The 66,777-nt window shown below is 59.1% G+C and overlaps 1 protein-coding gene across 6 annotated transcripts; it reads left to right on the top strand.

The window, feature by feature from the left end:
- The first annotated feature begins 11,907 nt into the window (after window positions 1-11,907).
- SRC (SRC proto-oncogene, non-receptor tyrosine kinase) lies at window positions 11,908-57,426 on the top strand. Of its 6 annotated transcripts, XM_081292507.1 has the most exons (16): window positions 11,908-12,185; window positions 36,347-36,418; window positions 40,915-41,079; window positions 41,960-42,214; window positions 43,405-43,504; window positions 43,723-43,740; window positions 48,883-48,915; window positions 49,643-49,741; window positions 49,918-50,021; window positions 51,692-51,841; window positions 52,714-52,869; window positions 54,264-54,443; window positions 55,367-55,443; window positions 56,112-56,265; window positions 56,384-56,515; window positions 56,782-57,426. In XM_081292507.1, exons 4-16 carry the CDS (start codon window positions 41,968-41,970, stop codon window positions 56,988-56,990), a joined length of 1,659 nt encoding a protein of 552 aa, XP_081148633.1. In that variant the 5' UTR covers window positions 11,908-12,185; window positions 36,347-36,418; window positions 40,915-41,079; window positions 41,960-41,967; the 3' UTR covers window positions 56,991-57,426. The 6 variants fall into 6 exon arrangements, with proteins under 6 accessions (XP_081148633.1, XP_081148637.1, XP_081148636.1 ...); XM_081292511.1 differs by lacking the exon at window positions 36,347-36,418; XM_081292506.1 differs by lacking the exon at window positions 36,347-36,418 and having other exon boundaries at window positions 12,101-12,185; window positions 40,884-41,079.
- Window positions 57,427-66,777: the final 9,351 nt, after the last annotated feature.

The following is a 66,777-nucleotide window of genomic DNA, read 5'->3' as shown; positions in this document are numbered from 1 at the left end:
CCAGGTACAGGCCTGGATAGCCTGGTCCTGCTTGCTGTCTACCTCCTCTTCACCCTGCCTCCCAGGACCTCCGTGCCTCACTCCCTGTGGGCAGCCCAAGCTACTCTGTGATCAGCCTCCTGGACACTTGTCTCCCTGCCTGACCTCGCTGACATCTGACTCAGGAGAAAGAAACCCCTTGAGGGAGTCCAGACCTCCTCTGCAGGCCTCCTCCTGAAGGCTCTTGGAGGTTCTGCCTGGCTTTCTCATCTGATAGGCAACACTGATGAGCCTCAGTTTCCTCATCAGTGTAATGGGGATCATGACTGTACCTTCCCCAAGGCGGTGAGGAGGGGGGTTCAGTGAGCCCTTAGCACCTGGAGCAGCTGTTCCCTAGGCACCAGTTAAGTCACTAACTCCATTAACATCTCCATGGATCTCTGCAGGTCTGACCTGCTAACTTGGCCAAAACTGAACTCCTGACTGTCCCCCTCAAGGGCTCCAACCTAGGCTACAGTAATTAGCCACTCCCCCATGGCCCGGAAGCCGGGGGTCCGTCCTGAGTCCACTCTCTCTGAGCACCCACGCTCCTAATCCATCAGCAGGAACTGTGAGTGCTTCCTCCACTGCACTAGAATCTCCACTCTTGCCACCTCCCCTGCCACGGTCAGCCACTTTCACCCCACCTGGAAGGCTCCCAGCCTCCTTGCTGGCCTCTCTGCCTCCTCCTTCCTCCCTCACTCCTCCATCTGGCTTCCAGCAGGACCTTTAGAAACACACCTGGGTCGTGTCACCTGTGTTGCCTCCTCAGGCTCAGGGCACCAGTCCACCCCACTGCTCTCCCTCCACCCACGGCTCCACCAGATCTGTTCAAGCTGGTGTCCTCCGTGTCCCCGTCCTCCGAGCTTCTGCCGCAATCCCCCTCCTCTGAGGAAACTCCCTGTCCTCCTGATTCAGGGCTCCTCACCCCCTCCCCATTCTGCCCCCCATTTCTTCCAGTCCTAGCCTGGGACACATCTGTCTTTCTGCACCAATAGCTTTCTTTCTGCTGTAGGGACCACCTCTCACACCAACCTGTGAACCCAGGCTGGGTACATTTTATTAAGCAGTAAGTACCCACCTGGCACTCACTAGGTGCCCGTCCGCTCCCTCAGCCTCAACCGGATCTTCAGATCTGGGCTCTGTGACCTTAGGAAGTTCCTGAGCTTCTCTGGGCCTGGAATTTCTGGGACTCGGCAGGCTGGTGAAGGACTCCTCATAGTCCTGGCTCAAGGCAGAGGCCACCCCGCTGGCTCTGTGCTCCTTGGGGTCGGGTGTGGCAAGCGTCCTCTAGTTGTCAGAGTCCACAGTGTTTGCTGAGTCAATGAGTCAACAGCCCTGCCCCAAGGCCCTGGAAACAGATGGTGACAACTGCAGGAATGGGAGGACCTAGCTCAAGGCCAGGCAGCTAATTTGATTATTGGATGATTAAAGATGTTTAATTATTGGGAGGCAGCTGTGGTGAAAAGTTGAGTGCAGACTAGTGGCACGGGGCCTGGTTCAAATTCAGGGTGTGGGAGGAGCCTCCCTGCCAACTCTGGGCCTCCCCAGATCCAGCCATTCCTGGGAGAGGTGGCAGCCAGGGCCTGGGGCCCCTGGTGACTGAGGTCTGGCCCGGCACTGGCACTGGGGCTGAGTTCCTTCCTGGCTCCTCCAGGGACATCCTCCCTCTGCGTCCTCTCCCAGATCTGGCAGAGGGACAGGGAGAAGGTGAGGCCAGACTCAGGGTGTGGCCGAGGCAGTGGCTGGCTCAGTTCTGCTCTGGAAGTGAGTGCGCTGGGCCTGGGGAGGCAAAGGGTGGTTAAAATTCACATTCACCGGGAGGATGTGATGCGGTCCCTGAGGCTTTGATCCCAGGGAAGGGTCCAGGGAGGGGCCCAGTGCTGAACAGGAGCTCACCAGGGAGTGGAGGCAGGACGTTCCAGCAGAAAGGGCGGGGCAGTGGCTAAGGTGAGAGGGTGACTGGGGGAGGCAGGGAGCGGCCAAGCTGGAGAGGCTGGCAGGCCCCTGTGTCCTCTCTCCTGCTTGAGCTTGAGGCTGGGGTTTGGACAGGGCAAAGCAAGGGCTGTGGCAGGATGGACAGGATGGCGATTGGTTAAGCTTAGGGGAGGAGACATGGGGGACTGGGTGAGGTGGGTAAGGGGTGGCAGAGGGAGTTGGGGGCCAGGTTTTTTTTTGTTTGTTTTGCACTGGGAATTGAATCTAGGGCACTTAAACACTGAGCCCCATCCCAGCCCTTTTTATATTTTATTTATTTATTTATTTATTTTTTTTAATTTTTTTTTTCTTTTTAAGAGAGAGTGAGAGAGGAGAGAGAGAGAGAGAGAGAGAGAGAGAGAGAGAGAGAGAGAGAGAGAGAGAGAATGAGAGAATGAGAGAAATTTTAATATTTATTTTTTAGTTCTCGGCGGACACAACATCTTTGTTTGTATGTGGTGCTGAGGATCGAACCCGGGCCGCACGCATGCCAGGCGAGCGCGCTACCGCTTGAGCCACATCCCCAGCCCTATATTTTATTTAGAGACAGGGTCTTGCTGAGTTACTTAGGGCTTTGCTAAGTTAGGCTGGCTTTGAACTTGCAATCCTCCTGCCTCAGCCTCCCGGAGCCGCTGGAATTATAGGCATGTGTCACTGTGCTCAGAGGGGATGGTGGGGGGCAGGTTTCTGACCCAAGTTCCTGAAAGAACAGAGCAGCCATTCCTAAGTGGGGACACAGAGGAGGGCCAGTGAGAGGAGGAGGGCCCATGCCTGGGCCATGGGGGGCGATGGCGGAGCTTGGGTGGTGCTGAGTGGGCAGCCCCTGCTCCCTTGGGCCTTCAGTGGACACCACAATGCCCCCACACCAGCTCTTCTTCCCTCCTCTCTCTATTCCTGTCCCCACACTGGCTTCCTGGGATCATCCCCCAAGGAATACTGTCTGCTCTGCTCCTGAGAAGCCAACTACACTTGATCTTAGCCAAAAGGCCCCAAAGGCCAGGAAGCACTGGAAACACCAAGCTATAAGGCTAGCACCGGTCACCAGACCACGGTCCTCCTGAGCCAACCCTGGCTGTGACCTCAGGCCCAAACCCAGGCCCAGGGCAAACAGTCCCCTTTCCCATTACTTTCTCCTGCCCCGCCCCCGCCTCAGAGGCAAGGTGAGCAAGGCCAGAGGGAAGGGAAAGAGCTTGTTCCGGAATGCTGTGGAGGTGAACCGCACTTCCCCCTGGAGTCTCTCCCTTCTCCATCAGGTGGGGCCAGGACACACCAAATGAGCAAATGAGCCCTGTAGGTTACTTGGAGGGGCCGCCCACAGGGCTGGGGGAAGCCAAGCGCATGGCCAGCGGGGATCTTGGGCTGTGGAGCTACATGACCAGACCTAGTACTTAGACATACAGACCTGCTGGGGAGCAGACTCACCGTGATAGAGGGAGCTAGATGGCACTTTTAAAACCTCAGGGCTGGGGTTATAGCTCAGTGTGGGGTGTGTGCCTAGCACATGTGAGGCGCGGGGTTCTATTCCCAGCACCATATAGAAATTAATTAATTAATTAAGGTATTGTGTCCATCTACAACTGAATAAAAATTGAAATAAAATCACTTATATCATTTTCGATTGCCCAAGTAACATCACCTCATCACAGAAAACTTAAAAAATGAAGACAAGTATAAATGAGCCGGGCACGGTGGTGAAGCCTGTAATCCCAGTGCCTTGGGAGGCTGTGGCAGGAGGATTGCAACTCTGAGGCCACTCAGTAACTTAGTCAGACCTATTAAAAAAAAAGCATAAAATGTAAAATATAATATTAAGCTCATCTCTACCCCACCCCACCCCACCAATTCCAGGGACAACTGCTAGTTTCTCCCTTCTGTTTTTCCTATCTCCACTTTTTTAGATACCTAATGTGGTTATATCATTAACACTAGAACATTTTAACTTTTAGCATAAATTCTGTCCACGTCAAAATGTATAGTTCCACCTCATTACTTGGAAGGCCGTCAGAGCTGCTCGCTTCATTTGTAGACTCTGAGGTGGCTGCACTTGACCTGTGGACTTGTGCTGACCATCGTGCAGCCATCGAAGGTATCTGCCCTTGTCCTCAGTAAACAAATGAGAGAAGTGGGCGTCAGGGGTTAAATGCCTTGCCCAGGGCCTCACGGCTATGAGGGAAGATTCGAATCCATCTCCACTGCTACTTTATTTATTTATTTTTTTAGGTATTAATTTTAATTTTTTTTCATTTTTTTATTGGTTGTTCAAAACATTACAAAGCTCTTGACATATCATATTTCATATTTTCTAATATGTACTTTTTAGTTTTCAGCAGACACAACATCTTTGTTGGTATGTGGTGCTGAGGATCGAACCCGGGCCGCACGCATGCCAGGCGAGCGCGCTACCGCTTGAGCCACATCCCCAGCCCTCCACTGCTACTTTAAATGATGCTGTTCAGCTTCCTGGCCCCCATGCTTGTTTTCTTCTTTCTTGGTACTGGGAATTGAACCCTGAGGTACTTAACCTCTGAGCCACATCCCCAGCCCTTTTAAGTTAATTAATTAATTATTATTTCCCCCAGCCCTTTTAATATTTTATTTAGAGATAGGGTTTTCCTGAGTTGCTGAGTACCTTGCTAAGTTGCTGGGCCTGGCTTTGAACTCGCGATCCTCCTGCCAAAGCCTCTGAGCTGCTGGGATTACAGGCATATGCCACCAGTCCTGGCCCCCATACAGATTTCTGCACAGAAATTGTGATGAGTCAGAGCCCTGTGGCAGCCTTTACCAGTTCCACAGGAGGGAACTTTATCTGGGGGGATTATGTTGGGGTAGGCAGAATGGGGCGGAATGACCTCACATCTCTCCTGCCCATTCCCTAAGACCCCTGGACAGGGCTCCTCTTCACTGAGCAGCAACAAATACGATGTTGGTCAGAGAGCAGAAGGGATTTGCCAAGGCCCAAGGCTGCAGAGGACGGGGTCTTGACTCAGATTCCCCACCTAGGGTGTGGACAAAGCTCAAGACTCACAGAATAAGAAACCCAAGCTCCAAAGGGCAGGGGCTAGGCCAGCTTGTTCCCAACCTGACCTGAGATGCAAGGGATGTAACTGGTCAGGGAGGTGGTGCACTGAGGAGAGTGAGTGGGGTCTGGATCCGCAGAGACGAGTGGGCAGATGTGTAGAGGCAGGAGGAAGGAACATATGTGAGGCTGGGAATGGGGCCCTGGGAAGACTGACTGTGTGGTCAGTGTTCCCAGGGTCTGAGAGCCTGGGAGTGGCCAGAGGAGGCCCAGGGAGTCTGGAGGCCCAGGGCCGGGGTGTCCTTCCCAACCCCCAACCCGCCTGGTAATTCCTGAGCAAAAGCAGGAGGAGGAAGTCCTACCAGCCACATTCAGCTGGTGAGTGGGAGGCAGGGCCTAGCTTCCCTTCCTGACAGGCCCTGGAGCTCCTTCAGCCTGGCCCTGCCCCCAGCCTGCCCAGCCCCTGCTGCCTCTGCCTGCTGGCTCAGGCAATGAGTCCAGGAGGCCAGCAAACAGGGAAGTCTGGTCTTGGAGAATCCTCTACGAGAGTGGTCTGACGTGTCTCCTGCTTTCTGGGACCAGACTGAGCTCTGGAGGCTGGGGCTGCTGCTTCTATGCCTCCAGGGTTAGCAAAATCCGTCCCATGTTCCAAGACCCAACCCAAGTGTCCCTTGCCTGAGAAGCCCTCCAAGATTCCCTGCCAGGGTCAGTTGACAAATGCCCTTCCTCTGAGTTCCTGCAGCACTCAGAAGACACTTGGATGGAATGTTCACTGTGTGCCTGCCCCCCTCCCCCGCCCCTTCATCCTATTCTAGACTATCAGAAGCTTGCACTAGGACCTCGGGCAGGTCCCTTCTGTCTCCCGTCCTCATTTTCCCCAGCTTTAGAAGGAAATGTCTGGAGACAGCTCTCAGCTCCCTCCTAGCCAAAATTCCATCTTTTACGTTGAAACTTTTTTTTTTTTTTGGTACCAGGGATTGAACCCAGGGCCCTCAGCGACTGAGCCACATCCCCAGCTCTTTTTCTATTTTATTTTGAGACAGGGTCTTGCTCCATTGCCCAGGTTGGCCTTGCACTTGCAATCCTCCTACCTCAGCCTCCTGCATCACTGGGATTGCAGGTGTGGGCCACCAAGTGCCAGGCTGACTTTCCTGATGGCCCTGGTGGGCTCCAGGGGCGTGAGCGAGGTGTTCTGTAGAATGCCCCTCTGGCGAATTTTTCTCATGTTTTCCTCACCATTCGACAGGGGTTCTGGCTTCGGGAGGGTGACCACAGAGGTAAGATGCCATTCTCATTGCGTCATAGCAAAGGTATGTGTTATCGAGGTGACCGATTGCGGCTGCTCACCTTGGTCACCGGGCTGAAGTGGCATTTGCTGGATTTGTCCACTGTAGAGTTACGCCCCCCACCTGTCTCCCTTGCTGCACTGTTTGCACTGCCAGGAAGGAAGTCCCTGTGCAGCTGCTACCAGAGGACTGGGGGGATGCGCCCCTCCTGAGGTGCTGTGGGCATTTTTTTTTTTTTTAGAGAGTGAGAGAGAGAGAGAGAGAGAGAGAGAGAGAGAGAGAGTGTGTGTTTTAATATCTATTGTTTAGTTCTCGGCGGACACAACATCTTTGTTTGTATGTGGTGCTGAGGATCGAACCCGGGCCGCACGCATGCCAGGCGAGCGCGCTTCCGCTTGAGCCACATCCCCAGCTCCTGTGGGCATTTTTTGCTTCTGTACTTTCTGCTTTTCCAAATCCTCCCACAAAACACCACCAAAGCCTGGGAACCGGGGAAGATGGAGGCACCCAACTGAAGTGGCAGAGGGGCCACCAGGGGGAAGGTCTCTCCGCTCGGGGCTCCCAGGAGGTGTGGGTGGGACAGAACTCCAGCACAGGACATCGAGGTCCAGGGAGGCTTGAATTCGGCTGAGGTTTGACTTTGTAATCCTGCTCTTCCTCACCGTGTCGAGTCACTCTCTGAGCCTCAATTTTCTTACATGTACAGTGGGGACAAAGGTATCTCCTGTCCTACCTCATAGTGTTGCAAAGAATAAACTAGTGCTACACCCAGAGCCCTGGGAGGTCAGGGGACTCCCCTCAGCGACCGTGGGCTGGGTTATTCTTTCTCTCTTACTCCTCCAAGTCCTGTGTGATGTGTCCTCTGCCCAGCAGGTTTCCAAGCCCCTCTGACCCCAGGGCTCCCAGCTCTGCTGCAGATTTCCGGCCTGCCCTCTGCCCTCCTATGGGGGTGCGCAGATCAAGGGCCCCGACTCCTTTCATCTTTTCTCACAGGCATTCTGGGATGGGGTGGAAGGATGCCTGCTCTGGGCTGAGGGTGTGGCCCTGCCCGACAGTGACCCAGTGACATTCTGTAGCCTGGGAGGGTGTGTGTCCCTGTCTGGGCCTCTCCTGTGGCCCTGCAGTCTTTCCTGCGTTTGACCCTGTTGGTCTCCAGACTCTGCACTGTGCAGGGCCACATTTGGGCCTCGGACTTCCTGCCTGTGAATGGCCCCAGCGCCCCAGGGCCCCATGTGAGGCTGTGAGGGTTTGAACACTGGGGCGGTACCGGTGGCAGTGCCAGGTGCGTCATCACTCAGCTCTGTCTGCCCAGGTGTGGCCGTCCCAGCCCTTCCTCAGCAGGAGGGCGGATGCTAGGGGAGCTGCTAGTGCCTGGCTGCCCCTCGTGGTGGTGGCTGGCCTCTGAGGGAGCACAAGCTCACCTGCACCTGGCTCTCATGATGTTGGGGACGCTTCTCCAGCGCCTTGGGGTGTAGGCCTTGGGGTGGCTTGGTTGTGCTCCCTGAACACCATCTGTGCGGTGCACACAGGCCCACCCCCGCAAGCCAGAACCCCCGCCCCACAAGCAGCTGGACCCCTCTAGGAGGGGCCGCCATCAGCACAGGCCTCCCTGTCCCTCCAGCCCACTCCCACCGCCCCTGAGGCTCCCCGCTGCTACTAGGACAGAAGCCAGGGAGAGGTCTTTGTACTTGCTGGTGTTGGCATCCCCTCAGGCCACAGGAGAGGCTGAAGGCCCTGGGGCTGCCTATTCACCCTCCCTCCTCCTCCCACCCCCAGCACTCAGCCACCTGGGCTCTGTTGCCTGCATTCCTGCCCTGGCCCACTTGCACCTGGCCACCTCTGTAGGCTTCTACACCCCCACACATGCTAGGTTAGGGGCCCTGTCCTGGGCCCCTCTAGGCCTTTGTGTTCCTCCAACTCAGAGACCAGGCTTGGCTGGCTCACTGCTGAGAGCACCTGGCCCAGACCCCAGCACCTAGTAGATGCTCAGTAAAATTCAGCTGAGGGGAGGGAGGAGGAGTAAGGCTTAGCCAAGAACTAGCTGGAGGAATAGTCCAGGCAGATAGCAGCTAGCACCAAGGCCTCAGGGAGGGTCCTGTAGCAGGAGGTGGGCAGGGAAGGGGATGAGGGCCTGCAAGGGGGGTCTGAGCAGTTGGCTTGGATCCCATCCAGACATCTCTGTACACTGTGAAGTGCATGACGGGGGGTGCTGAACCCACTCCAGAGCTTCAGGCTGGAGCCTGCCCACCCCCTCCAGCCCATCCCACAGTCCTGAGCCTGGTGGTTTCCGATGGATGAGCCGCAGAAACTGCATGGGAATTCAGGGTGGGCCGGAGGTCCCCAGAGTGCCTGAAGGGTCTGGCTTCTCAGTCACTGCTCCAAGGGTGACCTGGAGCTGGGCAAGGCAGGTAGGCCATCACTGAGCCAGGGCTACCAGGGCCCTGGATGAGGTATGGGCAGGGCTCCTGATCCCCTGCCATGGGACAGCTCTGGTCCATGGAGTCACTGCTAGTTGTGAGGGGCCAGGCCTCTCCTACCCCCTCCTTCCTGCTCTCAGCTGTGGTTTACTCAGGTAGAGGGAGGAGGAGTCCATAGACAAAGGACTGTGAATGCCCACTGCTCTTGTCTCCACAGGGCGGACTTCAATAGCATCCACCAAAGTCAGGCTCAGTGGCATGTGTGCCTGCAGTCCCAGACTCTTGGTTTTTGTTTTTGTCTTTTTGGTATTGGGGATTGAAATCAGGGATGCTCAACCACTGAACCACATTCCCAGCCTTTTTATTTTTCATTTTGAAGCAAAGTCTTACTAAGTTGCTTAGGCTCTGCTAAACTGCTGAGGCTGGTCTCAAACTTGTGATCCTCCTGCCTCAACCTCCGGAGTTGCTAGGATTACAGGTGTGTGTCTCCACACCCAGCTACTTGGGAGGCTGAGGCAGGAGGATTGCCTGAGTCAGGAGTTCAAGACAGGCTTGGGCAACACAGCAAGATCCCCATTTTCAAATGCATACATATATACATAAATAGCAGCTAACATCTGCTAGTACTTTGGGTTGGGAGATAGCTCCTGGTGGTGTTCCAGGGCCAGTGCTGCTCATTAAAAATGTTGAATGATTTTTAGGTATTAAGCAATGAGTTGCTGCTTTACTTAAAAAAATAATGTTTTAAGTAAAATAAGGCACACAGAACCACTTGTCCCCAGGCTAGACCAGCAAGTGTCTCCTGCGCATAATCCTGGAAGGTGGGTGGGATTCCTACCTCCATTTTACTGATGAGTAAACTGAGGCCCGAGAAGGCAGGGTCCCACATCAGTGAAGGGAAGAATTAGATTTTGAACTTTTGGCCGCGGATCTTGAGTCAGTTCTCGCTCCCTGGTCAGTGCCTATTCTGCTGGGCATGAGCCAGGCCATGGTCTCTGCTCTCAGGGTGTGGACAGACACACCCGGAATGGACTTGGGATGCGCCTCTATCAGGGTGTGTCAGGAAACATGTCCTAGCAGGGGTGGCATTTACTCAGGACCTCAAGGATGAGGAGGGTGGGAAGCTGGCCACTGGGCGGGCATTCTTGGTGGGGGTTAGAGCCTAAGCAGAGGCCCAGAGGGGTGGTTAAAAATAAAGAGTACTTCCACTGCTGGATAATGAAACCATTGTACTGGCCACATCCTCTGAGAACCTCAGCCACTGCGCAGGGCCCTCCAAGTTGGCAGAGGCTCCAGGTGGCAGGCTGCATCTATCCTGCAGATGCATGTCCACGGTGCCCTCTTCTGTGAATGGGCAGGGCCACGAACAGTGAGAACTGCTAAATGCCCACCGCCTCACCTCCTCCTCACGTGAGCCCTCAGGGGGATCTGCTGTCTTGGCCCATTTCACAGGTGGGGGCATACCGAGACTCAGAGAACTGCGTGCTCCAAGTCCCACATCCAGGGAGTGGCAGAGTTGAGACTTGAACTCAGGTGTGTGGGTTCAAAGTCTGTGTTTTTAAGTTCTCTATTATCCTAACTCTAGAAAAGCCCAGAACTTTCTGTTGAATGTCTGGGGATGAAGCTACTGATATGCTGGCAAATATTTAACAACCCGTTCTCTGAAAGAAAAACAAAGGCTTGATTTGTAGCCTTTGCTGATTTCCAAGGTATAAATGATCCCTCCCTGGCTGATGTCAAGCTACCCATGTGACATCACTGAATATGGCATCGGAAGAACACAATCAGCTCTTGCAAGTTGGTGAGAGTCAGCGCCGGCACATCAACGGGAACATATCTACCCCCACCCCAGTCCATGTGGCCAGGAAAGGCCATTAGATGTCTCAGGAGTGAATGAGGGCTGGGAAACCTGCTCCTCCAGCCAGGGGCCCACCTGGGTCCTGGGAAACTGCGGTTAATCTTTAAGCCAGCCTTGCAAACAAGTGCAGCCATTTCAGCAGCCTGGCGTGGCCTGGAGTTGGCTGTGTTGCTAATCTTCATGGAGAAACCTTGAGCGGCCCCTTTCCCCTGTGGGCTCAGTTTATTTCCACACAAGGCTCTATTCTTTGGGCACAAACCTGGCCACCTTCATGGACACTTGTTAACTTAGCTTTCCCAGGATTTTTTTTTTTTTTTTGGTGGCCATGTTTGAAATCCATATTCTTCAGTGTTCTTTCCTGTTTGATGGAAGAGGGGACTGGGCTGAGGAAGTGGGTGGACCTGCCCAGGCCCTGCAGGTGGTGACTAGCCTACTTGTGAACCCAGACCAGTCAGGCTCCAGCTCCTGCGCATTCCTGCTCTCCGGGAAGCTCTACCGCACCCTGAGGCCTCCCTCTCTCACTTGGAGGATGCCCCTCCCAGATCCTCTCCACAGGGACCTCTGTCCAGGGAAGCCCGGGCAGGTGCTACTCTGACCTGGCAGGGCCTAGCTTCCAACCTGGGGAAGTGAAATGGAAAGGAGACAGGTGGTGGTCATTTAAACCAGATCCCTGGTCCATAATTCCAGGAGGATAGGTGAGGAGCCAAGGGTGGGGTGTCCACCCCCAAATAGGGCAGCCCTGCACCAGGGTCAGGAGATGGTGCACAGTCTTCATGGCGGAAAGCTGGGTTTCCTCCGTGTCCCTATTTCTTGCTATACTTCCTGCCCCACTGGGTCCAGAAGTACTGAGCCTCTTCATTGACTTGAGAGCTGCCTGCTACCCAAATACCGGCCTCAGCCCCCTCCTCAGCAAAACCGCCAGCGGTCTGCAGACTGACTCTCCGACTCCCCACGGGCTGCCAGTTGTATATATATATGTACATTTTCTTATGCACTTAAAATGAACAGTGATGAAACTTGCTCTTTCCCACCCTGCCCTTCCTGACCCAGTCCCGACTTCAAGAAACTCGGTCAAGGCCAAAGTCAAGGCCTGCTCTTGGCAGCGCCTCAGTTTCCTCACCTGTAAAATGGGACTGATCCTGGGCCACCCAGCCCAGGTAGTTGTGCGGATCAAATCCTGAAATGGGCCAGAGCCACCCAGCAGGGCTCCTGGCCAGAAGCAGGGTGCTGACTGCGGACAGGCGGATTGGGTGGGCGGCCGGGCCGAGGGCCTTTTGGCCGGGGACAGCCGGGGGCGGGGCGGGGCGGGGCTCCTGGGCCCGGGCCCGCCCGCCGGACCCCTGGCTGGGGCGCGGGGTCCGCGGCAGGTCAGCGGCGGGCACGGCGGCGCGCTTCCTCCTGGTCGCCGGCCGCCGCCCCTCCTCCCGCGGCTCCCGCGCTCCTCCCTCCTCCCCGCGGGGGCCGCCGCCGCCTCCTCCCTTTCTCTCGCTCCGTCTCTCCCGGCCCGGAATCCATTCCGGCCCGGGAGCCGGAGCGGCCAGGCCGCCGTCTGCCGACCCGCCGGCCGCGCGGGCTGCGCCCTCCGTGCGCTGTCGCCGCGCGCCGCGGCCCAGGTGAGCGCCCCCCGCCCAGCCCGCGCGAGACCCCGGCCCCGCCCGCCGCGCCTGGCCCCTCGCCCCGGGAGCGGCGGACCCGCGGGCGCGGCCTTTTGTTGTGATGCGGCGCGGAGGGGGCTGGGCGGGGACCCCCGACCCGGGAGGCGGCCGGCGGGCGCAGCCCCCGGCCAGGTCCAGGCCAGACCCGGAATCCGAGCCCATCGGCGCCGCCTGCGGCCGCGGCTGCCCGGGCTCCGGCCCCGCGCCCCGGCCCCGCGCCCTCGGCCCCGCGAGCGGACTGGGGGCGGCGGAGGCAGGGCGCCCCGGGGGCGGCGGGGCGGAGGCGCGGGGCCGGGCCGCCGGGACCTCCGAGTCCTCGTGGGGCCTCGGGTGGGCCTGCTGCTGCCGGCTGGAAGGGACCGAGCCTGACCGCGCCTGGTCCTCACGGCCCCCTGCCCGCTTCCGAGCAGGCCCAGGACCGGCCGGCTCAGAAGTTGGCAAAAGTTTTGGGGTTTCGCCACTAGGCCGGGTCCACTTGCCTACCTGGGAAGGGGCTGGGGTGAGCTTGAGGCCTCGGGGGCCACCACTTGCCGTGCTGTGTGTCTTCAGACAACCATCTGCCCTCTCTGAGCTGGAGTGCCTGTCAGTGGTTATGGGCCTGGGGGACTGCTGGGCTGATGGAAGGGGCTCACCTGCAGGGTGTCATTCCGCCCCCACCCCTTGCTTTCAGGCACACTTGAGAGTGGGCAGAGTGCTTGTGGGGCTGTCCAGTTGGGGCAGTGGTCTCGGGGTCACCCCGGGGTGACAGTTGTGCTCATACTTGGTTTCAAGGGTGGGCCAGCCTGGCCCTGTTGCTGACGCCTTTCTCAGCCCCTGGCTGGGGAGTCAAGATACCTAACCTTGTGTTGCGCTTCTGAGGCTGAGGGCCTGGCCCACTGAGCCCCCACATGTGAAGTGGGGGTCCTCCGGCCAGGAGTCTCTGTGCTTCTGCATCTGTGGATTGGCATGTAGTAGGTGCTTAATAGACGGGTCCAGCAGTGGATAAGCTGCCTGAGAGGGGAGGAGGGGCGCTTGCTGGCTGCCATGGAGCGCACCTCCGGAAGGAGACGGTGGGTTCCTCTCAAGGTATCCCAGAACCCCAGGAAGAAATAGCCTTGGCTCCATCTGCCACCACAGCCGTGGACCTTAGGTCCGACCCCGCTGGCCTGGTTTTGTAAGCTGCAGAATGGGAAAACAGCAGCTGTCGCTGGCTCTGCTCAACACCTTTAGGGTCGGGGCTCTTGCTTATCTTCATTTTACTGATGGGGAAACTGAGGCTGGGACAGGGGACCTGAGGACCAAGGCCATGCAGTCCGAGGCTGGAATCAGAGCCTCAGAGACCCCAGCCAGCTGCCCTTGAATGCCTCCAGGGGTGGTCATGGTCGCCAGCATGGGACAGGCACAGGACAGTCATGGGGAGACTCCACTTCTGGTGACTGATGGCAGCCACGAGGCTGCCCTGGAGATGTGGTGTGCCTGGGCACTGGTGATGCGGTCTTTCCACCGGGAAGTGACTGGAGTGTGTCACTTCTCTCAGCTGACTGCCTGCCTTGGCCTGGTGCACCCGCGGCCTGCTGTGGCCGGCCTCCACTCTTGACTTTCCAGGATAACTGAGGTCCCTTCTCTCAGGAGCCCCACGCTGCCCTCCTTCTGTCCCCTGGCCTCTCCCAGGGCCATGAGTTATCCCCAGCACCCAGGCTGGCTCCTGCCTTAGCTTCCCCCTAGATTACCACTTGGGGGTGGGGACATCCAGGAGGACATGGCTCAGTGGCCTGCTGACACACCCCCTCCTCCTCATCCTCCTGCTCTCAGCTGACTTCGTGTCCTCAAACCTGCCGAGATACAAGTATCCAGACCCTGCATTGAGCATCTACTATGGACTGTGTGCTCTGAACCCAGCCGAGCCGTGGCAGGTTAGCAGGGCAGGTAGTTAGACTGGGAGGTGGTCCAGAGCTGGGGGAGCAGCAGTTCAGCCACAAAGACTGGGAGTGGGGCTCTTTCTTCGTGGGCCCCTTTGGGTTGTGAGCTGTGGCTAGTGCGGTAGGTACTTGCTGGGGACTTATGAAAAGTCCCTGGCCTCCCAGAAGTTAGAATCTGGAGAGTAAGCCAAGTAGCAAACAGGCTGCCAGATCAATGAGTGCATAATCCCTGAAGCGTAGAGGTTCAGACGGAGGCCCGGGGAACAGAGGTCTTGAAGGAGGCATGCGGAAGTCATCAGGTAGAAGCTCAGGGAAGGGCTTGCCAGGTGGAGGAAGTGCATGTGCCAAGGTCCTGAGGTGGCAGAGTGTGCACTGTTGTGGAGAAGAAACTGGGGAAAGCCTGTGGGGCTGGAGCCCAGGGAATGAAGTCAGTATGTGAGAAGTGAAGTGAGGCCAGCTATCAGCAGGGCTGCAACCTGTAGAGAGCCCCGAGGCCTGGGGAGGAGTTTGGTCTCTATCTTTACGCAGGGTGCAGATGGATATCCCTCACAGTGAACAGCCTCACACTGGAGGCCAGGAGTGCAGAGCTGACCAAGGTACCTGAGGGAAATAGATGTATAACTGGACTCCAGTGTTGTATGGGGGCTAATTGGGTCTCAAGAGGAAGAGGCATGTGAGGCTGGGCTTTGAAGGTAGAATAGGAGTTCAAGAGCAGGAGGGCTTGAGAAGGTGAGGGCCAAGGATTAGGGAGTATAATTTAGGGTGGCTGGAAGCTGGGATTGAGGAGAGAAATAGGGACGGTCAGCCGGAGAGATGGAGGCCAGAGGTATGGTAAGGGCTTCAAATCAGGTGGGCCTGGGTTCAAGTTCTGACCGTTCTTGCTGTGTGTCTGAGTCATTCATTGTATCTTTCTTTTTTTTGGTGCTGGGATTGAACCCAGGGACACTCAACCACTGAGCCACACCCCCAGCCCTTTTTATGTTTTATTTAGAGATAGGGTCTCGCTGAATTGCTTAGGGCCTTGCTAAGTTGCTGAGGCTGGCTTTGAACTAGTGACCCTCCTGCTTCCGTCTCCCGAGACACTGGATTACAGGCGTGCGCCACTGAGCCTGGCTCATTGTGTCTTTCTGAGATATTTATTCATCTTGAAAATGGGGCAATCGGCGTCTCCCTTTCAGATTAGGGTTAAAGGAGGGCTCTGTGCCTAGTTGCCTGGCATCAGTTGATATTCAGAAAATGGGACTTATTTTGTTACATTGGGCAGGTCAGTTGGCATCTCTGGTATGGCCTCACCAGCTGTGTGGTCAAGGCCTTGAGTGGATGATCTCATTGAGTCTGAAGGTGCCAGTTGGGCAGGGTTGATCTAGGAGAGGATGTTGGCAGCTAAGGTCACCAATGTGCTGGGTGACCCTGAGCTCCACCCTGCCCTCTCTGGGCCTTCTCTGTGCACGAGAAGGCTGAACTGGGGACAGTGCCATGAGCCTAGTCCAGCTGAGCCTCCCGAAAGCCTGCCGTAGGTGATGGGCTACATTTTCCAGAGGTAAATACTAAGACCTGGCTGGAGAAGGGTGTCCCAGGGTGGGGCTGGGCCCAGGCTGGGGCTCTAGGCCCCTATCCCAAGGCCTGGCACCACCCAGGGCCCACCGGTCCTTGTGGGGTGTAAAGCCACCTCAGCGGCCCTCAGTGCCCCGCCGTGGGCCTTGGGCCAGGCTGCAGCTCCCGCCTCTGTGGCCTTGCTCCTCGCTCTCTGGGTTCCCACAGCGCCTGGCCTCCCCTGCGCTGCCCGCCCCGTCTCCCTGGGAATCCACTGTGGTGTCCACTGGAGCTCCTGGGGCACTTCCTCCAAAGGGGCCTCAGTATCCCCATCCAAGAAGAGGGCTGGTGACTCATGGTTCCAGGGTGTCCCAAGAGGACAGTAGCAAGTCCTTGCTGCAAATCAGGTGCTTAGGAAGCAGGGCTGGGGCTGCGTGGCCGGGCTCCTGGCATCAGCCTTGCTGGAGCCCACTGTTCCTGAAGCCGCCCAGTGGGAGCAGGGCCGGCACCTACTAGGGCCAAGGGCAGGGTGGCGGACCGTCCACTGCGCCTGGCGGCTGGTCTGTGTCGCCGTTCCCTGGAGGGAGACGGGCAGAGGCCTCCGTGTTCAGGGCCTCATCTCAGCTTGAGTCCAGAGTCGTGTCACTTAGCGATTTGAGCCTCCGCCTCTGTGCACCCCGTCTGCAGACATGCTTCAGTCGCTGTGCGCCCAGGGGCCCTCACGTCTGTCTGTCCGCTTCCTTTCCCTCTTCAGGCTCAGATCTCATCCAGTCCTGCTCTAAACTGGGCCTCCAGTCCCACAGACCCCGAGGCCCATTCTGGCTTCCTGGGAAGGAGCCCTGGGATGGATTAGTAATGTCTGCCGTGGGCACAGGGTGGGACGTGTGGTGCATGTGCCCTGAGCTTGTCATTCCTGGCCTGTCCAGACCTTCTCTTTTCACGATGGGGAAAAGGAGGCCAGAAAGACCAGAGAGGTCGTCTAAGCTGGGAGAAAAACACAGAACTCTTGACTTTGGGCAGGTGACTTCCCCCTACCTTGGTCCCTTCTGTTCTTCTCCCCAGAACTACTCAGAGAAGTTCCAGAATAAAAGCAGAAGTGGAGGGGAGAAGTGGAATGATCTTGGCCCCGTCCCTCCTGTCCCTACCCTCGTTTCCTCACCTGCATAGTGCAGGTTCTTCTCTCACCGAGGCTCTGGGCCGGGGACCTGGCTGGGGACTGTTCAGGGGCAGCCCCCTGAGACTCTTGGTGGCCCTGTGGCACTGGGGATGTCTAGGATGGGCAGGGAGGGGTGGCTCTGGAGCTGTTGGGGACTGTGGGAATGGGCCCTTCTGGATCCTTGGGCCCACTGGGCTGGGGAGCCAGCGGGGGCGGGTCCGGACGCTGGGGGTGGGAGCTGTGTGGGGAGGGCATCAGGAAGCGCGGCTTCCCTGCCAAGGTCTGATTAGCTCTTCTCAGGCTGCTTTGTCTAAATTTATGGTCTTGACTTTGGTGTGGATATCCTCCCGTCGTGCCCTCCCTCGCTGGATCACAGTGAGACTGCCCCATCTCAGGTGGGTGGAACTCTCATTCCCATCACATGGAAGAAGAGACTGAGGTTCAGAGAGGCCAAGGGCTGAGGCCACAGTCACCCAGCAAGTGAACTGTGACCCAGACCCCTGGCGTCTGACTCCTCAACACGGCTGACATCTTTCCCAGGTAGAGGTTAGGTGTGTCTGGGGCAGGCGACCCTGACTCATGGGCTTGCAGCCCTGGCAGACGCGTCTCCCTTCAGATCTTGGATGCTCACGACATATGTGTGTGCAGGTGACAAGACCGCGAAGCCACTTGGCTCTGGGTTCCAGCCCTGGGTAGCCACCTGTGCTGTGTGTGATATGGGCCACGACTGCTCTGAGCCTCAGCGTCACCATCTGTGGGATGGGGGTGCCAGCGCCCAGTAGCATGAGCAGCAGGTGAGCCCCGGCCAGGTGCAGGCCCAGGGCGTGGCCGACGTCCAGGGCAACTGTGAGACGGGGGTGATTCCTGGGACCAGAGTCCTGGGCCTGTGCAGGACAGTGGCCTGGGAACCCCCAGGGCTGTGCTGGCCGCTGGGTCTGCGGGTGGCCTTCCCCGCAGGGCAGGCTGGGTGGCTGATGGTGGAAGGCCAGCCCCAGCACTGGGGCTGTACTGGCCACGGTGTCCAGCGCCCTGTGCCTCACCTGTGCCTTCCAGGTCCCCTCCCTGGATGGGCCCGTCTCTTCAAAGGTGGCCGCCCTTTGAGCACGTGGCGTCCTTACTTGCCTGGCCTGAGAGGCGGGGGCTGCTCTTGTCCTTGTTTCTTAGGGAGCAGCCGAGGCTCAGAGAAGGACAGCGGTGGGCCCCGGCTGCACAGCAAGGGCTCCCTGAGGCGCGGTTGGTCTGGGCCCCGCCCCTCAGCTCCCTGCCATGCAGGTGGCCCCGCAGCCCCCTGAGCCACTGGCCGTTTCCGGCTTGTCCTGGGTCGTCCCGCTGCCAGGCCCTTTGCTCTGCAGGGCCTAGGCCTAGTGGCCCTGCTGCTGGAGCCCTTCTAATGCCAAGGCGCTGTGGCCCCGGAACCTCCCTCCCCTCCCTGCCCTCAGCTCCCTCCTCTGCCCTCCCGGCTCCAGCACATTCTGTCATACATGGCAGTGACAGTGTTCTTTGGCCTCTGTGGGAACATGTGCTGATTGTCCCTCCTGGGGGCGTAGCACTTGGTAGTTAAGCCGGCCCCAGCAGGGCTGGGAGGCAGACAGGCCACCATAAGTGTCTTTACTTGGCAGACAAGAAACTTGGCTTCCAGTCAGGCTCCTGCCAGAGCTCTCCCTGCTTGGGCAATGGGGACGGGCCCCATCCCACTGAGTCCCCAGCCTCCCCAGGGTTCCACGAAAGCCTAAACTTATTGTCAAAAGGATTCAGAGGCTCAGAGAAGAGAAGTGACTTGCCTGAGGTCACACAGCACTGGAGGGGCAGAGCATGGAGGCAGATTGTTCCCACGTGGAAGCCCTTCTGTTTGTTTGCTTGTTTGGTGTTAGAGACTGAACCCGGGGCACTTCCCCACTGAGTAATCCCCAAGTCCTTTTTATTTTGAGATATAGTCTCACTGAGTTTCTGAGGCTGGTCTCTAACTTGGGATCCTCCTACCTCAGCCTCCCAAGTCACTGGGATTACAGGCCTGTGTCACTGTGCCCATGTCCCCACTTCTTCTGAACAGAATAAGACATGAGCAAGATCCTGAAGGACTGCAGCCCCAGGGGCCCACCCTTGGGGTTCCTCCGTGGTCTCTTGTGCCTTCCTTCCTGCTTTTTGAGCCGTCTCAGTGCTGGGCGGAGGGCTGTGTCCTCCTCACAGTAGCCCTGTGGCTGTGCCAGGGAGCTGAGGCTTGCCCAGGGTTGTCTGGGGTGTGGGTTTGAAGGGCAGCCTCCTGAGCCCCAGGCTGGCCCGCCTCGCCTGGCCCGCTGACCTTGACCCTGTTCCCACTGGGCTGGGGCAGCGCCGAGACTCCCCCAGCTGCCATGTGACTTTGGAGCTCAGTGCACCTCGGTGCCTCCGTCTGCTCTGAGACGGGCCTGGGGCAGCGCCCTGTCACAGCCTGTTGCCGGGCGCCTGTGGGGCACTGGACTGGACTCTGAGCAGGGCCAACTCACGGTGGGCGCTTGGCAGAGTCGCTGGTGTTTCACTGTGATCTCCAGCAGCCTGGGGAGGACAGGAGTGACAGCCCCGTCGCCAGCTGGGAAAATTCAGGCTCAGAGTCGGGAAGCAGCCTCCACAGACCGCGGGGTGGTCACGGCACCTCCGCTTCCTGCGGGGGAGACAGGTGGACACCTGGACTGACCCTGACCCAGAGCCAGGCTCCTGCCCCACACTGGGTGGAGCCTCCTTGTGCCCCTGCTCTGGCTTTGGGCACTTTGCTCCCACGGAGCCTCGGTTTCCTCACCTGGGAGATGGGGCAGTGACCGTGCCCACTCTCAGGACTGTGGGCAGTGACCGTGCCCACCCAGCTCAGTGCAGCTGTGGAGCTGGCCCTGGGCTCCTTCCATGCTGTCCGGAGACGGGCCTGGTATGGTGTGTGCCTCTGGGGGTGGACCCTGGCCCTTTTTATTTATTTTGGGGTCCTGGGGATTGAGCCCGGGGTGCCTAACCACTGAGCCACATCCCCAGCCCTTTGCACCTTTAATTTTGAGGTGGAGTCTTTTTAAACAACAGCAACAGAAAAACACTTATTTTTTAGCCGTAGGTGGACACGACACCTGTATTTATCTATTTATTTTTGTGTGGTGGCGACAACTGAACCCAGCGCCTCCCGCGTGCTAGGCCACGTTCCTCCTTGAGCCCCAACCCCAGCCCTGAGACCGGGCTTGCTGAGTTGCCTGGGCTTCACTAAGTTGCTGAGGCTGCCTCTGAACTGGTGGTTCTCCTGCTGCAGCCTCCCGAGTCACTGGGATCACAGGCCTGCGCCACCAGCTGGCTGCTCAGTCTGCCACCCTATGCAGGGTGGGGCCTTCTGTTCTGCCAGGGGCTTTGTCCTGAGCTGGACCAGGTCCCCAGGGCTGGGTCCACACTGGCCCTGCCAGGCTTCAGGGTCCCGGTAGCTGCCTCACCAGGTGACGCCTCGTCTGCCTGCTTCTCTGCCGGAGCCTCAGTTTCCTCGTCTGTGATATGGGGCGGGCGCTTTTCCTTGTAGGGCCATTTGGAAAGCTCCTTCGACCCACGTGCCCACCCAGGCCAGGCTTTGAGGAAGTGTCAGGGCTAACCAGCAGCGGTCAAGGTCACAGGGATGGGCAGGATCCTGCCTGGCAGGAAGAACACTGTTCCAGGCAGAGGATCCATGTGATCCGGGGTTTGGGGGTGGGACATTTGGGGAGCCCCGGGGCTGGGTGAGTCAGGTTGGACTGGCCACTGTGGTGTGGGTCCCTGCCCTCCAGACCAGATCTCTCCGCGCCCCAGAGCAGCCTCTTGTTCTCCCCACCCCCACCCTGCCAGGTGTTCCCGAAGGCCACGGAACCAGATGAGCCACAGTTCTATTTGGGGACAACTCGGCTGTTCCCGTTCCTCTCCTGTGCCCTAGTTTAGAAACGACGTGGGTTTGGTACCATTTGGCCATTTGCACAAAGCTCCCCCTCCTCCCCCTCCACCCGAACTGCAGGTCCCCGGCTTGTGGGCAGCACGGGCGCCAGCGCCTGCTGGGCGCGCCTGGACTCTGCCCCTGGGTTCTCCAGGTGGGAGGTGGCCGCTGGTCTGGGCCTTGTGATGGTGCTGGGGACCCCAAGGGTGCTGTCTGGGAACAGCGTGTATTCTGGGGAGCCAGATACAGGCCCTGTCCTTGCCCTGTCCCGGAGTAGGTGCCAGGCAGGCTTCTCAGAGGAGGTGACACCAGGCTTGGCTCTTAAAGGGTGAGCAGGAGCTCACGAGAATCTCCAGCCTGCCAGGGAAGGGGCGGCTGGCACGAGGCCCAGTGTGGAATCACCTGGCCTGGGAGGCCGGAGCGTGTGCCAGGGGGTTGGGAGGGGACTTGTTCACCAGGCGGGATCTGAAACCCTCAGGGTAGCTGGACGTTGCCTGGGGTGATGGGCGTGGGTAGACAGGGGTCAACGCCCTGCGGCTCAAGACAGGGCTGGAGAGCCCCAGATGGGGCGGAAGGAAGGGGCTGTTCTGGGTTTGGAGTGGGGTCGCCTGGCTCCTGGGGAAGAGGTGCTGGGATGCACCTGGAGCCTGCGGGGGTCTGTGGGGGGCAGAGCTTGGGTCACAGCCCTGGTGCTCTGTGGGCAGCCCCTGTTTTGGAACCAGGGCTGCTGAGGGTTTGGGCTGGGAGGTTGGCTGGTTCCCCTCATGGAGAGCCACGGTCCCCGTCAGGGAGCTTGTGCACTGTCCCTGGGCAGTGAGGGGGGCCCTGGGGAGCCTGCGCACTCAGCCTTGTGGTCCTGCTGGCTCAGGCAGTGTGGCTTTGTGAGGTGGCCTGGTGGCTGCACTGAGAACAGAGGCCTGCAGAGAAGGCGGGTGCCGCTGGGCAGGTGGCCTGTGGGGTGGACGGTGCTGCCTGGCCGGAGGCAGGGACATGCGTTGCAGCCCATAGGCCTTGTAGGGGCCCAGGTGCCCACCTGGGTGCAGGCTCTGCCCTCCTCCCAGGCTGCGCTGGGAGCTGCTGAGCCTGTGGTGCAGGCACCTGGCCTGGAGTCCCAGCGTGGCGCTCTGGCCGGTAGACCTTGGCCACAAGTCTTCTCCTGGGGCTGCTATGGGGATGAGAGTAGACCTCACAGGCCGTGCCCACCCGGGGCCAGCCCTGGGAGCCTGGCTCTGGAGCAGGGCCCCGTCTGACATGGGTGCTGGGCTGCTGCGGCCAGCTTCCGGTCGGCCCCAGCTCTTGGCACAGTGGGACAAAGCCCCTTTGTGACTGGACAGATGGAGCCCAGGAGCCCCCTCCCGGAGGAGCAGGGTGCCCGCCCTCTCCACCCAGCTCCCCTGGGAGAAGGGACTCCCGAGACCCAGCAGGGCAGTGCAGGGGGAGCCGGGGCTCAGCTCCAGGTGACGAGCTGGGCACACCCTTCCCTTCTCTGGGCCACCTTCTCAGGACCCAGGTGTCCCTGGTGAGTCCTGGGCCCTCTGTGGGTGCCGTGCCCGTCCATCCATTTCTTCTTCTTTTTTTTATACCTTTATTTTGTTTTATTTATTTTATGTGGTGCTGAGGATGAACCCAGGGCCTCGCACGTGCTAGGTGAGCATTCTACCGCTGAGCCCCACCCCAGCCCCCCGAATCCATTTCTTCCTTCAGCAGTGACCCTGTCCCCTCCCCTGCCAGGCCCTGGGCTCTGGTCAGTGTCTGATCTCACCAGAAGGGGCCCGAGCATCCGAGCTGTTCTCTGGTTCGAGTGCTAGGCCCACCATAGAGTTCCACTGTGAGGGGGACAGAAGTGGCCCCTGTCCTCCAGGAGCATGTACTCACAGCGAGTTACGCCACTGGAGCTGTGGTCCAGGCAGAAGGGACCTTCCACAGGAGGTGGTTCTTGGGCTGAGACTGAAGAGAGCAGAGTTGGCTGTGTGTGCTGCCATGTGGCCTGTCAGAGCAGGTGACATGTCAGTCCTGAAGGCCAGAGGAGGCGAGGGGTGAGGAGTGTGGATGTTGGGAGAGGATGCTCTGGGCAGAGGGGACTGCATGTGCAAAGGGCCTGAGGCAGGAGGGTGCTGGGAAAGGGGTAGAGGCCAGTACAGGTGGAGCAGAATGAGGGAAGGGAGTGGGGCTGGTAGAGTGCCCTGTAGGGCCTTGGTGTTCCTCCGGAGGACTTTGAACTCCTGTAGCTTTGAATGTCAGGTGTCCTTTAGGTGAAGCTGACATTCTCACCCATTTTACAGGTGAGAAAACAGTTTGAGAGCGGCACATCCATATCCTGGATTACACAGTGGGCAAGGCTGGGCTTGGCCTTTCAGGGCCAGGGGACCAAGGGTTTGGGAAAATGGATCCTGACCCCCTACTCCAGCTAAATTTTATATCTGTCTCCTGTCCTGGACTGTCTGGAGGCAGAGGCTGCCTGTTGTGACCCTGGAGTGTCAGGGGGCCTAAACTCCCAACTTGCCCTGTGAATCCGGCCTCAGTTTCTCCCACTGTGAAAAGGGCACAGTGTGGTCCCACCTCTCAGTGCTGTCGGGAGGGCCAGTGTCAGCAGTGAGTGTCAGCAGGTGCCTTACTTTTGCAGTCTGGGGGCAGCGAGGGCATGTGTGTGAGCCTGGACTTTGGCCACCTGCACCCCCAGAGCTGGGTGTCAGGGTGGGAGCAGGGAGTGGCCTCTTCTAGAAAACAGCACCTTGCGACTGGAGGTTCCTGAAACCCATGCCCAACACCCTTTCCACTCGGGGAAACTGAGTCAGGGGGACCTGGGTCTGGAAGAGGCTCTCCAGCAACAGGGCTTCTCTGCCAGGCCCCTGCTGCCTGCCCAGGTCTCAGTCACCTTGCTGTGCTCAGCCACCACCTGCTTCCTGGTTATGTCCCTCCCTCTGGGGCTCCAGGCTTGGGACAGGCCCTCATGGGAAGGGATCCTGTCCCCATTCAGGGACTGGGGTCCAGAAAGTGGCCCGCATCCTGCCCAGGGAGCCGCGGGAGCAGCAGGCAGGGCTGCGCTGTCCCTAGAGGGCTGGAGGAGCAGGAGGCCCGTGGGTCCCTTCTTGGCATGCCCCTGCTGCAGGCCCTGTTGCGGAAGCACCTTCATCCGTGCCAGCCCGAGCCTGCAGCGGCCCCACCCCGACTGCCCTGGCAGAGCCGGTTTGAGGCCTGCCAGCCTCGAGCGTGTTGGGACCATGAACGCAGGGACAGACACGTTCTGGCTGCCCTGGCCCTTGGACGCCCCGATCACTCCTAGCTGGCTCCGCAGGCATCTCCAGACACCCAGGCTCTGGGCCTGGGCCTGCGCTGGGCGGGGCTGGGGCCTGCAGTCGGCTCCGACGTGCGCACTGCTCTGTGTAAGTGGCGCTCAGGGGTCCTGCCGTGAGGGGGCCAGCAGGTAGTGGCGGAGTGTGCTGGGCACAGGCCGTGGGCTGGACAGGCTTGGGGCCAAGGCCTGCCACCTCTTCGTCCTGCTAGGCCTTCACCCACCCACCCGTACCTCCACCACCACCCACCCTCCCATCACACACCCATCCATCCCCATCCGCCAGCCCACTCACGCACCCATACGTCCCCAAAGTGCTCCCTGAGCACCCCGTGTGCCGGAGTGGTCTGGAGCCTGGAGATCCTGCAGAGGACCAACCAGGACATTCCCCTGCCTCTGTGCACGGTTTAATGGAAGAGTCTGAAGCGCACGTCTGTAGGCAGGTTGCAATTGTCCCCCGTCTAACGTGAAACAGGGAGGGGTCAAGTGCCGTCTGGGTCAGAGGATGGGATGCGATTGGACATTCACGCTGAAGGAGGGGAGCAAGCCATGGGGGTCCTGGGGGAGGGATGCTAAGGGGGGAGCAGCCAGTGCAGAGACCCCAGGCAGGAGCCAGCCCCGGATGTTAGAGGAGCAGCAAGGAGTCGGACAGAAGGATGGGGTCACACAGCTGAAGGCCAGTCCAGGGAGGCCTCTGGGCCGTTTTGGTTTTGACGGGGAGCAAGATGGGGGCGCAGGAGTGTCTGGGTGCAGCTGGACTGTGTGGAGCCCCCCAGGACCAGGGGGTGAGTGCCAGGCAGGTGGACCAGTGGGGAGGGGGGCAGCTGTCCCCTGAGCCCAGCAGGGAGGCCCCTGGTGCCTGGGGTTGTTGGAGGACCAGGTGGTCAAGTGTGCATGTCTCCCATATAAATACATATTCCATGTGTAGGTAGATCTTGTGTTAACATATCTAGTCCTTTTACACATTCTATCTTGGAGGCATATTGATACTGAACCTCCTGAACCCCTCGCTCAGCCTCCACCATCACCAGCCCTAGACCTGTCGTGCCTGACCATACCCCTTCCACCCCCATCCTGGGTCATTTTAAAGCAAATCCCAGCTGGTGTAGTGGCACACACCTGTAGCCTCGGCCACAGGAGGCTGAGGAAGGAGGTTCTCAAGTTTGAGGCCAGCCCCAGCAAAGACCCTGTCTCAAAACAAATAAGAAGGGTGTAGGCATGTAGCTCAGTGGTAGAGCACCCCTGGGTTCAACCCCCAGCACTGCAAAAAAACAAAACACCACAAAACCACAGTCCACCCAGCAGGAATCCAGAATGACGCCATCACGTCAGCAAAAATCCTCTCCTTCCCCAGATGTATTTTGATGGTGAAGTGGATGCCTGTGGGCCTCCCTCCCCTGCCATTATGTGAGCCCCTCCTGCACCCCAGGCTGTTGTGAGGTAGTTCAGGTAAGAGGCTGAGGGAGCCTAGGGCCTGGCATAGCAGCGCTCAACAGATCTGAGCTGCTGCAATTGCTTTGACAGCAAGCACTTGGGGTACACTTGCTGGGGTCTGGATCCTGTTCTGAACTTCACAAATATGAATTTATTTAATCCTGACAAAGTTCTTTGAAGGAGTTTGTAATGCTTTTCCCAGTTTCTAGGAGAAGAAACAGGCACAGAGACGTAGATAAACTTTCCCAAGGTCACACAGTAAGGAAGGACCAGAGCTGGGTTTCTGACCAGACAGTCCAGGTCTTGATCCCTGTGTGGTGGAGGAGGGTGGTGTGTGAGTCCAGAAGAGTGGTAGCCTCTGCCTTGGGGGCAGGTGAGTCTGGCACTGCCTGTGCTGAGCCCTACAGGTGCCCTGGAATGCATGGGGGCAGGGGGAGGGCAGGGAACAGCACGTGGGAAGGCTCAGAGGCTGGGGCAGAACTGAGGAGGGGAGAGGGCGCTGCAGTAGGCCCCGCCACAAGCGCAAGAGCCGGGGGCGGCAGGTGCTGTGTTTGGGTCCGAGCCCTTGCTGACGCCCCAGGATCTGCCAGAGCCCCGTTTTGTGGGTGGGTAAGGTGGGGGCTGGACCTTCCTGCAGCCTTGCTGAGGGCTTTCGGCTCAGGCTGGTCATGTGGCAGGGCCTGCCCACTGGGTGCCCCTGCCCACTGGCGTCCCCAGAGGGGATGTGCATGGTGTGGGCGGGGAGGGGGCACTGTGTTCCCAAGCTGGGAGGCAGCGGAGCTGCTGGCAGGAACAGCGGGCACCGTGGGCAGGGCCCGGCTGGTGCCGTCCCCAAGCCCAGCCGCCCAGCTGGTGGGGGTGGGGCAGCCCAGGCCCCCGGAGAGGTGAGTGACCATGGAGGGCTGGGAGGGGAACTTGTCCCCTCAGTGTCCCACAGCACCCCTCATCCTGAGAGGGGTCTGCTGAGGGTCCTCAACGGGCCAGGGCCTGGTGTCCTGGGGCTGATGCTGAGACCCCTCGGGGTGTGGGTTGCCCAGGGCCACTAGATGCTGCTGGTGGGGCCCTGTGCAGCCAGTGGTGCTTCACCCCCTTCAGACTGCCCGGCGCTACCTGGTGGGCCCCTTGGGGCTGGCATCTCCTGTCCTGCTTCTCTTCCGTTGGTGCCCTTGGGCCTGGTAGCCCTGCCCACATCGTCATTCACTGGCAGGCCTTAGCCTTGCTGTGTGACCCAGGGCTGGGTGTCTCCCTCTCTGAGCCTCAGATTTTTCATGGGTGAACGGGGAGAGCTTGGAAGTCCTCCCTGAGATTGGGGCCGTGACCTCCTGGCTTTGTAAGCTATGCTGCCACTCGGTGAGCCCTGGGGGAGAAGCTGGCGGGTGAAGCCCCCCAACCCAACCTTGTCATCCCCCAGCCTGAGGTGCTGCCGGGAGGAGGACCCAGCCTCCCCTCCCTCCCCGGGCCTCCCTCTGGGCTGAGGGCCTTGGAGAGACTAAAGCGGGTGGGGCGGGACAGAACCAGCCCAGTGGCTCCATGCCTTTTCCGAACCGTCCCTCTAGGCCTGGGCCAGAGCAGGCCTTCTGCTGGGCCCCTCCTGCCCAGCCTCGACTCAGCCAGCTCTCCTCCTCCAGGAAGCCCACCATGTTCAGGTGTCCTCTTGCCCCTCGAGCCCACAGGGTCCCTGTGCCCTGGCAGGATCCCTGGGGGACGTGGCCTGTGTCCCCACCGCCCTCCCCAGGGCCCTGAGAGCTCGGTGCTCCCCGCTCAGTCCTCCAGGCCTCCCTGGCCTGAACTGCCGGACAGGCCCCTCTTGGGGTCCTCCTTGGGCCTCCCTGTGCCGGGTCCCAGGGCCAGCAGCCACCTGGCCTAGCTGTGGCCCACTCCTTCTCTGAACCCCCGCCTCGCCTGGCGTTTGCCCCGGGCCCCTCGTGCTGCTCCATGTCCAGGAGCAGGACCGCCCTGCGCCCCGGACACGGTGGCCTTGGTGCCAGGAGGGTGTGGGCTGGCTGCCTCCTGAGCCCCGCGTCCCCAGGTGGAATCAGTGTGGCCACAGCTTGCCCCAGAGCTGTCGGGGGTACCGAGGGGCAGGAGGAGGCCTGCATGGTCACCACGCCCCGTCAGCACAGCCCTCACTCCTTCCCCGGAGTCTGGGGAAGGGGACCCTGCGGGAAGAGCCCAGCCCTGCGCTCCTCCTGTGGCCCTTTTCCCAGGGGCCCTGGGGGAGTCCCTTTACGGGGGAATGGGAGAGGGACTTGTCACAGCTGCCGGGGACTGGGCACCTGCAGTGCGGGTGGTGGGGACGCTCCTGGTGGGTGGCCGAGCACCGGCCAGGGAACCTTCCCTGCTCACGCCCCCTCTCCCAGGCCTGCGCCTTGGTCCCTCCCGGCGCCATTCAGATCCAAACCAGGCCCTGGTGGCCTGCAATCCCTGCGGCTCTGAGGCTGAGGCTGGAGGATCCAATTCAAAGCCAGCCTCAGTAACCTGGCGAGACCCTGTCTCAAAAAGTAAAAAGGGCTGGGGACGTGGCCCCGTGGCTAAGTCCCCTGGGTGTGGGCCCCTGCAACAAAACAAACAACAAGACGCCACGAAGCCCTAGGGAGCAGGAGATCACTCCAGACGTGAGGGCCAGGGCTGGCGGACCCATCTGTGCAGAGGGTGGCTGGGCCGGCGTCCTCAGGCCCTGGCCTCGGCCTCAGTGGGTGGCAGGTGCTGGCGGCCTGCTCCAGGACGTCCTGAGGAGCGAGGCGTGTCAGCTGGGGACCAGCCGTGGGGGTTCCGGGGCCACACGCCCACCCCATTTGCCTCCTTAGGCCCTGGCCCTGGCCCGGAGGCCGAGGATGGGGCGGGAGGTCTTCGTACCTGGAGGCCGCGTGGCCTGCGCCCATCTCCCTGTCTGGGCCTCCAGGTCTCCCTCTGGAAGACGGCTGCCATTCCCAGTATAAGGACCCCTGAGCCCAGCTGGGACCAGTGACCTTGTGGGAGCAGGGGAGCCAGAGCCCTCGGCTGGTCCTCTGCAGCCTGGATAGTGGCCCTGTACCCTCTTGGCTTCTTTGTCCCTCTTCTGAAAGATGGGGCCGATGGTCCCTGTGTAGAATGTCTCACTGGGACTAGAAGCTCAATGGCAGGAATGGCGAGGTCGGGGTCAGCACTAGGAGGGGCTCTTCTTTCCTGAGGCTGGCCTGGGCGCCCAGGGCTTTGCATGGAGGACCCAGTTAGCCGTGGCACTGCCTGAGGGTGGCCGTGGCCACCTCCCTGGTGCCGAAGGAGGCCTCGGTCGACTCGCCTGGAGTCCGGTGGGCCGCAGCCGGGCCTCCTTCACCACGGTGCTGCTCCCCTGTGGCAGGTGCCTGTGGGCCTCTGTGCTCCAGGACCTGACCACTGCCCCGTCCCCCACTCGGCGTCCGCACCCACTCCCCTGCCCCTGGTTGGGCCAGTGCTCTCAGGAGACATTCCTTGACCAGCTGAGCACCGCTCCCCCTGTCCTTCTGAGGTGGTGTGATTGCTGATCCAGGCCCGCAGGGCCCCCTTTGGGAGCTGGGCCCCAGGGTATACAAGACTGGTGTCCAGACATCTGGATTTGCCTTCTGACACTGTCTCTGATGAGCTGTGTGACCTTATGCAAGCAGCTAAACTTCTCTGTGCCTAATTCCCTCATCTACAAAATGGGCTGACCCCAAAGAGCAGGGGTGGCCTCCCCAAGTTAATGCATGCAGTACACTTAGCATGGGACTGTCCCTGAGGAGTCCCTATGCATCACGTAGGTGTTGTTACCAACCAAGAACCAGTTGTCCCTCCTCTGGAGCCCCCGATGGAGATGGCACCGTGTCTGCCATCTGTGAGTGGATGCCAGGCAGGCCCGGGTGGGCTTTGCCTTCCCCAGGCTTGAGGGGAGGGGGGAGCTGGGGAAGACTATTTTCAGAAGTTGAGAACCTGCTGTGTGATACCAGGCAGTCCCTCTCCCTCTCGGAGCCTTCGTGGAGCTAGGCAAAGCTCTGTCCCCGATCTTCACTGCTGGTCACTCGGCTTCTGTCTGTCCTGCCCACCTCGGTGGCTGGAATGGAGTAGGTGCTCAGCTAAGCTGGGTGCCCAGTGATGGAGGGGTCCCGGCTCCCCTGGCTGGAGCACTTCCTCTTCCTCTGCTGTGTGAACCCTGACCTCAAGACCCTTCTCGAGGCCACCTCTCCCAGGAAGCCCCCAGCTCCTCCCTGCCACAGGAGGTCCTCTGAGCACGCGCTCCGAGGCTCTTTGGCGGTACCTGTTCCCCTTGGTGTCCCTGGTAATGGCTTTCTAGCCGACAAGGACTGCGCTTCCTGGGAGCCCCGGCTCGCACTGTCCACATGATCCCCCGCATCGGCCGAGCACGGTGGGTGTGGTCACTGTCCGGCCCTTTGCAGGACCGAAGCCGAAGGCTCGCAGAGGTGACGTGACCTGCAGCCCGCGCTTTTCCTTAAGAGGGAAAATCATTCTGCGCATGCGCATGCTGTTCCAACAGCCTGGGAGGGACAGGGAGCAGCGCCTGTCCCTCCGCGGGGTCTCCTTGTTTGGGGCAACCGCTGCGGAGAACCTCGGGCATGTCCCTCAGGGATCCAGGCACATATGAGCACGTCCACTGCGGGTCTTCGCTGGACTCGATTCTCTTTTTTGCAGTTGGCCAGGATCTTGGCCATGCTAGGCAAGTCTTCACCCCTCGACCACATCCCCGCCCCTCTCTGCACTTTGTTTTGAGATGGGGTCTTGCTGTGTTGCCCAGACTGGCCTCAAACTCCTTGGTTAAAGTGATCCTCCTGCTTCAGCCTGCCAAGTAGCTGGGACTACAGATGTGCACCACCAGGCCCATCTAACGAGGCTTGTCTCTTGACGACATAGCTTGGAGATCATTTTGTGCTGCTTCTGTCTTTTTCATGGCTGCATAGTATTCTACAGCATGCATGGAAACCATGCTTGTTTTATTTAGTCAGTGATGTTTTGATTGATTCCTCCTTTTCCTTATCACATGCTTCTTGTCTGTGTGGAAGGACATCTGTAGGGTGGATTCCAAACTGCGGGGTTGGCCAGTGCATTGTGATTTGGATAAATCTTGCCAATTTGTCCTTCAGAGAAGTAGGGGGTGATGGATGCCACACTCTCTGGCGTCCTCACTCTCACCCACACAGGGTTAAAATTACCTAATTTTGGGATAAATCTTATAGGTGTCATTTTGCCAACTGAAGATGGACAGTGGCCTCCAGTGTAGTTGTTTTTTTTAAAACATATTACAGTTTCATTGAGATAAAGTTCACCCTCGGTGCTGTTCATCCCTTTAAAGTGCAGTCCCGTGGTGGTGGGTGTGTTGCAGAGCTGTGCAGCCTTGGTCACAGTCAATTCTAAAATGTCTTCGTCACCCCAGAAGGACACTGCGCGTTACAGTCAGGACATGAGTCCCCCCCATCTCCCTCCCTCCCTCATGCTGAGGCAGAGGTCCACCTTCCTGTTTCTGTGAAGTGCCTCTTCTGGATGTCTCAGATAAAGGGACCTTTCTTTCCTCCCCCAGTACTGGGGGTTGAACCCAGGGCCTGGTGCATGCAGGCAAGGGCTCTGCCGCTGAGCTGCACCCGACACTCGCTCATGTCAGTGTGTAAGATGTACAGCGAGCCAAGGTGCCACCCCTGGTCACGAGCTTCACTAGTGTGATATTTTCAGGATTCACTTACATCGTAGTCGCATGTTGTGTCATTTCTTTTTCTCAACAAATAACGTTCCATTTTGTGGGTATGTCATGTATATCTGTTTTTCTTTTCTGTGTGTGGTGGTGTGTTGCTGGGGATTGAACCCAGGGCCTTATACATGCAAAGCAAGCACTCTACCAACTGAGCTATGTCCCCAGTCCATGTATATTGGTTTTTAACACATTTATACATATATTTTTTTGCGATGCTGGGAATTGAACCCAGGGTCTCATGCATGCCAAGCTACATCCCCATACCTAAAATGTTTTTTTTTAATGTTTTTTTAATTGACATAAAAATTATACATATTTGGGAGGTCCAAGTGATGTTTCATGCATGGGTACGTTGTATAATATTCAAACACGGTGAGCATATCCATCTCCTCAAACATTTATCGTTCTTTTTAAAAAATATTTATTCTTAAGTTTTAGGTGGACACAATATCTTTATTTTACATTTATGTGGTGCTGAGGATCAAACCCAGTGCCTCATGCATGTTAGGTGAGTGCTCTACCACTGAGCCACAACACCAGCCCCTCATTCTTTTTTTAATATATTTTTTTTAGTTGTAGATAGACACATATCTTTATTTATTTATTTTTATGTGGTGAGAGATTCGAACCCAGTGCCTCACACAGGCAAGGCAAGTGAGCTACCACTGAGCCACATCCCCAGCCCCACATTTATCATTCTTTATGGTGAAAACATTAAAAGCAATTTCTTCTTAATTAAAAAAAAAAATATATATATATATATATAAGGCACCTGATCCACATCGATAGCCAGGCCACTGTGCGGGGGCGCCCAGGGCTACCTGTGGTCACCCTCAGGGAGCACCTTGAGGACGTCCCCCAGCCTGGAGCCACCCTCCTCCTCCATCCGTGAGGCCCCTGTTTTAGATTCTGCAGAAGCTGCGCAGGCACTGTGGTCTTTCTGTCCTGGTGAACTTCACACAGTGGCCTCCAGTCTACCTGCGTTGTCACAGATGACAAGATGGTATCCTTTTTTAAAGGGCTGAACGGTGTCCCTCGGGTGCAGACCTTGCTTCCTTTATCTGTAGTCAGCTGACGGACACAGGTTGTTTCCACTTCTTGGCTGTTGTGAATTGTGCCGCGGTAAACACGGGGTGTGTGCGTGTGTTTGTGTGCATGATCACGTGCATGCTCTTTTGGGGGGTGCTTTACCACTGAGAACCTCCCCCGTCTTTTTGATTTTTTAAATTTTGAGACAGCGTCACCGAGTTGCTGAGGCTGGCCTTGAACTTGCGCCCGCCCCGTCCCAGCCGGACGTGTCTTTTCTGCCTCCTTGATCGGGTCGGGGTCCTGGCTCCCGTGCTCATTCTCTGCGTGGCCCTCTGGATCACTCGGGGCCCTTCTGGGGCGCTGTGTTGTTTCACATCCCACCAGAAAGTACCGGAGGCTCCCAGGTGCCCCAGGGCGCGGTGTCCTGGAGGGTGTGACGGGTGCCTGGCTGTGGCTTGCGTTTCCCCAGGGACGGTCGCCATTGAGCGTCTCTGTGTGTGCTCAGTGGCCGTTTCTATATCTTCTATTTAAGTCCTTTGCCCATTTTTATATTGGGTTCTGTTTGTCATTGAGTTGTAAGAATTCTTAATATATTTTAGATACAAATCCCTTGTCAGGTTTATGGTTTGCAAATATTTTCTTTCATTCTGTGGGTTGTCTTTTTACTCCCCCCTCCCGTGGTGCTGAGGATTGAACCCAGAGCCGCACATATGCTTGGCCAGTGCTCGGCCACTTGCCCGGCCCTTTTTGAGACAAGTTCTCGATAAGTTGCCCAGGGCTAGCACAGGTGTGGGCCACTGTACCCCACCCACCATCTCAGGCTTTTTTTTAATCTTTATTTTTTTATGAGGTACTGGGGATTGAACCTCGGGTGCTTTATCACTGAGCTAAGTCCGCAATCCTTTTTTATTTTTCGAGACAGGATCCTGCCAAATTGCCCAGGTTGGCCTCAAACTTGGGATCCTCTTGCCCCCCATGTCCGGCTCCGGTCCTTTGTTAATACAGCCATCTTGTACTTTGCAGACTTGCCAAACTCACGTGGAGTTCTGGCATTTTGTTTTAAGTGGAATCCGTAGGATTTTCTGCACACAGGGTCGTGTTGTCTGACCTCGGCTAACTGAGGTCAGAGGTGGTTTCATTTCTCCCTCTCCTATCTGGGCGCCTGACATCTTGTCTTCTTCCTTCATTGCCCTTCAGTCTAGAGCAGAAGGGACGCGCGTGGACGTCTGTGCTTGTTCCTGATCGTGGGGGCGCATCCTGCCTTTCACACCAAGTGTGATGTGCCGCGTTTTCCCAGACGCCCACTAGCAGGTTGAGATTTCCCCTTCTTTAGGGCGTTTTATGATTTGGGGGGTGTAGGGTCTTGTCAAATGCTTCTGCAGGTACTAGGGTCATTATCTGGGTTTTATTCTTTGTTCTGTTGGTATGGTGGGTCACAGGGACTGATTTTCAGAAGTTGAACCAGCCTTGTATTCACAGGCTAGGGAGAGCTTGGTCGTGGTATGTCATTCTTTTCACACGGTGCTGGGTCTTGTCTTCTAGTATTTAGTAGAAGTCTTTTACATCCATATTCATGGAGATATGAGCCTTTAATTTTTTTTCCTCGTGATATCTTCGTGTAGTTGTGGTATCCGGGTAACACTGGCTCCAAAGAACGAGTTCCCTAGTGAAGAGTGGGCCTGAATTCTTCCTAATGTCTAGTAGAATTCATCAGCGAAGGTCTCTGAGCCTGAGCTTTTGTGTGTGAGAGACAGAAGTTTTAAAATTACTATTTCTATCTCCTATTTTATTTTGGCACTAGGGATTGAACCCAGAGGCATTAACCACGGAGCCCATCCCCGGCTCTTTTTTGAATTTTATTTAGAGACAGGGTCTCCCTGAGGTGTTTAGGACTTCACTGAATTGCTGAGGGTGGCTTTGACTTTGCAATCCTTTTGCCTCAGCCTCCCGAGCTGCTGGGATCACCAGCTTGCACCATCCTGCCTGGCTTATTTTATTTTTTTGCCATGCTGGGGATTAAACCCAGGGTCTCTGGCGTGGAGGGCAAATGCGCTACCACGAAGCCACATCCCCTGCCCTTGGGTACTTTACTTGTTTTGGGTTAGATTTCACATTTCTTCTTGGTTTCTGTAGTTTGTGTTTTTCTAGGAATTCATCAAAGCTGGCCAATGTTCATAGTAGACCCTTATAATCGTCTTTCTTTTTTATTTTTACTTTGTTTGTGTGGGAGGTGGTACTAGGGATTGGATTAGGCAAGTATCCTGCCACTGAGCCACATTCCCGTCCTTTTATTTTATTTCAAGACAGGGCCTCGCTGGGCTGGCCTTGAACTTGTGGTCCTCCTTCTCAGTGTCTGAGTAGCTGGGATCACAGGCGAGTGCCATGAGGTTAGGAGATCTCTTCCCTTTCATTCCTAATTTTAGTAAATTGAGTCTTCTCTTTTTTCTTTTTCAGATGAGCTGAAGGTTTGTCAATTTTGTTGATCTTTTGCAAGAACCAGTCTTTGGTTTGATGATTATCTCTATTGTTTTTCTACTTCAGCAATCTCTAATCTTTATTATTTCCTTCCCTTTATTTGCTTTGGCTTAGTTTTTCTTTGCCAGTGTCTTAAGGTGAAAGGTCAGGTTACTGGTTGGAGATCTCTCTTCTTTTTTATTGAACATAAGAATTCGCCACTCTGCATTTCTCTTAAAGTTCTCTTACTGTTTATCCATTTTATTTTATTTATTTATTTTTTAAATATTTATTTTTTAGTTTTAGGTGGACACAATGTCTTTATTTTACCTTCATGTGGTGCTGAGGATCGAACCCAGTGCCCTGTGCATGCCAGGCGAGCGCTCTACCCCTGAGCCCCAGCCCCAGCCCTGCTCATTCATTTTAATATGTTGTGTTTTTATTTTCATCTTAAAGAAGCTCCTGGTTTTCTGTGATCCCTTCTTTGACTCACTGACCACTGAGAAGCGTGTTGTTTGAGTTTCACGTCTTTGTAATTCTCCAGATTTCTTTCTGTTATTGCTTTCTTTCTTTCCCTCGTGGTGGGAAACATACGTTGTGTGATTTCACTGCTTTAGATTTATTGAGGCTTGTTTCGTGGTGTGGCATATGGTCCAGGCTGCAGTGTTCCGTACCCACCCAAGAAGGACGTGCTGCTGCTGCTGCTGGCGCAGTCTCCATCTGAATTCATGAGGCTGAGCTCTCCAATGTGTCTGAGAGCCGTTTGGGATGCTTGCTTTTTCTGTAAACTGTCTCTAGTCACTTTTCTTATTTTGCAGCCATCCTTCTATGTTAAGAAAAAAAACTCTTGTCTACCATGAGGTGCAAATATTTTTCCCATTTTGAATGTTTTTTGTAGTGTTAGGGATGGAATCAGGGCCTCAAGCATGCTAGCTGAGTGGCCTTTCATACCACATCCCCAGCTGCTTATTTATTTATTTCTATTTATTTCTGCCCTTGAGCTTCATCCATCCCTGGATTTGTTTATGTTTACCAAGCCTGCAGGCTGTTTGTTTGTTTGTTTGTTTTGGTACTGATTAAACCCAGGGACACTTTACCACTGAGCCCTTTTCTCAGGTCATTTTTTATTTTGAGACAGCATCTCGCTAAGTTCCTTAGGGTCTTGCTAAGTTGCTGAGGCTGGCCTTGAGCTTTGGATCCTCCTGCCTCAGCCTCCTAAGTCACTGGGCTTACAGGCATGGGCCACTGTATCTGGCCAGTTTAGATTCTTAAGGAGACTGCTTTATAATTTAAAAAGTGATTTCTAAGTTTTGTATTATGTTTAGGAATGCTTTCCCCATTTTGAGATTAGAAGATTTATTCTTTCATCCCCTTTAAGAGCTTTATGGTTTCAATTTAGCTGTGGTTTAAATCTGATTGATTTTGAAAGTTATTGGCATATGGAGTAAAATTGAGATCCAGTTGTGTTTTCTCATGACAGATTGTTGATCCCAACTCCATTTTATAAATAATTCACCTTTTCCTCACTGGTATGAAATGCCATTCTCATTATAGATTAAATTCCTGTATGTTTGAAGATAATTTTCATACCCTCTATTCCACCCTCTTTATCCACTGATATCACAGACGTTTAATTACCGTGCATTTAAAGTAAGTTTTACAGTCGGGTTGGTTTTTCCCTCTTTACTTTTCTTTCTTTCTTTTTTAAATATTTTTTTTGGTTGTAGGTGGACACATACCTTTATTTATTTATTTTTATGTTGTGCTGAGGATCGAACCCAGTGCCTCACACACGCCAGGTGAGTACTCTACCCCTGAGCCACAGCCCAGCCCACTCTTTACTCTTTTTTTAAAGAATTTTCTGGCTAGTCTTATCCATATACTTCTATTTATAAATTGGCACTGTAGATATTCTGGGTCAAATGGTTCGTTCTTTTTTTGTTTTGTTTTTGGGGATTGAACCGAGAGGTGCTTAACCACTGAGCCACATCCCCAGCTGCTTATTTATTTATTTCTATTTTGAGACAAGTCATACTCAGTTGCTTAGGGCCTCACAAGGTTGCTGAGGCTAACCTCAAATTTGTGATCCGCCTATCTCAGCCTCCCAAGTCGCTGGGATTGCAAGGCATGGCTTCATTATAGTTTTTGATTGCTCTTGGAATTGGTCATTGATCTTTAGATATCAATTTAATTCCCTACTGTCTTTTCAAAAAAAATTTTTAGTTAAAATAAATATCTTTGTTTTTATTTGTTTATTTTTATGTGGTGCTGGGGATCGAACCCAGGGCCTCATGTGTGCAAGGCAAGCACTCTACCACTGAGCTATAGTTTTCCAGTAATTCTCTCATATCTCTCAGATCTACATTCATACCATCTGAAGATGATCCTCTTCTCTTTTCTAATTCCATTTTATTTCTTCTATTTCTTTTTCTGACTTGATTGCATTGGCAAGTATCTTAGAGTGAAGTTAACTAGTGGGAAGGGACAGTCATCTGTCCTTGCTGCTGTAGCCAAATACCATAAGCTGTGTGGCTTAGACAAAGAACGTTTAGTTTGATCAATGGATACTAAGTCACAGTTAAACATGAGAAGTTTTGGTGTTCTGCACAGGACAGTGTCTATAGGTAATAATGAAAATTTTATATTTTTAAAAATTTAGAGAAGAGGATTTCTATAAAGAAATGAAAACTGTTTGAGGATCTAGATATGTCTAATCTAAAGTGAACATCATATGATATGTGCATGCGTGGAGACATCATATGGTACCCCATAAGTATGCATAATTTTTATATGTCAGTTTGAAAATGAATTAATCAAAAGATACATATAACAATAACAACAGAACAATACCCACACAAAACCCCAGACATTCATTTCTCACAGTTCTGAAGGCTGGAAAGTCCAAGGTCAGGGTACCAGCAGAGTCAGTGTCTGACAAGGGCCTCTTCCTGGTGTGCAAATGGTTGTCTTCTTGTTGTGAACTTGAATGGCGGAGAGCAAGCCGGCTCTGGTCTCCTCCAGTTCCTCTGAGGACACTGATCCACTGATGACCTAATTACCTCCCAAAGGCCTGACCTCCAAATGTCCGCCCCCTGGGGATGAGGCTGGGCACACACTCACCCAGAGCCGCAGGCTCCCCTTCTCTGGGCTCCATGTGAGGTGGCTTCTGTGGCCTTCCCTGTTAATCAGCCCCCAGACAAGTCCTCAAGGGCGGCACCCTGGCTTGACACATAGTAGGACGGCGGGAGCCCTTGGCCTGATTGTGAGCCATGAGGAGAGAGGACGAAGGCTGGGTAGGTCCTTCCTTACTGAGACAGCAGTAGCTGTCATTTATCAGGCACTTCCTGGGTACCGGCTACTTTTTAATGTCACATTGTGACTTCCCGCCACAGGCCCAGTTAAGTTGGAACCATCAGTCCTGTCCCACCTTAGAGGGGTCAGCCAGAGCCCCCCAGGCTGCTGCCTGGGGAGTGGCAAGCTGGCTTCTCACCTGGCATTCTTGACACACCTCAGGAGTGTCAGAGGCCGCCCTCTGTGTGCCACATTTTAAAGGGGATCATAAACCTGACACCCGAGGGGTGAGGTGTCAGGGTGAGGGGCACCGTGGCTTGCCCAGGGCTAGTCGGTGGTGCGGTCGGGACTGGAGCCCAGGAGCGCCCGAGGAGGGACAGCGGGGTCGTGTCTGCCAGGAGGTGGGAGTGCGTGTGTGTCCCCTGGTCGGTCCCTTGGCTGGCGGTGACAGGGCAGGCGGCAGAGGGCAGCACCGGCTGCCGTCTGGGTGGACCTGGGCGACCGCTTTGGGCCTTGCCCACGGGGAAGGAAGGCGGGACGCTCAAGAATGTTTTTTTAAAAAGTCACATTAAAGAAAAAAATGACAAAGTAATTTCCAAAGGTCAGCTGATACAGGATGTGAGTTGAAAACGGTTCCCTTTCCCTAACCTCTGCTTCTTGGATGAACCACCGAGAAGTGTTTGGAATCCTTCCAGAACGTTCTCTAACCCTCCAGCCCCACCGTGCGCACACCAGTTGCATTTCCAGCGATAGTGGCAGCTCCCGTTTGCTGAGCACCAGGTGCCACAGCCACTGTCGCAGGCTGCTTCTCCTCAGCCTCCTTCGAGCCTGTGATGTGGGGGCACCATCGTCCCCATTCTCCAGATGAGGAAACCGAGGCCGGCTTCCTCTTTTCCTCTCCTGGTGTCTCCTCAGTGCACGGCGCTCTGTGCCTCCTGAGCGCCACACAGGTGGCCCCTGGAGGGCCAGGCTGGTGCTTGTATAGCCGGGGCCCCTCTGCCAGACACGTTCTTTGGGTTTCTACGGAGAGCACGAGGCAGGGCTCCAACCTGGGGCAGGAGGTGGCTGGAGGGGCCTGAGATGGCAGGTGGCTGGGGGTGGCAGGGCCCTGTCTAGGGGAATGGGGCCGGCAGGGAAGGCCACAGGGCGGAGCGCACAGACCTGGCCCTCGGCAGGTGCTCTGCGGGCCAGCCCCAGCCAGTGACCTGGAGGGGGACAGGGCTGAGGGAGAGGCCAGGTCCGCTCAGGACCGTTAGGTGTGGCGATCGGCCGGGAGGAGTGGTGCCTGCAGGGAGCCGCGCCCAGCCCTGTGCGCAGGCCACTTTCCTCTGCTGGGGCGGAGCGGAGCCTGCGGTCAGGAGCTCTCACAGGAAGGGGCCACCTTCCTCTGGGCCCTGTGGCTCCCACCACTTCCCCTTGGCCCCAAGGGTCTGCCTCCACCTCAGGGAGCCCAAGGTGGCCTGGGGACTTCTCACTGAGCAGTGCGTGGTGACTGCACCTGAGGGCAGCTCAGGCCTGGGGAAGCAGAGTGCTGACTGGGGGGGGTCCCTTCCAAGGTCACACAGCGCGCCTGTGCGCGGCCTGGACCCCCACCCTAAGGGGGCCGGTCCTTCTTCAAACATCTGCCTTGCCGCTGGCCACAACCTCGGACTCTGTCCAGGAGCTGGCTGGACCGCAGCCTCCCTCGAGTCCCCAGGGCACCTGGTGCTCCACAGAGCCGCGGGCAGGGGGACCCTGGACAGCCCGACTCCTGCCGCCCAGTACGGCCCTGTCCACCCTTCTGCTCACTCGCAACCGAGCTGTGCGCCCTTAGGCCAATTCCCAACCTCCTGTGCCTCAGCCTCGTCATCAGTAGCCCAGGTCACTGCCAACGTCTACCTCCTAGAGACAGGACAGGAGCCAGGGTTCACCGAGTGCCCAACGCAGGGTCCAGTGCCAGGTGGCGTTCGGGGCGTTTGACTGTCCTGGAGCATCCTCAGTTCCCATAAGTGGCCCTGGCGAGGAGGACGCGGGGAGCAGATGTGTCTGTCCGTGCTCCTGGAGTCTCGTCTGTCCTGCAGACACTTCCAGAGCCTCGCCGGTGCCAGGCCCTCCGGTTGCAGGGGCCTGGCTGCCCCTCTCTGCAGGGAGCTGAGTCAAGGACACTCAGGTGGCCTGTGGTGGTCATGGTCATGTTGGAGAGGCCGGAAGCACACCCTCCTCAGGACCCCGCTATCCTCTTCTCGGGGCGGGCTGTGGGGTTTATTTTCTCTTTGTCTTCCTGCAGTCCCCCAAGGCCACTCTGAGTGACAGTAGTCACCATGTGCAATAGAGGCCCTGCCCACCACGCCCTGGCCAGGGGGCCAGAGGGTGGGAGTGGGTGGGATGGCCCTGTGTTAGGGGGCTGCGGGAGACCAGTCAGCAGGTCCTTGGGCACCAGCGTCATGAGGGCTGACGGGCACCGTGACCCTGATGGAATGTGTTGCCATAGGAACTGGCCTTGCCTGTCCCCAGGTTGGTGGCCTGTCCCTTGGGAGGCCTGGTGATCCCTTGACAGTTGAATCGGTCTCCCCAGGGCCTCCTGTCAGCGGGACGGTCCCCCGCCTGTGGCCTGGAGGGGATCCCAGCTGGTCCTCGCCGGTGGGCAGGCAGCTTGCCCGAGGCCCAGCCCGCCCAGGGGACTTTTCCATATTCCTGGGTTCTCAGCGAAGACTCCACACTGACTCCAGGGCCATCACCGTGTTGTAGTTGATGTGCGGGCACCAGGGACACTGCCTTGGCCGGTCACTTCACCTTGTTAGGGGTGGATGGAGAAGTGGCACGGGGCGGGGCGTTAAGGTGCCCTGTCACGCGGCTGGCCAGGGACAGAGGCGAGGTCTGCACCCAGAGTCAGGCTGCAGCGCCCACCCTGGCGCCCACCTGCCTGAGTCAGGGCCCAAGGCACAGTGACCCAGGGTGACCCTGTTGCGGTGCCTCTCCATCCCCACCTGGCAGCCCTGAGAAGTCTGCTGCCCCTCCCTTGCAGATGAGGACACTGAGGCCCAGAGACGGGGAGCGCCTGGCTTAGGACACTCAGCCTGGAAGGGCAGAGCAGGGACTCCGCAGCAAGACTGCCGACTTCACGCCTGGTGTTTGTGCCCAGAGCCCAGCTGCTTCCCAGGCCCTCTGGGGCGGCCCTGCCTTCCACCAGGTGAGGGAACGCCCTGGGCAGGCGGGGTGCCATGTTGGGTGGGGAGGGAGGCGGGCTCCGGTCTGGGGGGAGTTGGCCCTGAGCTTCCTGCCCGGCCTTCCCAGATTCACTGCCCCCCTCTTGAACCATCCCTGGAGCACAGCAGTGAATAGGACAAAAGCACAGGAATTTAAATAAAAGGGGGACACAGGTGATCAGGAGAGGCACAACGAGGGAGGCTTACTTAATTCAGTGAAAAAACTGGGGGAACCCTTCCTAAGGAAACGACTTTTGAGCTGAGAACTTAGCATTCTTTTTTTTTTCTTTTAAAAATACTTTTTAATTGTCACTGGACCTTTATTTTTTTCTATTAATATGTGGTGCTGAGACTGGAACCCAGCGCCTCACACATGCTAGTGAAGTGCTCTACCACTGCGCCTCAGCCCCAGGAAAAAGCATTCTTAGAACAGCACATGCAAAGGCTCCGTGGCTGGGCTTCCAGTCATCTCTCCCCCCAAACTTCCCCTGCTTTGCTGCCTCCTTTTAGCACCTTTCCCAGCCTCCCAGTGTCAGACAATTTCAACCTGTCATGTAATTGCTCAACAACATGAAGTGAGTCCCTCCTGTGTGCCAGGAGCTGGGACATAGACATGATTCAGATAGAAGGACTGGAACACGGACTCGGAGGTCAGGGCTTCTGGTCATGAAGTGTTTCTCCCAAGCCTCACCCTGTTCCAGAGGAGCCCTTTAGGGGTATCCTCAGTATGAAGAGATTGGGGCTGAGGCCAACTCACCCAAGAGGCTAGTCCCCTTTTGGGCCTCGGTTTCCCCATCGTGGGGCGTGTGTGGGTGGCCTGCCTGTGCCCGGCCGCCCCTCCACCCCGCGGCCCTGTAGTCCCAGCCAGGACCATGGGTAGCAACAAGAGCAAGCCGAAGGACGCCAGCCAGCGGCGCCGCAGCCTGGAGCCGGCCGAGAGCACCCACGCGGCGGGCGGCGCCTTCCCGGCCTCGCAGACGCCCAGCAAGCCGGCCTCCGCCGACGGCCTCCGCGGCCCGGGCGCCGCCTTCGCCCCCGCGGCCGCCGAGCCCAAGCTCTTCGGGGGCTTCAACTCCTCGGACACCGTCACCTCCCCGCAGAGGGCGGGGCCCCTGGCCGGTCAGTGTCCGCGCCCGACCCCTCCGCGCGGGAGAGAAGGGTCCCGGGTCCTCGTCCTGGGCCCCGCAGGGAGTGTCCCGGGCGCTGCGGGTGGGGATGGCTTTGTGAGCCGTGAGCTCGGTGGGGTGCTCAGTGTAGCGGGGTCTGGAGGGGGACGCTGGGCCCAGAGGCAGGGGCCACACCGGGCCCGGGGCCGAGGCTGCCACCTCGCGGCCCGCGCTTGGCCGGCGGCCGGGGCGGCTCGGGCGGCCCCGAGTGCGCCCCTGCGCCCTCTGCCGGCGCCGCGGGGTCCGGCAGTCAGCGGCCGGAGAGCGGGGAGACACCGCCTGCTGGTCCCCAGGCTCCCGGGCCAGCCACACAGGGCACGGACACAGCCTCCAGGGACACTCACAGGCACAGTGCCCATGGGGCGGCACGCAGGGACACGCACTCCCCGCGCAGTTCGCGCACAGATAACCCGAGGCCCTGGTCGCGGACAAGGCCCGTTCAAACCCGGGACACCGTGCTCAGGGGTGTCCAGGTCCACGGGTGTCCAGGTCCACCGGTGCCCGCGCAGACGCGTGGAGAGCATGGACCGCCTAGACGCAGACACACACCCACCAGAGACAAACGGACCCACAGACAGCCATTCATTTGCTCAAAACATAGTTTCAGAGCCTGGACCTTTGCCTCAATGGCCCCAGGAGACAAAGGACAGGAGGGGACTGTGAGCACCTTAGGAGGGGAAGCTGCTGGGAGCTGGAGGGTGCATGGAAAAGGGGGTTGTCATTTAACATGGCGGACCCGGGGCCTCTGAGTGGACGGTCACCTGCAGCCAGGCTCTCTCCAGATCCCCAGAGGGACAGCGGCCCCTCAGGGTGCAGGCCCTTAATTCCCTGGCTCCTCCAGCTGCAGTTATTTTGTGAGCACCTACTGTGAGCCCTGGGCTGGGGCCAGAACAAAGATGTCTATTCTCAGAAGCTTCTAGTGGGATGGGGTGAGACAGACCCCACATGGACAAGACACACCCAGCGCCCCCTGAAGCCCAGCAGGGACAGAGGCTGGAGGGCGCAAGCGCCGCATGGGCCTCACAGGTGTCCCAGGCTGGGGACAAGTGCCACGGCATGCGTCCCTGGATTGCGTGCTGAGATGAGGGAGGACAGGCCTCACTCCTGACCCCGCTGGTCTGACATCTGCCCCCGTCTCCGCAGGCGGAGTGACCACCTTTGTGGCCCTCTATGACTATGAGTCACGGACAGAGACCGACCTGTCCTTCAAGAAAGGGGAGCGGCTCCAGATTGTCAACAACACGTGAGTGCCCCTTACCCCTGCCTGCTGGACCCCTCGGGGGACTTCATGGGGGAGGTGGGCTCCTGCCTGTGCAGGAGCTGTGGGCAGAGGTGGCACAGCCCCAAGCAGGCTGTGCCCCGAGCTGGCAGCCCCTGTGGACCGCAGCAGGCCCTGGGTCCCCTGCCTGCTCCTTGCAGCCCTCTCAGCCTCTTCTCTCGCTTCTCTCTCGCTGGCCTCAGGAGGAAGGTGGATGTCAGGTGTGTACCCACTCCCTGGGCCGGGTGGGGGCGCTCAGCCTGGGCTGGGGGCTGCTGTCTGCATGTGCTTCCGCCACCCAGTGTCCCTGCTTGTGGTCCCTGGCCCTTGGCTGTCTCCACCACCTGGGCTCTCCAGCTTTCCTGTACCCAGCCCTGCTTGACTAGGTTCCAGACTGAGACCGGGGTGCTCCATGGCCACTGCATCTGCCCCCTTCCTGTCAACTCCCTATCCCTCTGGTCTGTCAGCCCCCATTGAGTGCTGGCTGCATGCAGGGCCCAGCGCTGGGCCCCGGGCGGCCGGAGTGGAGAGGCCTGTCCGTCCTTTTTTGGAGCCAGAGTGGCTGCAAGCTGGCTCTGTGGCCTCAGCCCTGGCCAGGGGCAGGCAGGGGGTGGGTTGGGGTCAGGTCCTGACCCTACAGTGTGCCTCTGGTGATGACCACAGGGACTGGGAGGGACAGTGAAGTCATGTGCAGGTGGAGCTAGGGTTGGCAGCCCTCAGGGAGGTGCAGGGCTGGAAGGGCTGCTGCCTGCGGGGCCGTGGACCGTGGGGGGGGGGGTTTGGAGGGTAGAGGAGAATCCACCTCCCAGTGTCCTCAAAGGCCTGGCGAAGGAGGTGGGACATTGCCACCGTCCCCAAGCATGTCTCCCTGTGCATGCTGTTCCCTGCACCTGGAACACCCTCCGCATCCCTGTCTGGCAGACTCCTGTCCTCCCGCAAGGTCCCGCACAGGGCTGGCTTCTCTGTGAGGCAGAAGGACACAGAGGTGCCGTGTCAGTTGGCCCCACCCCGTCCCCTCCCGCTGCTCCTTTCTCTGGCCCTGCCAGGGCAGTAGTGATGGGGAGGGGGTGTCCATTTTGCAGATGAGGAAACTGAGGCTCAGAGTTGTGAAGGCCCTTACCCAGGGCCACATGGCTACCAAGTCACAGGCCAGGCGAGGACCTTGTGACACTCTCCCTCTCCAGGTCTCTGTCCTGGTGGGGGGTTTTCTTCTCCCCTCCCTGCCCTGGTACCTCAGAGTCCAAGTCCTTTTCTGGTTTTGGTTTTGGTCTTGGTGGTTCTGGAAACTGAGCCCCGGACCCTGCAGCCACTGCGCTCTGCCCCAGCCCGGGTCCCAGTGTGGTTCCATTCTCTGGTTGTCACCAGTTGTTTGAATCTGCTTCCTCCCAGAAGGGGAGCTCCCTGGGGGCCTCCCTGGTTGCCCCCCGTCTGGGCGCCCTGGAACCCTGCTCAGTCCTCCAGGGTGCCCAGAGTGCGGGGACAGGGCGCACCATCAGGGTTAATGCTTACGCTGCGCTCTGTACAAGCCGAGCCACACGCAGAGCGACCTAAGGTGCTGCATATTTTTATTTATGTAGCACTGCAGCCCTGAGAGGTGGGAACTCCTGTTTGCTCCATCTTTCAGATGAGAAAACTGAGGCCAGAGAGGTGAAATGACTTGCCCAAGGTCACACAGCTGGTAGAGGCAGAGCTGGGCCGAGAGGCTGGCTCTCCAGCTCAGGGTCCTTGTAGGAGGGTCCCAGTGCAGCACACAGAGCCCAGCAGCCCTGGGGACAGGATGCCCAGACAGGGTCCCCGCCAGGCGTTTCAGGGGGTCACAGCTGGAACCCAGGTGTGCAGGCAGATAGGCCAGGACCTTGAGTCTGCCTCTTTGATCAGGGCCACAGGGCAGTCCCCACTCCTTCCCATGACTGGCCCCTGCCCTCTCTTCCTCCTGCCTTCCAGGGTGGGCTGGGGGTGCTCCGCTGGGCCTGGGGCCGCCTAGAGGCCGGAAGTGATGAAGGGTCCTCCGTGGGAAGGCCCTGGGCGTCCTGGAGGACCCGGGTGCTGTGGCGGGGCTGCTTGTCGGGGCCTGCTCCTCCTTTTTACCCAGCCCCCGCCTAGAAGTAGAGGGGTATAGTGGGTGGCATTAGAGGAAGAGGAGAGAGAAAGGGGCTTGGGGTCAGTGGAAGATGGGCCACCCAAATTCTGGAATCTCATACCTCCCCCAGGGACCGCCCGCACGCTCACCGCTGTGGCTCAGGGGCACTGGGATCTAGGCTGGCGGCTGAGTTTGGCGGGAGCCCTGTGGGGGGTGTGGGGGCTGGGCTGGTGTCTGGGGAGAGAGGGGACTGACCTGGGTGCTCACAGAGACAGCTGGGCACGGCTCTTGGTGCCAAATGGCCTGGGTCTGTGTGCTGGGCGCTGTACGGCCCTGGGTGCCAGGAGGCCCGCGGCCTGAGGCCTGACTTCCCTAAGACAGCTGAGCGGCTTCCCTGGCCCCACCCCAGTCCCCGCCCTTCAGCTGGCCTCTGCCTCCTTGCCCAGACACCTGGGGAAGGCAGCTCCGGACTCAGAGCCCCGAAGGACATGCCTCCGCATCCTCCAGAGGGGCCTGTCCAGGCCTTCCCCTTCCCACCCCCAGACCAGGCCCCAGGCCCCAGGGCTTGGAGATTTCACTGTCCTGCTGCCCCCTACCCGGGCTCTGGCTGGCTCAGCCCTGGCTCTGTCTTTCTCAGGCTGGGCCTTGCTTAGCTGCCCAACCTGTCTGCAGACGAGTCGCAACAGCCCAATCAAGTTAGTGTCACTGGTCACACCGACTCACGTTCCATTTTCCAGAGCCACATACTGGATCTGTAGTCCAGCTTGGCTAGACACAAGGATTAGTGTCCAAAACAAAGACCTGAGGCTCAGAGAGGTGAGGTCAGTTGGCTAAGGTCACACAGCTAGTGAGCAACGGTTGGGGTGTGAAGTTGTAGTGCAGGGACCCCTGGTCCAACACTTTCTCCTCTGGCGGTGTGGAAGGGGGCTGGGTGGGAAACGTGTGGCTCCCTCCCATCTTCCTGCTCACCTGATGAGGACCAGACCCCGGGAAGGCACTGACTGCAGCACAAGGCCTCAGCCTGATCCATCAGTGCTGCAGTTACTCCTGATGCCAGGCTGGGTTGCCTCCACCAGGCTGGATCCATCTGGGAAATGGGCTCCTTGGCAGAGCTAGCTCATGGCCACCTGGGCAGGTTTGAACCCCCAGACCCTTGACTTGGGAAGATAAGAATGGATGCCCCCATTTGTCAGGTGGGCCAACTGAGGCTCAGGTGGTCATTATCTCAGCGTATCCTGAGTCCAGCTTGATGCAAGGGAGGTTCTGCATATATTATCTCCTCTTCACAGGTGAGAGAACTAAGACCCAGAGAGTGTATGCTACTTGCCCAAGGTCACACAGCAAATCCTTGTTGGAGACTGGGACCATTTTTTTAATTTAATTTAATGTTTTTTGTGGTACTGGGGATCAAACCCAGTGGCGCCCTACCCCTAAGCTATGCCCCTCGCCCTTTTTTACTTTGAGACGGTGGCCCTGGCTGGCCTTCGTTTGTGATCCTCCTGCTTCTGCCCTCTGGGTGGCTGGGTGGCGGGCACGCTCCCCACACCTGGGCTGCCGCTTTGGAGTTTAGATGCTTCTGAGAGCAGGGAGGCCCTGCAGGGAGGCCCCGCGCCCAGAGAGCTAGTCAGCACCTGCTCTGTCTGAGGCCCTGTGCTGACATCTGACCTCCTCAGAGGGCGGCAGGACTTTCCCAGCCTTCAGATGAGGAAGTCGAGACCCGGGGACTTGATGCGCAGGGCCGAGGTCACCCAGCCAGTGCCCAGGGCCGCCGACTGGAGCTGATGTTCTCAGACACCACTGGGGTCAGGGCCAGCTGAGGCCTGGGACCTTGAGTCCTGTAGCAAAACTGTCGTGCTCTCTGTCCCCGCGCCTCATGAAGAAGCCCCCAAACCTGCTGTGAACCCCCAGATCCCTGTGTGGGTCAAGGCAAGGAGTCAGGGCTCTTCTTGCTGCAGGCAGGCAGACCCCACCGCTTCTGGGGCCTGCTTGACTGGCACATGCTTCCCTCTAGCCTTCCCCTCAGCTGGGCACCCAAGGATCCCCGGGATTGGGTCTCTGGCCTCATTTTGTAGCCTCAGACCTTGGACCTTAGGCCTTGGGTGTTGGCCCAGTCTGGTATGTCCTGTCCCCTGGCCCCATCCTGCAGCCACCTCCTGTGCCTTCCGCTGGCTTCTCCGAGGCCCCGCGAGGCTGAGGGGCCTGCTGCTCTGGCTGTGGGCACTCCGGGGCCCTTGTTTTCACCTTTGTTCTGCCATTGATTTGCTGTGTGGCTTGGGTATGTCATTGCCCTCTCTGTGCTCGTTCTCCCCACTGGAGAGGCTTTGGACTGGAGGAGCTCGACTCTTCCCCGTGACCTGAGTTTTTGTAGCTTTGAACAACAAGTCCTTGCCCCTCTCTGTGCCTCAGTTTCCCCAACTTTACAAAGAAAGTGCTGGTCTGTTCTCTCCCAGGCAGGTGTCTCTGAGCCCTGGTTTCCTCAGCTGGGGGTTGGGGCCTTGCCTTCCTTCCTCGAGGGTGACTTTGAGGGTCTAACGGGGAAAGAAGAGTGCACCCACAGATGGGTGCACAGGGGTGGTGGGGCCCAATGGCCTCTTCCCTGAGGTGGGCTTGAGCCAAGGGCACAGTCACTTAGCAGACTCGGGCCCACAAGCCCAGCCACACCCGTCTCTCTCCATCCAGAAGGGACCCCGCACACTCGCCCAGCCTCAGCCCACCCAGTGAGCCCGGGCTCTGGGTGCTCACCTGTCCTCTGAGGCCTGGGGAGCTCCCTGCTTTCCCCTGGCCTCAGCTGAAGACTGTGGCCGGGCGCGGGAAGGACCAGGGCTCTGGCTGGTTCAGGTGCCCACCGTGTGGCGGCAGGCAAGGCCCTTTCTGTAGGCCGTGGCCAGGGCCATGTGTCGTGAGGCCCAGGGCCGCCCTGGAGGGGGGCCTGAGGAGCTGTCCAGCCCCGTGCAGCCCCCAGGAGCCCCTCATCCGGTGTCGGGCGTGGCCTTTGCTCCTCTGGCCTCCTCTTCCCACCTGCACCGCGGGCTGGTCGGGTGGCCTGGCTCCCAGGCTGTCCTGCCCACTGGCCTTTCCTCACTCCCATGGACCCGCTCCCTGTCCCCGTTGGTTGCTTTGGACGTGAGGCCTCTGTGGCTGCCCTGTCCCTGTCCCCAGCACCGCTGGCTCTCCTGCTGCCCGCTCTCTGCCTCTCTGCCTCTCACCACCCCCGTCTCTGCCTCTTCTCTCCCGTTGGGCTCCCGCTTGTTCCTCCCTCCTCTGTCTCTGGACCCCGCTCCAGCCAGACCTGGTTCACATTCAGATGGCTGCAAAGGTACTCGCGCCCCTGCCCTGCCCGGCCCCACCTCGCCGGGCACTCTTCCTGCCTGTCCCTCTCCCGTCCTCCCCTCCTTCTCATGGGCCACCTTGTCCTCCCACCTGACTCTCTGTGACTACGGCAAGTCCCCACCCCTCTGGCCTCCGTTTCCCCCTGTGTGTGGATGAGCTGCAGGAGGAGGCCTGCGGTTCCCAGGAGGACCCTGAGCTGTGGCCTGGGATGGCAGCAGAGGCAAGCGTTGCTCTAGCTTGCAGGGCCGGAGCCTAGATTGTGCCCAGGCCCCAGAAGGGCCACCTGTTGCCTCCATGCAGGGCTCACCAGCTTCCAGGATTGGGCTTCTGAGTCGTCGTAGGGCTGGGGAACTCTGAAGGTCTTCTCTCCATAACAGTGTCACCTGCCCAGAGTCAGGGTGCGCCCTCCCCGCAGCCCTTGGCGCTGGAGGTGGCTGGGTACTGAAAGGAACTGCTCCCCTCCTGCCCCAGGACCTGCCTGGCCTGGGCCGAAGGCTGGCTGAGCTCCGTCCTGTCCGGCTTGGACGAAGCTCCCTGAGCCAGCTTTGGCAGTGGAGGCCGGGAGCCTGGCCAGCTCCAGCTGGTGCGCTTGGGCACGCGGGGTGGGCCCCGCCTCCTGGTGCCTCCTGCTGCAGCGGCACCTGGTTAGGGCAGGCCCCTGGGCTCACCTGATGATGGCCCCTTCTTCTTTGCTCCCTCCTCCCCTTGCTCAGAGAGGGAGACTGGTGGCTGGCCCACTCGCTCAGCACAGGACAGACCGGCTACATCCCCAGCAACTACGTGGCGCCTTCCGACTCCATCCAGGCTGAGGAGTGAGTATGGCCTCTGCCCTGCCGGCCTCTGCCCTGCTGGCCTCTGCAGCTGGCCTGCTCCTGATCCCACCTCTGGGGCTCAGCCTCATTCCTCGTGGCCCAGCCACGTCCAGAAGGGGCCCCCGTGGGTGGCAGAAGTCTGGGCCCTCAACACCGCCCCCATCCCTCCCACCCAGATGGTATTTTGGCAAGATCACCAGGCGGGAGTCGGAGCGGCTGCTGCTCAACACGGAGAACCCAAGAGGGACCTTCCTGGTGCGAGAGAGCGAGACCACGAAAGGTAGGCGGCCTCCCCTGGGCGGCGGGCACCGAGCTCCTGCAGGTCGTTTGGGCCGGTGCTGCCAAACGAATAGGAGCTGGGTACGCGGCTCAGGGTGCAGGTCAGGGAAGTGTATGGGAGGAATACTGAGTCGTCTGGGGGTTAGTGAGATGAGGCTCGGCCTCTCTGGCCTCTGTTTCTCAGATGAGGAGGGGGTGGAGTGTTAGGAGGTCTTGTCACACTCCTTCCCAGCCTAGGTGCCCCTGTGGTGCCCCTCTTCTTCCCTCCAGGCCCCTGGGGCTGCGCCCTCCCCCACAGCCCTGGCCCCTCCCCCCTCTAGCCCTCCCCCACTAGAGAGTGAAGATCGCCCCCCTTCTCTCCAGTCCCTCGGAAAGTGGGTTGCAGGAGCCCTGTCACCATGGCAACTGAGCTGGGCTGCTTCCTGTGGGCCTGGGGCTCAGCGGGGGGGGGGGGGGGGGCGGGAAAGCGGAGCATCAGGTCCTGGTGCGAGCCTGTGTGGTTAGGATCACTGGTTGGTGGCGCTGTGTGCCCCTCTAGGCAGGAGGGGGGACGGGACTGAGTTTCTCTTCCTGGGAGTGAGCTGTGGTGGTTTGTCCTGTGCCTGGGCCCTGGGGAGCACGGGCCAATGTGAGCACGTGGCCGCTGGGCAGGGCGTTCTGGGTCCTGCCCTTGTGGCCAGGGCTGGCTTTAGCTTCAGACCTGAGGCTTCTGTGTGCGCACAGCCTGGGCCACGTGCAGAAGCCACAGCTGCCCCCAGCTGTCTCTGGACCCTCAGGTGTGGTTGGGGTCCCAGCTCTGTGCCTGAGGCAGGGGTGGCCGGAGGCTGGTCATTTTTCCTCTCTGGGCCTGACTTTTTCTTGTGTAGCTGGGACTCTGGTCTCTATCTGAGGACTGTCCAGGGGAGGCCTGTGGGCCATGGGGACTGGCTGCTCCTGAGTCCCACCTCTGGGGCTCAGCCTCATTCCACGAGGCCACCTCCAGCATCCCCTGGCTCTGGTTAGGGGCTCCTGGCCAGGTCTGCAGGCGGAGGAAGCTGTTTTCTAGGAGGGGATAGAGGGGCCACCAGCTGTGGCCACCACACACAACCCAAGGTCTCCCTCCCAGGGCTGCTGCCGCCTTGGCCAGTGTCACTTGCACAGAGTCAGGGTGCGCACCTGCCCCCATGCCAGCCAAGAGTGGTGTTCAGGAAGCAGCAAGGGCTGCAGACAAAGCCCTACGTACAGACTGGAGTGTGGCACCAGGGACACACAGCCATGTGGGCAGCCCGGGCTCCTGGCAAACATGTACTGAGTGCCTACTGTGTGCCAGGCCTCCTTGTGTGGCCTCGCTGGATCTTCCCAGTAACCCTGAGTAGAGGAGGAAGGTGAGGTCCAGAGGGGTGAGCCACTGTCAAGGTCACCCAGCTAGGGTGCATGTCCAGGATTGAAGTCTTGCCAGGGCTACGGTTCGGGGTGGTCCTCTTCTGCTCAGGTGTCCCTGCTTGTCCCGGCCTCTGTGGCTGCCCCAGAGCTCAGTGAGCTCTGTGCTAGGGGCTCACCCACCCGCCTCTCTTCCCTCCAGCGTCAGGCAGGCACGGCACCGGGCACCGGGCCCCCGGCAGTGCTCAGTGCCTGGGCTCTGAGGTGGTGGCATGTTGGTCACGGCCCCTCTCCCTCCGGCCCTGCCCGTAGGTGCCTACTGCCTCTCCGTGTCCGACTTTGACAACGCCAAGGGCCTCAACGTGAAGCACTACAAGATCCGCAAGCTGGACAGCGGGGGCTTCTACATCACCTCCCGCACCCAGTTCAACAGCCTGCAGCAGCTGGTGGCCTACTACTCCAGTGCGCCCCTCCCCCTCCCCTTCCCCTCCCCCCCACTGCAGCTGCCCGGTGAGGAGGGGGCTGCCTGAGTGAGGCTGGTGTAGATCTGCGCTCTACAGCTCTAGGACCGGTCTGAACCGGTTACTGGGGGAGGGAGAGGGGGCTGCCACATTGATGGCAGCAGGAGGGAGGGGAGAGTGCAGAGGGAGCAGGAGTCAGGGTGTCCCATGGCCACCCATCTGGATGACGGGGACTGTGTGTTGGGTGACCCTGTGTGGGGCGATCCGCTGCCCACTTGAGCCTCCTCCTCTCTCACCTGGGCCTCCCACATTCCTCTAGGAGCCACCGCTGTAGGGGACGCTGTTCTCTAGATCAGCCCCTGGGGCACTACCCTGTGGTCTTAGAATAGTGACAGCAGGTGCGCAGGGTCTCCCGGCCTCCACCTGCAGCTGTGGGCTCTGAGTGGCTGCTCCAGCCCTCTGAGGGATGCCCACCTGGTCCTGCTGCGGACCCGCCCATAGCCACCTCCCCTGGGGTCTGTGCACAGCTCACCTGCCTCCTTGCCCACAGCACAGCACTCCTGTCCCCTTGGTGGTACTGGGTGGGGACCAAGGGCCCTGGTCCCTCTAGGCCTTGAGCTGCAGGCAGATTCCCCACACTCTTCCCCTCTGGGTCCCCGGCACCCTCACCTCTGGTGGGTGGGTGAAGGAGTGCCCGCGAGCAGGTGTAGGGCACGTGGCCGCGCAGGCTGGGCGTGTGCGCAGGCGTGGGTCCTCTCTCCAAGGGCATTCTGCGTGTCCCCTGCCCTCTGTGCATGTGATGAGTAAGGCCACATACACTGGGGACCCGGAGGCCCCAGGGAGACACCTGAGCTCCACTCTCTCTGTCTTCAGAACATGCAGACGGCCTGTGCCACCGCCTCACCACGGTGTGCCCCACGTCCAAGCCGCAGACCCAGGGCCTGGCCAAGGACGCCTGGGAGATCCCCAGGGAGTCGCTGCGGCTGGAGGTCAAGCTGGGCCAGGGCTGCTTCGGGGAGGTGTGGATGGGTAAGGAAAGCTGCGTGCGTCGAGAGCAAGGCCCCTGGTGGAGGGTCGCCCCGGGGACCAGGCAGGTGTCCATTCTGTGTGGCTGCCTGGGTACCCTTTTCTTCAGTGGCCTCTGAACCACATGGAGCTCTGCCTGTGGTGGACATCACCCAGCTGGGGTGCAGCCCTGAGTGCTGGGCTCCACGTGAGCCAGACAGGGCAGACTCCCTGCGGCCCTCCCTCTAAAGACCCGGCACCTGTCTACCAAGAGCTGCTCAGGGCTGGACGCTGGTCTTCCCAGAGATCCCCTTGTGCCTGGGCTGGGTGGTCTCACTCTGAGCCTCAGTGTTTCTGGGCCCATCGCAGGGGCTGTGTGGGAACTCCGGCCCTGGCCTGGCCGTGCGTTAGCTCTCGGCCATGCGAAGAGAAAGTCCCGCTGGCCACGGGAGGGCCGGGAAGCCGAAGGCTTGGCGTGTTCTGGGCTGTTAGCAATTTCCTGTCTAACCTGGTGTCTAACCTGGAGACGCGGCAAGATCGTCCTTGAGATGAGCCCCACGCAGCCTGAGGGGACCAGGCCCCTCTCCTGCCCACCAGCGTCTGCACCCAGGAATGCAGAGCGGGGACTGGGCCAGGTCTCCTGGCCTGTGGCTTCAGGCCCCTGTCAGGTGGTCTCGTCAGGCTGACAGGACATCACTTGGTCCCTCTCTCTCCGCTCTCCTCCCTTCCGAGGGTGGCTGGAGGCAACAGAGGCCTCATTCGGAGGCCTGGAGGCTGGAGGCCAGGTCCAGGGAGGGGAGGCCGTGAGCTGCAGGAGCGCGAAGGGAAGCTGCTCCCGGGCTCAGACCCACGAGGAGCAGCTGAGGAAGCCCTGGGTCCCCCAGCGTCCATGGTGACAGGGAAACTGTCCCAGCCTGCGATGTGGTGTCTGTGAGGAGGCTCCCCCTCCTCCCTGGTGCGCCAGGTAGACGGAGGAAGTGCTGTGAGCGGCTCGCAGGTGGCCTGTGCAGGAGGGCCACAGACTCCGTGACTGGGACCCAGCCTGGTGACAGCATGGGCCAAAGCCACTTATCAAGTAGCCTCAAGCCCCACAGGGCAAGAACCCCACTGGAGCCCTGGAGCACAGCCCCCACAGCCCTCAGCGGGCGGTGGCCTGCCGAGCAGCGGGGTGGCCAGGTCCCCGGCGACAGCTGCTCTTACTTGAACGGGTGCCAGAGTCCTTTCTTCCTCGTACTGGCCCTGCGGGGCGCTCTCTGTCCTCGTGCCCATTTCATACGTGGGAACACCGAGGCTCGGAAGGCACTGGCCTGCCACACAGCGGGGAGGCCGGAGCTGGGGCAGGCGCCTGGCAGGCAGATCCCGTTCCCATGCCACTGACTGGGGCCTCCGCTGAGGCAGCCCGTGTCCCTCCCCCACAGGAACCTGGAACGGCACCACCAGGGTGGCCATCAAGACCCTGAAGCCGGGCACCATGTCCCCAGAGGCCTTCCTGCAGGAGGCCCAGGTCATGAAGAAGCTGCGGCACGAGAAGCTGGTGCAGCTGTACGCCGTGGTGTCTGAGGAGCCCATCTACATCGTCACGGAGTACATGAGCAAGGGTGAGCCGCGGGCGGCGGAGGGGAGCTGCCTCCCCCACTTGAGGGGCCTCTGCACAGGTGAAGGCACAGACCCAAGTCCCCCTGTCAGGGAAGGTCCCCAGATGGCCCTCTCCCGTCTCGGTTTGTTTGGGTGATTTAGCTCCACGCGTCGCTCGCTGGTGTTCTAAAGCTGTTTGCTGTCCTTGGGCTAAAAGAGAGCTCCTTGCCCCCAGCTGACCCAGGCCCAGGCAAGTCCCTGGCTTGGACTCGGCCACTTTGCTGCTGTTGTTGGTCCTGGGGTTGAAACCAGGCCTCACCCATGCAGACACTCTGCCGCTGAACCACACCCTCAGCCCCCCTTTCTTTGAAAAATGCTATTTTGAGACAGGATCTCACTACGTTGCTGAGGCTGGCCTCAAGCTTGCGATCCTCCTGCCTCAGCCTCCTGAGTAGCTGGGATTACAGGCCACGCCTCTGCACCCGGCCAGTGCAGTTTCACAGGGATTCTCTACGCCCCTTTCCACAGCCTGAGCGTCTCCATCGCCCCGAAGTTCCCATTCCCCTTTGGCAGATGATGCCCTCGGGCCCTAGGTCCAGGTGACCACTGTCTGCTTTCTGTCGTGGTGGGCTTGTGTGGATTGGGGAACTTCACACGAGTCCCCTTGACTTCGGAGAGTCGCCCTACTGTGCACCCTTTCCTATCACCAGGCAGGTCCCACTGTGTGCGTGACTGCAGTCTCCCCACCTATAGTGGGCGGGGCCTCCCTGCCTGTCCTGCTTGCTTTCTGAGTGACAGGCGTGCAGTGACACTTACCCAGAAACAGGGCCATGCAGCACCTGCTGTGCTGGTCACAGCAAGGCCAGCAGCCCGGGACAGGGCCTGGGAATCGCAGCTTCTTGGTGCAGGGTGGGAGCGCAGGGCTACAGCTTATTTCTCTGTTCAGGGAGTTTGCTGGACTTCCTCAAGGGGGAGACGGGCAAGTACCTGCGCCTGCCACAGCTGGTGGACATGGCGGCTCAGGTGAGTCTGCCGATCCCGCCTCCCACAGCCGGGGCCCTACCTTCCAGCTCCCAGACCTGCCACGGCCACTCCAGCCTCCTGAGCGCCCCCTGTGGGAGGCCTGCCTGGAGTGCTGCACACTCTCCTCTCCCCACGTTGCTAGAACCACCCACAGGTGCATCGAGTGGTGGTTCTGGACAGAGAACCTTACCTGGGCATCAGGAACCACTGACTGACCATGAGACCTCAGTTTCCTTCTCTGTTACGGTCATTTAGTCACTCAACAAACGTGTATTACTGCTTGCTGTGGGTGGAGCCCACAGCCACTTTTTCATTTGCTCCTGATCAGAGTCAGGAGAATGAGATTAGCTGTTGTTCCCGCTTGAGACTGAAGCTCAGAGAAGCACCTTGGAGAGCAGGCAGGAGCTGGCCTGCGTCTGTCTGCGGGCCAGCTGGGGCTGTGTTCCTGGTCACCCCACTGCCCAGCTGCCTCTGTCATGATGGCCCCTTTGCCTGGAGCCCCTCCCCCTGCTAGCTCCGGTCCTGCCTTTTACAGCAGCAGCGATTCTTGCAGCCTTTGTGGGGAGGGCAGGGAGGGGGCTCCTCCCTGGGATGGCCGCATCCTGGATGTGTCCTGGGACCCTGGGAGGGCTGAGGTGGCTGCTGAGCCAGCTCGGCTCTGCCTGCAGATCGCCTCGGGCATGGCATACGTGGAGCGGATGAACTACGTGCACCGGGACCTCCGCGCTGCTAACATCCTGGTCGGGGAGAACCTGGTGTGCAAGGTGGCCGACTTCGGGCTGGCCCGGCTCATCGAGGACAACGAGTACACGGCCCGGCAAGGTGAGCACGCTGCGCTCCGCCTCTGAGCCTCGGTCTCCTCATCTGCCAAGCGGAGATGAGAAGGGGGCCTCGGGGGCAGAGTGCTCGCTGCAGCTCCCTGACCTTCTCCCGCCCGCAGGGGCCAAATTCCCCATCAAGTGGACGGCTCCAGAAGCCGCCCTCTACGGCCGGTTCACCATCAAGTCAGATGTGTGGTCCTTTGGAATCTTGCTGACGGAGCTCACGACAAAGGGACGAGTGCCCTACCCTGGTGAGAAGCCTCCACAGACCCCATTGGTCCCCGAATCCCTGGACCCTGGTGGCCTCGGGGCAGCCCCACTCCCTCCCAGCGGCTTCCCCAGTGTGTAACAAAAAGTGAGCAGCTGGCCTCAGGTTCTCTTAGGGCCTGGGCTCCGCCTTGTGGGCAGGGCCTCTCATGTCCCCGCCTGCCCTAGGCGGAGCTCTCCTGTCCCCATCATCTTCTCCCGCCCCACTTCCTGCCTGGAGCCAGGCTCCTCATGCCCCCTCTGCCCCCAGGGATGGTGAATCGCGAGGTGCTGGATCAAGTCGAGCGGGGCTACCGGATGCCCTGCCCGCCCGAGTGTCCCGAGTCCCTGCACGACCTCATGTGCCAGTGCTGGCGGAAGGAGCCCGAGGAGCGGCCCACCTTTGAGTACCTGCAGGCCTTCCTGGAGGACTACTTCACGTCCACAGAGCCCCAGTACCAGCCCGGGGAGAACCTATAGGAGCAGGCGGGCCGGACTGTTCTCGGCTCCAGCCCTGGGCAGCGGCCTGTGTGTGCGGGGCCTGGCCTCCTCTGCCGCCCACTGCTGCTCCTCCTGTGGGGCTGACGGCCAGGGTCAAGGCTGCTCTGTCTCTGGGGCCATGGAAGGGCTTTGGGACATGGTGCGCCCGTGAGGACGGGCCCAGAGCCAGCACAGTGACTGTCCCAGGGCCTACCCTGGCCACCCGCCTCCTCTCCACTGTCCCTCCTCTGCCCGTCCCTGGAGGAGACGCTGGGGAGAAGGGCTGGGGCTGGGCGCCGTCTTCCCAGCCTCAACCTGCCCGCTCGACTGGTTCTGTCTCTCCCCTGAGGCCCCCGGCCCATCCCCACAGCTGGCCAAAGAGCCTTTCCAAAGAGGAGCGGTGGCCCCGGCCCTCAGCCTCCCGCCGCCCGCCCCTCAGCCTCCTGCCGCCCGCCCCTCACCATCTCTTTCTGAAACGTGGGTGGAGGTTGCTGGCCCAGGGCCCCCTGCTCCAGCCCAGCGTGACCCAGCCCTGCCCCGTCCACCCCAGGGGCCCTTGGAGATCTTCTGTCCTCTTCTCCCGTCTTACCTTGGGAAAGCAGAGTCCGAGAGGATGCGACTTGCCCAGATGCCAGAGCACTTGAGGGATGGTACCTGGTGCTCCCCTGTCTTCCTTAGGAACGAGAATTGTCCTCAGAGGCACTAGGGACAGACTAGAGCAGCCCAGGGGACAAGGGGCCAGAATGGGTCAGAGACGGCAAAGGCCTGTCTGGGGGTGGGGAGAACGGAGGTGGAGGCCAGGCTGAGCTGGGAGGGAAGGAGCGGCCACAGGGGAGGGTGTGGGGGCTTCGGGTGGCCTGGTTCCTGGAGCCACCAGCCATGACAGGGCGTTGTTCTCTCCAGAGGCAAGGGAGAGCTAAGGCTGAGGCTCCGGAGGGAACCCCGGGCCTCCTTCCCAGTTTGTCCTGAACATTTCAACATGGTACCCGCTCTCCTCCCAAGCTGGCACCCTGAACTCTCGAGTAGGGCGAGGAGTGCCTTGGCCAGGGTCGGAGAGGGCGGGCCCGGAGGGGCTGTGTGACCTCGGGCATCTGCTGCTTCTCTGAGCTGCAGCGTCTGCCCCTCGTGTGGCCGCGGTCTCTGTGGCTGCTCAGCCCTGTCCACCCCTGTGGCAGGGCACCTGTGGTGAGCCCGTCGGGAGACTTGGGGCCCTGGCTCTGCTGTTCATGGTATGTGGTGGCTTCTCTTCCAGCCTCAGTGTGCCCATCTGTAAAGTGGGCAGCTGACGGTTTGTAGCATCTTGCCAAGGGCCCCTGTGTATGTGTGTGTGCACGTGTGTGTGTCTCCATGTGTGTCCATATTTAACATGTAAAAAAGGCCCCCTCTCTGTCCCCCAACACGTGATCCATTCCACCCACTGTCCCCATCACAGCAATAACGTCCCCGCTGCCAGGGGCTCTTGAGCCAGCCAGGCCCTGGCAGGGGGGAAGGAGGCACCTGCCTAGGAAATTCCGACTTTTCCTTCTACACATGTCCATCTCCCAGGTCTCTTCCTGTCCATCCCAGTTGAACCTGGGCCCGCCCACCCCTGTGCTCCCCATCACTCCTCCAGCTGCCCAAGGCCCTGGGTATAAGGCGTCTTCATACTGTCCTATTTTTTTTAAACAGTGTTTTGTAGATTTCAGATGACTATGCAGAGGCCTCGGGGACCCCTGGCTCTGGGCAGGGCCTGGGGGTCCCACATTCCATGGCCCAGGCTTGGGGGGGCGGGGGGAACCTAGAATTGGTTGTAAATACTTTGCATATTGTCTGATTAAACACAAAGAGACCTCAGAACGTGGCTGCGGGTTTATTGAACATCTACTGTGTGCGGAGAGTGGGTGGGGGCAGCTGCAGTCAGAGGGGCCTTTGTCCCAGTAATGCTGGTGGCTGGAGGGCAGTAGGCCACAGGGACAGGATCCGATGGGGTTGGCCGCGGGGGCTGTGTGTGCAGTCTGCACCTGTGTTGGGGAGTCACACTGGGAGGAGCGCCAGGCCAAGCCCAGGACCCCAAAGACTGGGAGGTTCTGGACTTGGATGCCTGGCGGTGGTGGCAGCAGACTCTGAGGACTGGGTGGGGCCGCGGGGGCTGCCAGGCCTGAGTGGAGTGGGTGCTGCTGTGTAGGTGGCGATCCTGAGATGAGGCTGTGCCCGGTTCCTGTGTCCCTGGGGGTGCCGGGTGGGGGTGGTCTGCGACGGACCCGAGCACTGGCCCTGAAGGAAGTTCGAAGACCCCCAAAGTCCATCCCGCGGAGGTGATCTGCCACCGCCCGTGGAAGGACCCTCGTCTTACGTCAGACGTCGCCTGTGTGGGCGAGTCTCCTGTGGCCCCAGAGTTGGAGCAGGCTGAGCTCTCTGACCACGGTGGGTGCATCCTGGTTCTTGCTGTCCCCAACCTTCTCCTCTCCTGGGTTTTCACCCCCAGAGCTGGTGAACACTGGATACTGCTCAGTTCAGGGTTAATTTCACAAACAAATGCCATTGGGTCCAGGTCAGAATGGACCCCTGGAGTCCCCATGGGCTTGCGGGGGCAGGGGTGGGGCATGGGTAGGGGTCTGTGATGTGTGTCCTCTGTGAAGTCAGAAGGTGTGACCCATGTGCTCGGGCATCACCGACAAGGCACAGAGAGGGGAAGGCAAGCGATGTCCACCCTGCTGTGGCCACCAGGGCCACCGCCTCGGGCCCCTCGGCTCTTCCTTCACCCTGTCCAGTTTCCCACCACTTGAGGGTCGGGACCTGGACCGGTGCTCCCCGCCTCCCCTTCTGCCTTTAGTGAGGTTTTGCTATTATTCTGCCTGCAGTGCTTTTGAGAAAAACAAAATATATTTTCCTCCATGACAAAAATAATCTGTGTCCCTTTTGTCAGAGGAGGAAAGACTCACCGTCCAACCACGATGGCTGACGCGCCCTCCTGCCTGGAGGGTGGTGGGCACGCTCCTGGGCCCCAGCACAGGCCTCTCTGGTCTCCCGTCTGAGCTTCTCCTGGTGGCTGCCCCGGGCTTTCTCCTCCCTCCCTGCACCCCCCTCCTTACGAAATTCTCTTGACCAGACCTTGCATGGGGTGCATCTGCCTGTGCACACTCGGGCACACACGCACGCTTGCACGGCCTGCATTTTCTCTCCTCTGTCTTCCTTTCCTGTTTTTCTCTCATGGGTTCCAGAAAGCTGTGGTTTGCAGGGAGAAGAAGGCTTGGACAGAGGCTGGCTGGGACAGGAAGGGTGGGGACAGGAGGGAAAGAGATCAGGGACCTGGCGGAGCCTGGAGTTGGAGCAGGCTGAGCTCTCTGACCACGGTGGGTGCATCCTGGTTCCTGCTGTCCCCAACCCTCTCCTCTCCTGGGTTTTCACCCCCAGAGCTGGGACTCTGCCCCACGAGCATGTCTCCTGGATCCTGGACCAGTGTCCACGTGTGAGTGTCAGCCTCTGCCTTCCTCTTGCAATGGTCTTTTTGAATGTCCATTTCTTTCCCCGATTGTCCAGGTTGGGGTGGGTGTGTGTGCGCACGCTGATGTGGCTGAATTCCTGAGCCAGAGGGTCTGTCTCCCTGTCTCTCCCTCCCCTCTCCTGCGGCTTACACATTTGTGTGTGAGTGTGTGTGTGTGTGAGTGTGTGTGTGTGTGTGTGAGTGTGCAGGCGCCCACCTGCTTTCCCCCATCCCTGGGGGTCCTGGGGTGTTCTGCTTCTCATGGCCCATGCTCCCTGCAGCCTCTGTCTCAATGCAGCCTCCGCCTTAGGGCTGCCTCCAGGAAGGTTTCCCTGCAGCACCCCCAGGCGTCCCGCCTGCAGCCCACCCGAGTCCCTAAACTCCTGTGCCCTCTGCAGAGGCAGCGCTGTTCCCCTCTGGTGCTGGGCGCAGGCCTTGGGGGCTGGGCCCCCTGCTGGGTTCTTTGTCCCCCGCCCCCCAGGCACTTGAGGCTCCTGCAGCTGCCCAGAGCTCCCTGCTCCTGCCCGCTGCCCTGCGCTGGGCTCCTGCTCCCTGACGTCTCTTCAGCCTGGCCCCTTTCCATGTCCCCTTGTCTCCAGTGTTCCCTGGGATGGCATCTGTCCTAACCTCGGCCCAGGCTGGCACCCAGACAGAGCCCTGTTCTGACTTTTGCAAAATTGTATTTTATGACAACATTGATAAAAAGGGGGCCGTGTCACTATTATGTATTGAGACATTTTCTAAGGGCTTGGGTGGAGCTGGGGGGAGAGCTTGCCTGGCCCGTCTGTGCGAGGGCCGGGTTTCATCCCCAGCACTATTTTTTTTTTAAATCTGTTTTTCCTTTGAGCCAAAGTTCATCTTTATTTTATTGTAAGAGAAAATTAAACACTTTACAGTCCCTAAAGCTCCCATGGGCTGGAGATTTGCTGGTGCCTCTTTGGCTGGGCCCGGTCGACTGTGGGTCCCCGTCCCCCCATGAACTGTCTCTGCCCTATCCTGGGCTTGGAATGTGCATCAAAGCCAGACGGTGTGTGTGAGTGCCTGTCCCCTCCCTCGGTCTCTGTCTCTCTGTCCATCTCTCCACGCTAGCCGCTAGCCGCTCTGTCCCTTTCTTTGGCTTTGATTCCCTCAAAGCACAGGGTGGACTTGGTGTCTGTGGGGGGGTTCGGCCCGTCCCTGGGCCTCCTGCCCCCTAGGCCTGTGGTGTCTCCAGGGCCTGTCCTGCTGCCCCACCCCCTGCTGCCGCTGTGTGGAGTCCCTGCCATCGCCAGGGCTTGCTTTCCTGTCACTCCATAGTGCTCCTGCCTGCTGCGCGGCCTGTGTGCGTGCACCCGTGTCCCTGTGTGTGGCAGCGAGGCAGAGGGGCAGCCCTCCTCCCACCCCCTGTTCTCTCCCCCTTTGAGGGCAGCCTCTGTCAGGTGTGTGCATGGGCACCAGGCCCCACTTGCAGGCCCTCCACACCTCGTGCCTTATCTGGATTCTTCCCTCCCCTGCCCTCTGCTCGCTCCTTGGCCCTCAGCTCTTTCTCTCCAGCTCAGTCCCGAAGCTCCTGCTCCCTCTCACTCAGGTGCAGAAGCCCTCATCGGCTGGTTCCCTCGCTGGCTCTGCGTCCTTCCCTTGGCAAGCTCCACGGAGCCCCTGCTGAAGGCCCCCCGGCTGGGGTTAGGGGTTAGGGGTGAGGAAACCAGCCAGGTCCAGCCTTCCGCAAGGCCTGAAGGACAGGTGGGAAGGACATGCAGAAAGGCCTGAGACCTCAGGAGAGTGGAGCCGGGTTCTGAGCCTGTCCAGAGGGGCAGGGAGGGCCCCCTCAGCAAGCAAAGGCCAAAGGATGGGTGGGAGAAAGGAGGGGAGGAGGGCAGCAGGGGGGAGCCCCCCAGGCAGCAGAAAAGCCCGAGCAAGGCCCACAGAGTGTGAGAGAGAAAGGACAGACAGACACAGTCTCCAAGAGAGGAGGGAGGCCCGCAGCTCCTGCCCTTCCTGTGGGTCTCCCACCTGTCCCTCTCCACGCTGGGGCTTCACCTGTCTTTGCCCTGGGCATCCTGCTTCTCTTTGTGAGCGTGCACGTGTGTGTGATTTCTTGGGTCTGGACCCCCGTTCTCCTTCCTGCACCTTGAGCTCCCCCACTCCTCTCCCGCGGTCCAGGCGTGTGTGTGTGTGTGTGTGTGTGTGTGTTTGTGTTGCATTGTGTGATGTTCTGTGGCCGCCGTGCGCCTGCCCGGGTGTGTGTGGCTGGTGTGCACTGGAGCACAGTATGTGCAGGCCGGTGTCTGTGGCACAGGGTCCCTTACTGTGGCCTGAATCCAGCAGGGCTGTGCCGAGGGTCCCTCACATCACTAGGACACTGTCCTCTTTCTTTCATTCTCTGCGGGTTCCTTCGTTCAATCCGAATCCCGTTCCTAAGAGGAGGCCTGGGTGGCTGGGTGCTGCTCTCTCGTCCCCTCTGTCTTCCTGTCTCTTTCTCTTTCGTCTTGTTCCTTTTTGTCTCTGTTTCTTTGTTTCTTTCTGTTTCAGCCTCTGGGTTTCTAAGGGGCCGCGCTCAGGCATTAATTAGCTTCCATTAGGATGTGATTGTGCCGCGCGCGTGTGTGTGCCCCCATATCTGTGTGTGTGTGTGTGTGTGTGCCCTGTTTTCTCTTTCCCGCAGGCTTGGCTGTCCCTCCACCTCCCGTTCCGTGTCCCCAGCCCTTGCCCGGGCCTCCCAAGGCTGTGCCAGTGCCTGCGTGGCGCTGGGCCCTGCCCTCCCGGCCTGTGGCTCTGCCCTCCAGCCTGCAGGTGTGGGGTCACTGCCGTGGGCCGGGTTGTCTTCTTCCCCCAACAGCTCTTCCTGGAACACTCATGCAGCAGCTGCCTCTGCTGGTGTGTGTGTGTGTGTGTGTGTGTGTGTGTGTGTGTGTGAGCCCGCCTCCCCTCCTTCCCTCCTGTACTCTCCCTGTCTCTAAGGCGCTCCTGAAGTCTGCCCTGGCTCTTGTGTGCAGCGTCCATGGACAGGCGTGTGTGTGTGTGTGTGTGTGTGTGTGTGTGTGTGTGTACGTGTGTGTGACAAGCTGTCTGACCGCAGGCCATCTCTGTCACTTTCTCTAATTCTTTGTCCCTCTCTGGGGGAGTTTCCTTTATGTTTTCTTTTGGTCAACACATGGCCAACTGCCCCGGGAGGGCACGCGTGTGAGGGGCTGCCCTGCGCCCGCTCTGCCCTCCTCCTCCTGCCCCAGCTTGGAGCTCCCAGGCCAGTGTCCAGTCTCTCCCCCGCCGGCCCCCAAGGTGTCTTGGGTCCCTTCTCGTGCCCATCTTTGAGGCTCTGTCCAGATGAGCACCAGCAACCTGTCCACTCTTCCACCTCTCCATTAGCTCATCTGTCCAGGAGTTGTTTCTGGGCCCCTTTCCTGGGCTCCACGATTGTCCCCTGCCCCCTGAGATCCTGCGGGCCACCTCTGCACCCACCCCTGCCCCACCTCTGTTCCCCACAACCGTGGTGAGGCTCCAGGCTCCGGACTCTTCCCAGCTGCCTGTCCTGCACCCTTCAAGGCCACCCGAGGTGGCGTCTTGCTGTCCCTTCTCCCCTGCACACCTTGCTTTGCACCCCTGCCTCCAACAGGGCGCCCCTAGAGCCGGCCATTCCTCCTGGACACCTGCTGGGGCTGGCCACTCCCACCCACTCCGGGTGGCTCCTGGGCTCTCTGGGAGCTGTCCTCTTCTGACCACATGACCTTTCTTCTTCTCTTTTCCTCAGTCCTTCCTCAGGGTTGTCCTTACCTGGGCGTCACCAGTCACGGTCACCGTGTGCGAGTGCCTACTCCTGTCTCCCTCTGCCGCTCCCATCTCTCACTCCCTCTTTCATCCTTTCTCTCATTTAAAAAAATCGGGTTAACGCCTCCAAGTGCCTGGATCCCAAGTGAAACCTCCGTGAGTCTCGCATGACTGCCTCCATTACTGGTGACACTGTTGTTTTAAGTCCCCAACTTGCCTGTTTTGTTTTTTCCCTCACTGCAGCTACGGGTGACATTCTGTCTATTTGTCTTGGAACTTCCTCGGCTGCTGCTCTTCTTCTGGGTGCACTCGCTTTGTTCCTTCATTCAATCAACAATTATTGAAAGCCTCCTAGGACGCTCGCTCTGTGTGTCCTGCCCCTCCCCCCCCCCAAACCTTATTGAATTCTGCCTCTGTCCTCCGCTTCACTGCAGGGAGAGAGCGTGCACCGGCTTGCCCACCGCCTACTCCCGCTCCCCCCTCCCACTCCGCTGCCTCCTTCTCTTTCTCTCCCACTCCTGGGGGCTCATCTAGATGTTTCCAGGTGAACCTGAACCTGTTTCTCTCTCCTCCCTCCCCTGCTGTCCCTGAGGGGTGGGTGCGAGCTGGGCAGCCCCAACTCTGACCACCTCTTCCCGCTGCCCTCCACCCCTCCTGCAAACTCTCCTTGCTCCACAAGATCCTGGTGTCTAGCCAGGATCTTGGGGCGGAGCGGCAGACTCCTCCCCCCACACAGTTCCTCTCTCCCACTGCAGGAGGACCCCCGAGTCCTGCAGGCCCCCACTCGGTCTTTCCCCTCTCCATCCCAGCTGACCTCACCTCTGATCCTCCTTCTTACCCCACCCTGCTGTGCTTGGTGACCTTGCCTTGACCTTGGACAGACCCTGCTGGCCTAGTTCTGGGGCCCCCAACCCTCCCTGATCCTCCCAGGAGCCCTCTTCTTTGCCTTCACTTCACCTGCTCTACCTTCCAGCTGTGCTTGCCACCTCCCCGACTCTGGGCCTCACTTGGTAGAGACCACACCGGCCTCTACCATGTCATTCCACAAAGCCACCAGGCATCCTGCCGCACAGGGCCACTGCCTGCTGGTACCCAGTTGAGTCCCCCAGGCTGGTCCTCACACTCCCTTCCCTTCCTTGCTCACCTGTTACAGGGCCTACACTGTGAGCCTCCTCCACCAGCAGCCAGGCCTTCAGCCATTGCTCACGGACATTCCCCAGCCCCACCAAGTCCCCGGCCTCTGGTCCGGGAGACCTCCAGTTGGTCAGGCTCTGGGCTCTGTCCCCCACACTCTTCCTCGTCTTCTTCACCTCACTCTCCCACCCTGGAGGTCCGCTGACGGCCCACACGGGCAGGTGCTGTGGTCTGCCTCAGGCCTGTCTGTGTGGGGGTTGGATCTCTGCCTCTGGAGGGCCAGGTTTGTGTCTGCTCTATCTCTGCGTGTGTGTGAGTGTGAGTGTGTGTGTGTGTGCATGCACATTTGGGCATCCTGGTGCCTGGTTTGCATGTGTCTGTTTCTCTTCACCTCTGTGTGTCTGACAGCCCTGTGTCCTGACATGGGTTTCTGTCTCCACCTGGGAGATAAGGGGTCTTCGGGCTCCTTTCTGAGCCTCTGCACCTCCTGCCTCCTGGCTTCCTCGAGTGCTGGGGCCAGTCTGGGTGGCTGTCTGCGCGTCATGCCTTGTCTCTCTGGGGCTCTGGAGGCATCACCAGCCTGGGCTGTCGGGCTACATGTCATCCCTGCCGGCTCGCTATCCACTCACATCTGTGTCCCCCGCCTTCTCTGCATCCCCGCTCCTGGGGGCTTTGTCGGGGTCTGCGCGTCACAGTCTGTGCCTGGCGGCCTGGCAGACAGTGCGTCACACCTCGGACCATGGCTCTGCCGAGTCTGGCCCTGGGCAGGTGGGCCCTCGTGCGTCATTCAGGAGCCCCGGTGGCGGGTCTCGCCGCCCCTCCCGCCTTCCTGGAGCCTTCTCCAGCTGCTCTCCTCTCGGCGTCAGGCCTGCGTGCGCCTCTCTGGTCCCTGGCTCCTGCTCCCCGCTCCCCACGCCCCGCTCGCCCCTCCTGTTGACTTTCTGCACCTGCCGGGTTTCTTGGGGGGACTTTCAGGGTTCACTTTTGAGCTGCCCATCAACAAACCCCGAGGGGGCGGGGCGGTCCAGGGACCCCCTCCAGCTGCCTTCTCCTCCAGGGTTGTCACAGGGGAACCCGGCTACAGAACCAAATCCGGAGCCCTCGCCGCAACCTCTGGTTCTCTCTCTCGGGCTGCCACTTGCGCTAGTCAGCAGCCCCTTCCTCCCCTGTCTCCTCTCCTTCAGGGTGACTCGCAGGCGGTCCCCTCTGCTCTGTCCCCAAAGGCCTGCAGTTGAGGCCACAGTCCCTGCTCTCTCCCCCTGGGTCTCCTCTCCAGCATCCCCTCTTCTGAGAGGCCTTTCCTCCACCCTCCGCTCTCAGCCCTCACGCACTTATCACTCTCCGCCATCAATGATCTATTGATTTGGGGCGTATTTTTGTCTGTCACACCAGTCTCTCCTCACTGTGCTGTCAGGCCCACAAGGGCAGGACTGTGTCTGTGTCCAG

The sequence above is a fragment of the Spermophilus citellus genome, assembly GCF_964194105.1.
Source record: "Spermophilus citellus genome assembly, chromosome: 4".
Lineage (NCBI taxonomy): Eukaryota > Metazoa > Chordata > Mammalia > Rodentia > Sciuridae > Spermophilus > Spermophilus citellus.
The sequence above is the reverse complement of the archived record's forward strand: the minus strand, read 5'-3'. Positions and strand labels throughout refer to the sequence as shown.

Excerpts from the sequence above, each read along its gene's own strand:
- SRC (XM_081292511.1), top strand. The coding sequence starts at position 41,968 with ATGGGTAGCAACAAGAGCAAGCCGAAGGACGCCAGCCAGCGGCGCCGC. Across the intron at positions 48,916-49,642 it reads ACATTCAGATGGCTGCAAAG|AGAGGGAGACTGGTGGCTGG; the intron begins GTACTCGCGCCC and ends CCCCTTGCTCAG. Across the intron at positions 54,444-55,366 it reads CACGGAGTACATGAGCAAGG|GGAGTTTGCTGGACTTCCTC; the intron begins GTGAGCCGCGGG and ends TTCTCTGTTCAG.